The 60948-nt window shown below is 42.4% G+C and overlaps 3 protein-coding genes and 2 pseudogenes across 3 annotated transcripts; 3 read left to right on the top strand and 2 right to left on the bottom strand.

Moving 5' to 3' along the window:
- Positions 1-5406: 5406 nt before the first annotated feature.
- Positions 5407-16698, bottom strand: LOC125893257 (methyltransferase-like protein 27; annotated as a pseudogene).
- Positions 16699-17064: 366 nt separating this feature from the next.
- syt11b (synaptotagmin XIb) lies at positions 17065-38270 on the top strand. Its single transcript, XM_049583821.1, has 4 exons — positions 17065-17368; positions 28202-29127; positions 31401-31521; positions 36511-38270. The coding sequence occupies exons 1-4, from the start codon at positions 17335-17337 to the stop codon at positions 36819-36821; spliced, it is 1392 nt and encodes a 463-aa protein (XP_049439778.1). The 5' UTR covers positions 17065-17334; the 3' UTR covers positions 36822-38270.
- A 5549-nt stretch (positions 38271-43819) lies between these two features.
- LOC125893287 (methyltransferase-like protein 27) lies at positions 43820-46374 on the top strand (annotated as a pseudogene).
- A 2170-nt stretch (positions 46375-48544) lies between these two features.
- LOC125893226 (methyltransferase-like protein 27) lies at positions 48545-53555 on the top strand. Its single transcript, XM_049583787.1, has 6 exons — positions 48545-48560; positions 49788-49925; positions 50309-50437; positions 50697-50832; positions 51570-51662; positions 53033-53555. The coding sequence occupies exons 2-6, from the start codon at positions 49809-49811 to the stop codon at positions 53257-53259; spliced, it is 702 nt and encodes a 233-aa protein (XP_049439744.1). The 5' UTR covers positions 48545-48560; positions 49788-49808; the 3' UTR covers positions 53260-53555.
- Positions 53556-55210: 1655 nt separating this feature from the next.
- Positions 55211-59749, bottom strand: LOC125893440 (trichohyalin-like). The gene is made up of 3 exons (XM_049584115.1): positions 59371-59749; positions 57999-58150; positions 55211-55237 (listed from the first exon to the last, which is right to left on the bottom strand). The coding sequence occupies exons 1-3, from the start codon at positions 59747-59749 to the stop codon at positions 55211-55213; spliced, it is 558 nt and encodes a 185-aa protein (XP_049440072.1).
- Positions 59750-60948: the final 1199 nt, after the last annotated feature.

Raw genomic sequence — 60948 nt, forward strand, 5'->3', positions numbered from 1 at the left:
TGCAGTTGCACGCTTTTAACTGAGAATTGATGCCATGGGCCAAATTCAGAAAGTGATTAAAAGAACTAGAAAAACCATTTCTTGCAAAAAGTGCAGTTATCTAGGGCGTAGGTAGCATAGTGGATAGAGCCAGCGCCCCATGTATAGAGGCAACGCCTTGCTGCAGCGGTCGCAGCTTCGACTCCGGCTTGTAACCCTTTGCTGCATGTCAACCCCCACTCTCTCTCTCTCTCTCTCTCTCTCTCTCTCTCTCTCACCCCATTTCATCCTGTCCTGTTCATTAAAGGCAAAAAGCCCAAAAAATAATCTTAAAAAAAAAAATAAAGGCACTTATCTAGTCAGAGGACAAAGGGCACGTGTCTGAGCACCACCTGGGGTCTGTCTGTGCACGTGGCTGATGTTAGGCTCCTTTTTCAAATGACATACAGTTTGATATTCAGAAGCTGCATCCTGAGACGGATATCATCTTTAAAATAATAATCATCTTGAACGTCAGAGCTGAAACCATCAGCTGCTGAACTGTTTTATCAAAGTACTGAATCAGTTTGAGTTTTAGACTGTTGGCTGAACAAATCGAGGTATTAACCAAAAATATGATGCTGACACATTAAATAATGAAAAGAATGGTTCATTTCCTGACTGTGAAGAAAGCAGAGAGCAGTTCATACTCACCTGTGTGGAGGAGTTCAGGTAGAGAGGTGGGTGTGATGCCATGCCAGGTTTATAAGGCTTGTCTTCTTGGGGCAGGCCTGAGCTGGCACGTCACAAACAGAAACAACCAAATATGGAAAAATAAAGGCTGAAGGTGGAGATGTTGGAAACAGGAGAACTCGTTGACTTCATGTGAGAAAAAAAAAAACGTGAACATGTGGAATATCACACGTATATGAGTCTGTGGATAATAGCTTTGATATTAAGGAAAAATGGGGACTGGAGATGAACGTCATGTCCTGCAGAGACAGACAGGAAGGGACAAATAAACCTATTTGGAAGTAGCTCGAATTGAAAAGGAAGATGAGATTTTAGAATGCCCCTCTGGTGACATGGAGGAGCTGTGGTCAGAGACCACACACACACACACACACACACACTCACACACGCCCTACATGGACGTTTGCTGCCTTAACTTTCATTGTTGTCCCACTGCATTTACCCCTGCCATCGCCGGGCACTGTTGGCATCATCAGCATCAAGCTTGCTGCTTTACGTTGTCAGATTTAAAGCCTATAGAGAACCTGTGTTTGACACTCTTAAGATTTTTTTTGGTGTTTTGCTTAAGTCCCCATGCGACCCGCAGGAAGATGAGTTTCTGTCCACTGACCTGTTCATACAACCTGGACTCATTTAGAAGTCGTCAAACACCGGCACTTGGTCAGTGACGGAAAAAAACATCCTTTCATGTTGATGTGATCAGGGGCAGATCTAGAAAAATATTTATGGGGTGGCAAGAGGGGGGCAGGAATTTTTGAGGGGTGGCAACATATGGCAGACGTATTTATGGTGCGTTCCAGGCAACCCGTAACGCGTGTTTTCACAACTTGTAACCCGTGAAAGTGCACTGGAACGGCAGCCAAACCCGTAACTTCCCACCCGTGAACTCGTACCAAATCGATGTACTCCCAGTTCCGACCTCTGACGTCACATAACCCACAAACAAATGTGGCAGCCCCTGTGGATGCGGTGATGCTGCGTCTGATACACGGGGAGAAATAGACTTTAGGACAATATAAAATAAATTCGCACGTTGCAATCATAATATGTTAACATAATATGTTCAACGTTAAACAGGAAGTAACTGGCAGTTTGCCGTAACTTTCCTGGAACGCTACAAAGTCGTAACTCGTGACTTGAAGTCGTGACTTACGAGTTCAGAAGCCTGCCTGGAACGCACCATTAATCACAGTTATCACAGTTTGATGAGAAATAGTATGTTCACACTACATAAGGGCACGGGCTGCCATTTACAAACTCATACAGACAAACTTAATCTCATGCAATCAATGTCTTGCATTTGAGGTTTCATGTAATACAGTTCATATTAGGAATAAGTGTTGAAGGAGGTTCAACAAACTCTGAGTCTAACCCTGAACTCTGAGTTGATTTACTCTGAGATGGGAAACTCTGAGTTAGCGGTTCCAGAACAGCTGATCTGAGTTAGTTCAGTCAACTCTGAGTATGTTCACTCACAAATAAAAGACAGCGCCTCCATTTTAATCCAGTGGATGTAGAGATATTAATGCATGTGTAGCAGACGGTGCACGTTTATCTTTAAAAGAAGAGCCTGAGTCAGAGCGAGGAAAGTGTCAATAAGTTAACCATAAAGTTAATAAAAAAGTTTATTCATCATTTATCAGACTTACATTTCCTTAATGAAGATAAAGTGGTGGAATCTGACTGTGTATCAGGCTGTAGATACATTACATTATATTAATAATATATCATAATATATTTGTTCAGATTTAATCTGATGGGGAAAAACACAGGAGGCAGAAGATTTCAAACATATAGGCTAGGCTATAGATCAAAGACATAAAGACATGACTGTAAACTCACAGTCTGACCCAGTAATAATATGTTTGGTGATTTGCACCTGAAAAGACGTTGAGGTTAAAATACAGTAGATTTGAAAATGTTGCACATCTATTTGTATCTTGACTCAACAGCATTCAGTGACTTTATTTCAGCTACAAATGTAGTAAATGTAAAGACAGTGAAATGCTGCACCATTGCTCACTCAGAAATATGAACATATAATCCCCAATATTAGGCTATAGGAGTTATGTTCCATCAGTGCGACCAGTGACATCAGTGATAGAGATCATTAGTCACTGATACTACGTGTCTAAAGCTTCATACCCATTTTAACATTTAAATAATTAGACCTACACATTATGTGCAATAAACATGTGGAGCTGCTCTGACAGACTGACAGTCTGATCCTTGTGCACAGTGTTATAAAAATAATAAATATAAAAAGGACAGAGGTTTGATTCTGAGCTGAGGGTGAATTCTCGCTGTGTAATATTTGAATGTAAAGACAAAAGCTGATGTCCAAAGAAATGACTGATGTGCATAAATTCAGTAACTTCAGACAGTCCTGAGTAACAAACTAATATCCAGCAGGATTTAGACTGTGACAGACGGTAAATCTCCGCTAATGAATGCGCTTCGATACAAGCTTTGACACGGACTGAATGAATGAGGAAATGAAACAGCGTGTAAGAGGGAGGAGACAGAGAGAAACTCAGGGTTTATTGAAGAAAACCTGTCAGCGAGCAGGTTATGTTCACAGAGTCTGTTACCATGGTGACTGACTCAGAGTTTCAGTTACCTCTCTGTCTGGAACTGAAGACCCAGAGTTTCCCTCATTTCAGGGTTAACGTACTCAGAGTTTTCACTAAACCCGCTTTCTGGAATAGGCTGCGCCTCTGGCTGCACTCAGTTTTCAAAACAAAGCAGTCTGTTGCCGCTCTGGCGTTATCTCGTGCTGCATTCACTGCAGTCGGACATTGGAGATTCGCGCTCGTAAAAAGGCAAATTGGCCATAACTTTTCTTTGAATTCATTGCTGCCAACTGGGGTGGCAGCAGGGGTGGCATGGCTTTCTTTTAGGGTGGCAGTTGCCACCCTATGCCACCCCGGTAGATCCGCCCATGGATGTGATTTGCACCCAGTCACTGTTATTGTTTAACGGCGCCCAAACGTGGCAGGAGAACAACAAAAGTTAAGGTGGCGAAAGTCCAAGTAGGGTTGGTTGGAGAGGTGGTGGATGGGTCCAACAAACCACCGACTTTCCCGTAAGACTGTAAAGCCAAACCCTGTTCTTTTTCCTAAACCCAATCGTGTGTGTGTTGTTGAAGGAAAAATCATCAATTCACAGTGTTGTACCAACGCAGTGCTTTTATTTTGAAAGAGACTGTATCAAACTGTACATTTCCTGTGAAAACAGAAGTGTATTTTGAAAACAGACAATGCATGTAACAGGCTGAAGTTGACACGGCGTCCCAGAACGTCACCAACCAACACACCCAGGGTACCTTGGACGCCATATGTTAATGACCAAACGTGGACATGTGACGAGGTCACAGTGAGGATGATGATGGTTCGTATGTCTCTGTCCAGCTGTCACAGAACTTCATCCTCAGCTGTGGATCGAAGCCTTTGCAGGACTGAAGTTGTGTCTTCACACGGTCCACAGCTGTGCTGCAGTCTGACATGATGAGGAGATGACTTCAAACCTGCCAGAGAGGAGACGGTTAACATGTTCTTACAGGAACATGACGGATGCTGACGTGTAGAGTCAGCAATGCAGGAATGCACAGACAGAGACGTTTGCCCTGCAGTCCAACATGTTCTCTGAGCTCAGACATGTTCTCTGAGCTCAGACATGTTCTCTGAGCTAATTTTTCTTTACGGTACTTATTTTCCTCTGGTGATAAAAACCAACCGTCATCCTTTAAAGTCATCAAATAGACGTTCCTCCTCTAACGCCATGTGATCAGCTCTGATTGGTTTAAAGTCTCAGTCTGTATATTTTATATTTATTATAATTAGACTCTAACAGTGAATGTGTCTAACAAGTCTTGAGTGTGTATCTACAGCCTGATATATGCTCGTCCTGTGTGCACAGAGACAGATGTGCAGCTGCTGTTTTATTCTGAAGGAACAATAAAGCACTGGCAATTAATTTTAGGTTATAAATGACAACACTTGCCCGATTTATTCTTGTAAGGGGCTCATTGTGTGAATGAAGTATACTCTCAATCAAGAAATATAAAATGCAAGTCTCCTTCAAAGGCACACTGTGGGGTTTGTGCCTTTATTTTACATGGCAGCATAGAATAAAAAGACGAACGCTTTGTGACTCCCAGGTCTTCATCAGGGTCAATGACTCTTCATCAGGGTCCTTGTCTGTAGTAGCTTACACACCTGTGTTGTGTAACACTGATGAGCTGAGTGAGAGGACGACTCTGCTCCAATGGGCAAGCCTATTGGTCAAAAAACAGGAAGTGATGCACCAATAGAAAGGAGGGAGGGAGAAGCAGTGATCATAGAAAGACAGATATAACATGTCTGATCCTTTTCATATGTACATGTGTGATGGTCACAGCCACACATGGTTATGTTTTAAACTCATTAGTCTGTCATCAACACGGGTCACTTTCATTCATGGTCAACTACACCTGAACAATTCACGTCACACAGCTGGTTTGATTTAGAATCAGTTTATTTGCTTTTAACCTTACATTGTTAAAGTGTACACATTCAGGCACTGAAGGGTTACACAGGAAAACAGTTTGATATTAATCATCTGTTTCTTTGTCTCTGAGTTAACGACTCGTTTCACTTACGTATGTGTAGTGAGACGAGGCAACCGAAGTCCATTCATTCCTGTGGGAATCTCCGTGATATCTGATGTGCCTGTGAAACTCCAGGTCCACTCCAACTCCAAGGTTCTCTGTTATTTTCTACTAAATCATGGATTTCTTGTAGAGATAAACCTTCCCACTGATGTATCACTCCTCTGGCTGCAGGTCTTTGAGGCTCTCAGCAGTCAGATGTTGGTCCTCCATGTACTCATCCGTCTTGACTCCTGCTAGACTCCACAGTCCTTTGTCCTCCATCAGCTGCAGCTCTTTCTCCAGTTCCTTCTTGTATCCCTCTGTTCCTCTGGAGTCGCCTCGACATGCAGACAAAACCTCCTGGAGACAAACACACACACAAAAATCACCCCCACTGAGTTACTGTGATTTGATTCAGACTGAGGAAACACCAACACTCACCATCAGTCACTCAGACCGCTGGTTTAACTCACTTAGTCACTCATAAAAAAGGTTAAGGCTAAATAAATGTCTGCTTGACTTGAAGAATCTGAGTGGTCTCTAACTGATGATTTGAATCTTTGACCTTCAGGGTCATCCCTAGAAAAAAAAAAACACCCCTGTCCGATTGGTGGTCTTGGTTTAATATTGGAAAAATCCTCAGAGACCTGATGGAGGACAAAGGTTTGCATTTGCTTTTTGAGCCCTGAGTTCTGTCTGCAGGTCCCAGGCTCCAAACAGCCCCAGCAACCCAAGTGCCCCCCTCATCTCCTGTGGACATCACAGTGTTGGTTATTGATTCAGAGAACTGGAACTAAAATGGTACATCTGCTTATCTGGAGCTGGTTACCTGGTTTGGCGGCGAGGCAGAGCTCCCTGACAACACTAACTGGCACATAACCGGCATCCAGACCACTAACCGTGATCACTACATCAAACGTGTCTAAAACCAGAAGAAGAGGAGGAAGAAGAGCCAGGTTCAGTTTCCAGAACTCATTGTCACATTCAAAGATGAGCAGTGAGTGAATCAGAGTGTGTGAAGAGTGTGTGTGGTGTACCAGTATGTGCAGGCAGTGGTTCTGGTCCCAGTAAGGCCAGTTTGAGGTCCTGATAGAGGCCGGTCTTTGCAGCTCGTTCCAGCATGTTTTTACTGCCGTCCACTCCAACAATGTGCCTGAAGCCCAGTTCAACCATCTTAAAACACAAGAAGAAGAGGACGACCAACATTAACACTTTTTAACCCCTAAATAGACCCTTTAACTGTTAGTACACAGTGTGACGCTTCTTGGTGGGCGGGGCTTAGCTGGAGGCAAAACAATCCTCCACAGACGTTAGCTAGCGCTAGCTAGCAAGTTGTGTTGTCTTGTTTTAGACGATGGAGGAAGATGATGTGAGTGGTGCGTTCAGAAACACTCATTGTGAGTGTGGGAGCGCACTCTGACACAAACTGGAGCGTTGATAAATTGGGAGCGCTGTCTGAATGTAGCGTTGGGTTATCCAGAGCAGCGCACTCTCAGAGTGGCAGAGCGCACTCTGGACACTCTGTCTGTGGAGACGGAGCAGCAGAGCGCCGAGCCCGGCCTCTTGGGTGAAAGTCAGTGGTTGTTTGACCCATCTGCCACCACTCCCACCTCCAGAGGACAGCTTTTTTCATCAGTGTCTGATGCCGGAAGTCACTGACCACTTTCGACGACTTCAGAGTGAGACCAGTTTGAAATCTGATAAAACTGGAAGTGAATCTACGTTAGCAGACTCATATTATCTGTAGCAGATGACGCAGTCTTGTTAATGTGTCCCCTCTTTATTTCAAACTGTATCAACAATCTGCCTTTAACGTTCTTCAGACGTCTCTGAGGAATAAAAATGGTCCTGGTGTGATTTTTTTGTTGTTGTATCACCTGAAACTCAGATTTCCTCTCAACTTGTTGATTATCAATTATCAAACTAAAATGTGACCAAAACCTTCTTCCTCTGTTGACTCTTTTACTTTAAAAGTCTCACCAGTTTAGCGACCCATCCGGTCCCACAGGAGACGCCCAGAACCCGAGCTTCTTCAGGACTCCCAGAGAAGTTCTCAGACAGGAAGTCCACTGCCAGGTGTGGTCCTCTGTAGCTTATCAGGGTCTGATCCTGTTTGTTAAAAGTGAAATTCTCTGTTTGGAAGTGCTTGTTGCTGCACAGGACTTTTACTTGTAACTGAGTATATTTAGTCTCTTTAAGCTCCGTCTTTGGTCTCCAGGAAGTCGACACAAAACCAACTCTCAGATCTAGAGGAGGCTAAAAGGCTCTGTAGAAAAACACTGTTACTGGTTCCTGTTTTCTTAAGTCCCCATCAGACCTGAGCAGAGATCGGCTCCTTTAAACTGACCTGTTCATAGTTTTCTGCCCAGCTGTCGTAGAACTGAGACTGTTCTTCAGGATCAAGACTGAAACAGGATGGAATCGTGACCCTCACATCGACCTCAGCTCTGCAGGAGACGGACATGATGACAAACCTGCCACAGGGAGACAGACCACGGGCATGACATCAGACAGTGAAACTGTGACAGCAGTCAGAGTGACGTCACTTCACAGCAGCTAAAGAAGGTAGCTGAGATAAAACAGTCAGATGATGGTGGTGAACTGCGTCGCAGTGAACTGACCAGGTTATCGATATGCCAAAGTCCCTGAACAAAATAATTATTAATCATTATTATTGCACAAAGTTATTTCAGACCAAAAGCCCTCCATCAATTATTGCTCACATATGTATATACATAAACAAAAGGAGAACATCAGGAGAACATGAGGAGAACATCAGGAGAACAGGTGCACACAGTCTGCTCAGAGAGTGAGAATCATGCAGGAGGCTAAAAACACAACACACAGAAACACACAATACTTTATCACATGCTGTGCATCTGCAGATATCTGTAGAGACTTTTAGCAGCACCACTACATTAGAATTAAAATGTTTTTTATTAAAAACAGTGTAGATGATTATCACAATACTCTCAGTCCAATAACTGACTCATACTTCCAGCTGTACTTGAACATTTTCACATGTTTTGAGTGCAAAAATCTTAATTTGTAAAGTAACTAGTAACTAAAGCTGTCAGATAAATGTAGTGGAGTACAGGTAGACGGTGGAACGAGAAGTACAGACGCAGATTTGTACTCACAGTATCTGAGTAAATGTGTTTAGTTACATTCCACCACTGGGTGCAGCTTATGTGATATGATCTTTATGAGTCTGTGAGGGTGACTTGACTTGTGACTTGCTTGACTTCTTCTGTGTGTGTGTGTGTGTGTGTGTGTGTGTAGTCTCGCCACCAGACAATCAGAGATCTCCGCCTTCTGATAGTCTGGGGACACTCCTTTCTAAAGTGTGTTTAACACACCGGCGAAAACGGCCGGCAACAAAGCAACGCCTCTTGCATTTTTGAAAAGGACACGCCCTCTTGGAAATGTGCGCTCCCCCTTTTCTCGTCCGCAAGGAAACAAACACACAGAGAGCTTGAAAATGGATGCCGAGAGATCTAACTCCGTTTTATCAAACATGTGCTTATCCGTGAAGAAAATATTTTTTTCCAGCGGATGTCTTAGTTACAACATGATTGAGCTAACTGGAGTAGTTTCATGTCGTATCCAACAACGGGAGGCTTTTAACAGATGACGTCCTGATGTTAGCTTTGCTGCTGCTGTTAGCTGTCCCTGTCAGCTGCAGCCACTGATGCTTTCTAGACATCATGATTTCCCAAAACTGAATAAATACCACACATAGCAACACAAAACTGCTTTGCTAGCTCAATCATGTTGTAACTAAGATATCTGCTGGAAAAGATATTTTTTTCACGGACTGTTTAATGAGTTATTACCTATTACAGACACTGCTAACGGCTAACAGGGCTAACAGCTAACGGTTAGCCCAGCTAAACATGCACACAGAAATAGTAATGTTTGTTCAATCATTGTGTTTATAGACTTTACAAACATCGGATTAGTCTAAACGGTGATACAGTGATGTGAAAAATGTGATATATAGGCTATATATATAGCTAAAAGCTCTGCTGGTTTTCTACCCGGAAGTATTTGTAAACAACAAGGCGATTCCCTCTATAGTCCGGCCGGACAGATGAGTCATGGCCTTGTAAAAGATTATGTTTGTTTCTTTTAGTTGGCGAGATTGTGTCGCCGCAAACGCGACAAACATCCACTGAACTTTGACGGTGTTTTCTGCGAGCGCGGCTGAGCCATTTTGTACCGCTACACGTGTTTCTAGTGGGACTATGTTTACAAGCACAAGAGTTCAGCGAGCCACCGAAGGACCGCCCTGCAGATTTACTATTGGTTCTGCAACGTAGGGAGTTTTTTTAAACTCTGAAACTGTATCCACCCATCTAAACACAAAATCAGGGAGAAAGACATCAGTCTTTAGTTAAGCAAAGCTAAAGTTCCCTCTTGGCAAAAGTTGGAAAACTTCCTAAAACTGAGCTTCTATAAGGCAATGAATATTGCGGAGGGCGTGGCTCATCACATAAAGGTGTAGAACATCTCAAGGGTTTCACCCATCACCACGCAACTTTGTAGGCATATGACCACACATAATCTGAGGGGACCCCTCCATTATTGAGCCCATCAAACAAAATGGGGGCGCTAGAGAGCTCATTTCTTATCTAGGCCTAACCGCCATATGGATTTTTACTAAACTTGGTAGATATGTAGAACAGGACGCCTCAAGGTGACTGGAGAAATTTAACTCTAATTGGCAACTGGGTGGCGCTATAACAACAGAAAAATGCTTCAAAATGGCTAAAATGCGACCGATCACTGTGGCTCCCCCTGTGGACCAATGTTGGTGTTGTTTCTAATGTTTGCTATGACTAAGTCATGGTATGGTTTGCTGCTGCAACAAGGGCTAGCCGCACCTTTCCCATGTGAACTACCAGTGCGCCCCACTTTTAAGTCAATACAACATATAAACACTTTAACTATCTGCCTTTCAACGTGCTACCTCAACTACTAATGTACAGTTTTAGCCCACTAACTATCTCACTATTGGCAATGGTACTACTGTACTTTCAATAAAGCAATCGTACTATCAACTTCACAAACACTCTGTCTGAATACATTGCTCTTCTTAATGGGTTCAGCTGACTATTTAATCTGCAATTTCCTATGACCTGTATCCCAAACACACACCATGTGAAACTGTACGTGGGCACCTGTGCACTCAGTGGGTATGAACTAGTTAACAGTAATTGTTAAATTAACTTGACATCATGGTAATTCTGCAGAATAATGAACAATATGTGGCCAACCAAAGCAACAAGGCAAGACAAGGTTGGGATATTGATTGAACCTTTAAAAGGTTTCATATAAAACCATTTATTTTGGCAACAAATAGCTCCAAGTGTTCTTTAAATGAACCCCCTGAAATGTTTCTACACAGAACCTTCAACCTGCCAAATACGCACCAAGCTTTGTCGTTTATCTTTTCTATCATTCTGCGTATCGTTGTGTTTTTTGTACTCTTGTATATTCTGCTGTCAAACATTGGTGTTTGAGGATGTTGTGAATAGTACTCATAGGACAGGTTCTGTGATTTGGTCGTCATGCTTCTGCTCCTCAGAGCTCATCTCACCTGATTAGTGGCACCAGCTGATTGATTTGTCACACCTGGTATGAACCTGTCTGCGTCTGTTCTGTGAAGCACCCGTGTCACTGGCTACGGTTACATGACGACTTTTCATTCAGAATGACAAACGGAATAAACCACCCCCTTTAATCGGATTTAAGTTTCAATCGGAATGACTGTTTACATGATCACTTTTAATCGGAATGGCCTTTCATTCCGATTAAAAGTGGAATTAAACTGTGCATGTAAACGTACTGACTGATGATAAAGTCAAGGTATGAAATGTTTGCTGCTGTTTTTATTCACACTTTAACCTTTTTTTGTCGCCCTTCTCTTTGTGCACGGATGTTTTGAATAAACTGACATCTTTCCTAATTGAGCTCAGCCTGTAGACGTTTGTGTGGTCTTCCAGGTGCATTGGCGTGCCAGTATCTCCTCTGCTGTCCTTTCTTGTTAGTCTGTTGTTGCCCTCAGTAGATGCAGATTCACAGCAGTCACGAGACTTTGCAGCTCTTAACATTACTGCCATTGTTTCAATTTCTTTGCACAACCCTGAGCTGTACAAAGACAATAAATGAGCTTTTAAGTCTTTTTTAAATGGAGGTGATAACCCAGTGTAAAGTTTTGCAGACTGCAGGCTTCAGCCTCAGTGAAAACAAAAAAGCATCAAACCAGCTTCGATGTGAAATTAAAAAATAATGAAACAGGAAGTTAGAGTTCAGACAGACTTCCTGTTTAAATGAAACATTTATGATCGGATGTTTGTTTGATGTATAATTCATGTTAATGTACATATAAGTACAGTTCCTGTTTATTATCTAACACTGTGGTGGTGACGGCGCAAAGGGGGCGGGGCTTCCACTCCCGCGAGGACCACTCCAGTGTGGAGGAGGATGCAGTGATGTCTCACTCTGCTCATATTTCTGGGAACCAAAGAAGCTGCACTGCAGTTCATCAAGAACCTGCAGGAAACACTGCAAGAGTGTCCATGTGGTGGTTGAAATAATGATAATAGTAATGAAACTTCTGCGTTTTGTGGCCTTTTATTTGAGCCCCATTGCTGACTTTCCCAGAGTTTTAACAGGTTATCTGCACAGTTTAAGGGTTTTGTTGTTGTTGTTGTTGTTGTTTTTTAAAAGCGTAACAATCCCTTAACTGAAACTGCACAGATAACTCAGATGGTGGAGAAAGAGTCAACCTGAGGGTTGTGAATTCAGATATTCAACTACTTCTTCTGTCGATCCTCAGAAGACTCAAAGTGTCTCTTATTGCAAAAAGCCTGTCTTGAGTTAACCTCACAAACTGAACCAGGATCAGTCTCCATCATGGCTGATTTAATTCATTTTAATCACAGCAGAGGTTTTAACTCAAAACTTTGAAGGTGGTTTTAATATTCAGTTCGTCTTCATGGATTGCTCCCCCCTTAAAACCCTTAAACCCACAGACATAATATTTTATGTTTGTCATATATGATGTGTCTTAAGCACATTGAGTTTTCACATTGAGTAAGAGACACCTTAATCCAACAGTTCCGACCGAGGGGAAAAGATCACGTCAGTTTTTGGTTATGGTGTTTTAAGTTGCAAAAACCTTTGAAGTCAGCTTTACAAATAACTCTTTGATTTCTTCCCTAAAGAGTGGACATTTTCTCAGATCTGGGTGGGACTTGAGCCATCAACCTTTAAACTGTGAGAGTATTGTGAGAGCAACCCTCTGTCACACCCTGCAGCTCAGGGCCGGCTCTAGCTCATTGGCTGCCCTAGGCGATATTGAGAAAATACTCAGAGTCTACATACATGCATTAGCCATGTGGCTATATTGTGAATGATTAAAAAAAAGAAAGTAAATAAAAATCACAGACTGACTTAAGAAAAACTTGAATGTAGGCATACAGGAGTGCTGTGTGTGCAATAGTGCAAAAACAAATACATTTTAAAGCCACATCCGTTCTGTGCAGCTACTTCAACATACATTATGTATAACAGGCACTAAAATGGTCTCAGAACACTTTGCACTGAAGGTTTTTGGAAACAAACAAAAAAACAAAAATATTTTTGTTAAATCTGTTTCACAAATCTCCCACTCAGAATCTACAGACACGAATTAGCTAAGATGAGATAAATGAAATAAATAAATAAACAATTAAAATAAAATAAATAAGTAAATAAGAATCACAGGGCAACATCAAACTAAGAATTTTCAATCACTTAAATTTACTGACTAAGTCAGTCCTCACCATATCAGACAGGGCTGGCCAGTCAGCAGGATCAGTGGGTGCTCACCTGATGGTCTTGTGGACATCTGAGCTTGTTGAGGCTGATGGGGTGTCTGCAGGCTGTGGTGTAGCAGCAGAGCTGGTTGTGCCTGTTGCTCCTTAAACCGGAGATACGCGATTGATAGCAAAGACAATACACCACCAAATGTCTTATCTGTATCCATGAAATGTGGCAAGATTTCTCACTGATCTTATCAGTGCATTGTTTGTCTTTTTTTTTTGTTTGGAGTGTTAAGTTAAAGCAACTCTTACCTTTCTTACATTTCACACAGCACTTAGAAAAAATCTGAACATCCACAACTCCACCTCCCTCCAAAGGCCTACTCCCCCTTCCTCCATTACGTCCTCATTACGTCTATGACAGAAGCAGGCGTTGGCAAGGCAACCTTAGATACACGGAATAGGAGAGCGAGTGTAACGCTACAACCAAGACAGTCAAACGCAACCCCGGAGTTTTAAAACTCAACTGGAGTCAGTGATGACTGATGAGTTTTAGAATAAGGTTACAGTGCTAACGTTAGATCAGGCATGTCCAAAGTCTGGCCCGCAGACCAATTTTAATCGGCCCTCAGCTTGACTTTCAAAACATATCATATGTGGTCCTTTACACAATAATAGTTAATCGAGCAAGATCACTTGGCATTTTTACGACAGGACCATGGGTGCAGATCTGATGACAAGTTTGGGGGGGGGACACAATCAGTTGTGATTTTTTTTTAATTGCACGCGTGCAAATCATGCCCACAGAGTGCTTGAGATTGCCAGCATATTTCACGATTTCATAGAGGCTCATCACCATCACCAAGTCATTCAAAAAGCAGTACAAAGAGAATCATATGCTTACCTTTACTGTTTATTTCTCTTAAACAGCCAGTAGTACATGGAGCCAGCCATCACCCTCCTTTTCACTGCTTCGCTGTTAGTTAATGCTACTTCTTGTTTCAGGGTCTCAGGCATGTTATGTCCACTCACGTTCTCATCTCTCGCCTCTCACGGAATCCCATTTCTCCTCATCATCTTCCCTTTCTCCCAGTATATAGGACTACTGTATACATTTGTTCAACTTCAGTCATTTAAGCTATTTAGAATTGGGGGGGACAATTTGTGTTTTTCAGAATTTGGGGGGGACATGTCCCCCCCGTCCCCCCAGGATCTGCACCCATGGACAGGACTATCATGCACTACACTGTAGACTTTAAAAGATAAAAATGGTTGCATTTGTCTCACTTTAAAAAAACAAACAAACTTTTGATGCAAGAATCAGCTGGCCCCCAGGTGTTTTCACATTGTTTTATCTGGCCCCCATTCAAAAAAGTTTGCACACCCCTGCGTTAGATAGTAGTGTTAACGTTACTAGTGAATGGAAACGTGCAAGGAAGATAATGTTAATGTTTCAGAGGCTACGCTGCAGTAGGCTAACGTTAGCCATTAGCAACTGGATGCTGTGTTGTCATATATAGTGTTATAGCCCAGGGATTCTTAACCATGGGGCCGCGGCCCACACTTGGAGCGCCATCTAGAAGGCCGTGAAACAAATTCCGTTTTGCACCTGTGGGCCGCGAGGGCTGCATACTGTTATGTTGACACACTCAGTTACAATGAATGAAATAAAAATTTCTAATTTTTCTTATCAGTTTTTTGAGAGGCCATCCTTTTTGCTGTAACTTGAGCCTTTAAAATTGTTGTTAAATATGTTCTTGTAGCACATTTGTCCCATGAATTGTTAGCCTGTTTGGCATCTTGACGGAGGTGTAGATTTATATCCACATGATAAATGAATGTTTCTGTGATGATCACATTGTATCATGTAATTTATTTGATACGTTTTTAGCTTATTAATTGGAAGTGGATTTGATCTAGTTATTGAATACAAATCAAACCAAGAGTCAGATCAATTAAACATGTTAATATTTGAATGGGCCCCGGGCCCCATTGTACAAGAAAAGTTGGGCCCCAAGGTCAAAAAGGTTAAGAACCCCTGTTGTAGCCTATGTTACATTAGAGGCAAACGAAAAATACCTGTCCAGCAGAAACTCTGCGACCATCTCGTCCCTTTTTAGCTGAGGATGAAGCTGCATCAGTCTTCACCATCACTCGAAAGCAGAGCCGATGTTCACCTGAGTTTTGGCTCTTGCAGCATCAATGTTACACAAGTGGTTACGTCAGTCCAGTCCGAGGCCTCCACGTGGGGAAGACATTCGGACCGAATGCAATGATTGGTTGGAGTTTTCTTAGAACCATATGAGAATGCTATAATTATGAGTTTGTATCTCGGGTGGAATTCACATACATTTTAGTGTGCCATCAGCTTATTAATAGCATTTTAACCTAAACAAAGAAAAGCGTAATAGAAAGGTAAGTGTCGCTTTAAGCGATGTAAACCATTGGCCACAAGCAAGAATTCATCTGAAGCATAGTATGTTAAAATTAACGTAGCAGTGTTTTCAAATTGTGCCCACCTGTTCAGCTCCTGAAGGTCAATGTAGCTTATGCTAGATAGCTAGCTATCACTGCAAGCAAACTCCTTCTCCCAAAATATTTGAAACAACCAATGCTCTATTTATAAATTTAGTGGTACTGCTTAGAGAAGTGGCGACACATGATAACATACTTTCCAAATATTCGTCATCTTGTGAATCATATAATTTTTGACCAGGCAAGGTTCTAGCTAGCGCAATTCACCAAGCAGGGTTAGCTTACTAATAATAGAATGCAATAGCTATCTGGTTGGCAAAGCAGTGATAGCTAGCTACCAACAATGAAACCAGTGAATGCATACCTCTATACTTGGCTTTCTTCTCCTCCTCACCTTTCCACCGTTTTCACCCCCGTGCACTTGATGGTTTGGACCTGTTCATGTCTGAATTGACCTGTGCTCGATAGCCGCTTGATCGCAAACAGCCTCCCAAGTTGCAACCTCGCAACGTCAAGATACATTTTCATTTCAGTATTTTATGTCATTTTCAATATTTCAACATTTATTTTCAACAGTGATTCATTTCACGTTGGTAGCGTAGTGGATAGTGCCGGTGCCCCATGTACAGAGGCGATGCCTCGCTGCAGAGGTCGCAGGCTCGACTCCGGCTTGCAACTCTTTGCTGCATGTCAACCCCCACTCTCTCTCTCTCTCTCTCTCACCCCATTTCAATCTGTCCTGTCCATTAAAGGCAAAAAGCCCAAAAAATAATCTTAAAAAAAAAGAAAGAGGTCCTATGTTTAAAGGGCGCCCCCCCCCACCAATTTGTCACCCTATATGACTATATCGCAGATGATATAACTGTCTCTGCTGCAGCTAAACCATGTTTGAGGTGTTACCCCAGCACTTGTCTTCCCTCTTGAGCCAGAAGCTGCTCTTCTCTGCTTCTTCACTTAGATCTTTCAGGTTTTCCACTGGCGTGTTCCTGTTACCCCAGTTTCCTTCAGGATGCAAACAGCTGATGTAACTGCAAAGCTGCAGCAACCAACTTTAAGTGAGCAGATGACGGTTCAAAATACAACCATTTAAATCTGTACGCCCCCCTGAGCCAAAATATAAAACATAGTCCCTCCCCAGTGCTTAAAAAATGATTTAACATGCCTCCCCCTTTTTGCACCACACCCTCCCCCCTTATAAATAATGAACAGTCCCTAATGTGTGAATTTCCCCAGTGTGGGATTAATAAAGTATTTAATATTATTATTACTATCATTATTATTATTTTTATTGCTATTCTTTTTTATTTATTTATTTTTATATACAGACAGGTGACAGTGCAGTACTTGAGTAAACGTACTTGGTAATATTCCACCATCCTTTTTTCCCCCTGCGGAGTGACTCCTCTGTCTCCTACGCCATCTTTGTCCAGTCTCATCGCGAGCTCCTCCGCGCAGCCTCCCTGCATCCTAGCGCGAGCATCACTGCGCACCGAGCCGAGCACCGACAGAGACACCGACGGCTCAGTCAGCGGACATATGAGGTCTTTATTCCCCGGGACCAGCGGCTTGTTTTCGGTGTATTTCTCTCCCCGTCGCCTCTCTATGGATGTGAAGTAAGGGCGGGGCCGGTATTCAGTCGGTGTCCTCTCCATCTCTCTGCTCTTCTTCCCGCTCCGTCAGGACCGTACCCTGCCACAAACCCACAAAATGGCGGACATCATCGAGCTGGGACCCGCCTACGGTGAGAACCAGCCCTTTCTGCTTCTTCTTCTCCCAGCTGCTTAACGTCGAAATAACTGTCTTTAAACACCACGGGTCTTATTTTTATATTGTTTAACCGTCATTACAGAAGGTGTATCAGATTGAAATGTCCTGTGTCATCTCCACTGTGTGTCTGCACCCAGTTAATGAAGCGTTATCAGGCCAACACCCGTTATTTTATTTATTTTATAGCACATAAATGATCATTCTGCTGCTAACTGTTATTCACCGTCGTTACCAGCTCGAATAAACCTGTTTACATGTGATTATTTGACAGCAGACACGTCGGATGAAACAATGAAGCATCCACCGTTTGGTGATTAAAGCTAATCAATAAAAATAGAACACAGCAAGAGAAAATATAAAGTGAACCTTTATTAAAAACTGAGATTCATCCGACAATAAATAAATATAACACCATCCCGACAGACGCGTCAAACTGGGCGTTCTCGCGCTCCGACGCACCGTCTGCCTCTCCCGTGGGGCCTCATCAGCGTGCGTGCGCGTGCCACTCGGGGTGGGTATCTGGGGTGACGTCATGTCTGTACCCAGCGCTGTTGTGTGGGGACACAGAAACCCGACGCACCTGCGCATATTACTGAGTGTAGAGTATTGAAGGAGGGACTGAAGGAAAGTAATGAACACATGAAATAAAGATGCCAGAGTGATTATTGATTTATGTATTTATTTATTTATTGATTATTAATCATTGGCCAGGGTGTTGCACAAGGCCTCCTAAAGTAGCCTTCAACAAAGAAACAGTTGGTAAAAACTTGTAAAACTGTGAACACATCAACAAGAGGAAAAAAACTCAAAATGCATTTTAAAAACAGGAAAAGGACAAATGATTGTTAAACAGCACTGACAGCAGTAGTGACATGTGCACATATAGAGTGACGCTGCAAACATACAGGACATATTAATACCAGCAGGGACGTCACCAGAGGTTTTGGACCCCATGAGAAGACATCACATTCAGCCCCCCCCCACCACAGGCCACGCAAATCCTGTTCAACACTAGGGCTGGGTAATATGACCTCAAATCAATATCACGATTAACTAAACATTTTACCTTGATTACGATAAATGAACGATTATTATGACTTTGTTTTTTGCCCTCACGGTTCACTGACAATATTTGTACTGTAAATACAGTATTTATTTAGTGTGCTGCAAAACAGCTGTAGCTCCATTGTTAGTTGGTAAAATTTAATTTAATGTATTTATTTAACAGGTACAGTGCTCAGCTACTTAGCTGCACCAGAGTTAGCTATAAGCTCATTTTCATCTTTAGTCCCTGGGCAGGAAACACAGAATAATTTCTCTGCTGAAAGACACTGTTATAAAAACCAAAAACACAAATAAAAAATAGAACATAATCATGACACAACGGCTTCAGCAATAACAATTGCTGTTATTGCAACAATAACAACAGCAACCACAGTAAGATATAACAAGCTTTCATAATGTTAGATCATGTGTTTGAGTTCATGTGTGATGGTACATGATGGGGTTGATTTTATTTATATAGCAAGTTTTTAACACACTCAAAGTGCTTAACAACATCAGCCCAGAAAAGAAGAGGAGAAATTAAAAAGAAAAACACAAGGCATATACAACAACGTATTAAAACATGCAGACATTATCATGTATGACACACAGACACAGAAAGAATACAGCAGCCAGTCACCACCCAGTTATCCCCATTTAGATTCATGAATATTGTATCAGTGTGTCTGTGAAGCTGATGTGCACGTACTGATGGCCAGGTGCAGCCTGTGTCCAAAACATTGCTGCTGTGTCCGTCTCATTGAGCTCTGCAGCTTTGATGACATCAGAGCTGTTTTCTGTCGTAATGGCCACGAGGTTCTCTTCCATGAGGTCCCACACAGGAAGCATATTTCTCAGGCCCGGTGCAGTCGTCTATGATCAACTGGAAAATATGTCGTCTGAGTGCATCTGTTACGCAGCTCCCGTTCATCGTCACTGTAGTGCAGACTGAGGCTGGAGTGGGTTCATCAAGTGCTGAACAGATCTCAGTTCAGCAGGTACCTTTTTACGACATGAGTTGTACATGTTTGGCACTGCAGTTTGACGATGGCACAGAGTGTCTTCTGTGGAGGGCTTTAACGAGGTGTTAAAACCCACCGTGCTCCACTGTTGCTATGGGAGATGTAACCTACCCATCTTCTTATTATCACACACCTCATCAACCAGCACCGCACCACTGTCCAGAGCCTTTGCAGTAGTGCATTTTTTACTCCATTACATTTGTCACTTAATACTCACTTGTGATTTTTAAATTAAAACATATTTATGTTTTGCTTATGTGATATGATGCAGTGTACACTAAACTATCCATTAGTATACATGCAAACAGAATCATAATATTTTATCATAACCTAAGAAGCTCATGTTTTGATCATAGAAATAATATGTCTATGGTTGTGATACTTTGAAAGACGTCATTCTGCCTAATGAGTGCTTTTTACTTTTGATACTTTCAGTACATTGTGCTGATAATACCTCTGGACTTTTACTTCAGTAACATTTTGAATCCAGGACTTTTACTCATAATGGAGTATTTTCAAGATGTAGTACTTTTACTCCTAGTTAAGTAAAAAAAAATCTTCTTTCACAGCTGGTTGTGACATCATAACCCAGATTTGACAGAGTGCTGCTGACCTCCTTCAGCTGGGAGCAGGACTGGTTCACAGATAGTGGGAGCTATGGGGGAGGCAGGGTGCTGAGGGCACCACACAGGGACAGGGATGACTGATTTAGTGTGAATAGTTTTCTAAAAGTTTGCCTGTAATGATTAAACGGCAGCTTAGCGATGAGCAGAGTGTAAATACACAGAATTACCTGTGGCAGTATTAACCGTGAGGGGAGCAAACACAGTCTGTTTCACTGTGAACTGAACGGGTTAACTTCTGCAGTGACCCAAAGTTCTTTGTGAAGAATCAGGTGACACATTGTCGCTCTGTCTTTTCTCTCTGCTGTGTTTCTTATTGTTTTGATACACATTCCATCGACATGATGCTCAGCTCCACCGACACGCTTCACTCCACTCTGCCAGAGATTACCATCTGCGCCAGGTTTGAGGGCAGGACCAAACCATTTCATTAAAATAGAGGGAGGAGGAGGCAGTGCAGAGGCTCTCTGGGTGTTTAGCTCTTTTTTTTTAACCAACAATAAGAAAAGATAAAGAAACTATTAGTATTAGCTGCATATTCTGAATAAAATCTTCTGTTAATGACAAGAGGTTAATAATTCTAAGTTCTAGTATTTTTTAAGGGCCCTTGTCAGTCATGGGCCCTTAGATTCGTCCTAACGTTTCTCCCCCATACCCTGTCAGTGAATAGCAGCAGCAAGAAAATGCTGACATGTGTTTGTATTAATCATCCATTCTACTAAAGATCTGTATGGCTGCACCAACAAGAATTAATATAATCTAAGATTAGCTCTAAGTAGAGTTTAGTAAAACTCGGCTTAAAATGAGTAAATCCAGCTTTAAAATGAAGCAGTGCTCTGTTGCACCATTAAAATGAATCTCAGTTTAGTAAAGCCACATTTATTTATTTAAACTGAGTTGAATTAATATGGACAAGAATTAATTGCTGGTTAGTGTGGGTGAGAATCGCCAGAGGACCCACGATACGATATTATTGCAACACTTAGGTCGTGATACGATATTTACTATATGCTGCGTATTGTGATAAAATATGTTGCGATTTATGACCTTTTTTTCCAACTGCAAATTATTTCCTCAAAGGAAAACTTTGTCAATATCAGTATGACCTCTTGAGGTAAAGTTTTCAGTCTGTTCATCGACTTTAATCATTTTTATTGCAGCAGAATGTGACACAGAGCAGACAGACTGACCAACACTGTCATAACACCGGTCTGAGATGCTGCATACACCTGATAGACTGAACTGTGGGCAAATTTAACACCCTCTGAGAGGACAGATTAAGACCTGAGACAAACACTTCACATGCAGGTGTCCTGCTGACTGAGGGACAACACACATGTTAGAAGTGTCGTCTGTTACAGGAGGTCTGCAGTGTTTGCTCCACTGTGACTTTGGTGTCCTGAGACAGTGTCTCCTGTCCTCTGTCAGATAATGTCCCGCTCTAGTTTGGAGAACGTAAGACAGTGTCTCCTGTCCTCTGTCAGATAATGTCCCGCTCTAGTTTGGAGGACGTGAGACAGCAGTCTCCTGTCCTCTGTCAGATAATGTCCCGCTCTAGTTTGGAGAACGTAAGACAGTGTCTCCTGTCCTCTGTCAGATAATGTCCTGCTCTAGTTTGGAGAACATGAGACAGTGTCTCCTGTCCTCTGTCAGATAATGTCCTGCTCTAGTTTGGAGAACGTGAGACAGCGTCTCCTGTCCTCTGTCAGATAATGTCCTGCTCTAGTTTGGAGAACGTGAGACGGCGTCTCCTGTCCTCTGTCAGATAATGTCCTGCTCTAGTTTGGAGAACGTGAGACGGCGTCTCCTGTCCTCTGTCAGATAATGTCCCGCTCTAGTTTGGAGAATGTGAGACAGTGTCTCCTGTCCTCTGTCAGATAATGTCCTGCTCTAGTTTGGAGAACGTGAGACGGCGTCTCCTGTCCTCTGTCAGATAATGTCCCGCTCTAGTTTGGAGAATGTGAGACAGTGTCTCCTGTCCTCTGTCAGATAATGTCCTGCTCTAGTTTGGAGGACGTGGGACAGTGTCTCCTGTCCTCTGTCAGATAATGTCCCGCTCTAGTTTGGAGAATGTGAGACGGCGTCTCCTGTCCTCTGTCAGATAATGTCCTGCTCTAGTTTGGAGAATGTGAGACAGTGTCTCCTGTCCTCTGTCAGATAATGTCCTGCTCTAGTTTGGAGGACGTGGGACAGTGTCTCCTGTCCTCTGTCAGATAATGTCTCGCTCTAGTTTGGAGAATGTGACAGCAGTCATACCTGGGTTCACATGTTTTTAGCATGTAACAAAAGCCTTGGTTTTTAGCAGCGCTGTATGGACGCAGATCTTTCACAGGCAGTAGGTGATGGACTGTTATCTTCTTGGCTGTCTCACAGTTGGATGGTAGTTGTGTCGAGCTCAGTCTATCCTCATATTTTTCCGTCAAAAAATTTTGGCCAACCCTGGAGAGCCACATCTCTACTTGTCCTTGTTGTTATGAGACATTTTTAATGAGACGGTGACCAACAAAGATCCTCAGATACATTGAACATGACTCATTCATACATTCATACATTGAACGTGTGAAGGATTTCAGACATTCATCTGATGTAACTTTACTGACGTCACTCAGGCCTCAACTGAAATGAGCTGCCAATTTAATTTGATTGCAGATCGAAAAATGTGAAGTCTATAAGCCAGTAACCATTTTTGTCATTGTCAGTTAATATGCTGATTATTTATTTGATGATCTGATTAATCGTGGGCCTATACAGTGTCAGACATTATGTCATCAGAGATTTAATTTGCTGAGGAAAAAGACAGAGAAACACAGACCGTATTCACTTCTTGTTGTTGTGGTGGTGTTGTAGTTGAATGGTTGTTGCTGTTGTTATTTCTAAAGCTGTTGTGACATGAATATGTTATATTTTAGCAGAGAAATTATTCTCTGTTTCCTGCCCAGGGACTACAGATGAAAATGAGCTTATAGCTGACTCTGATGGAGCTAGTATCTGTGCACTGTCCCTGTTTAATAAAATTAATAAATAAACAAACAAACCAAGGAACTAATGTTTTGTTTTTTTCAGTGCAGGATTCAGTAAAATAACATGTTTTAATGCAGTGCTGGCCTCGTATTGGCTCCCAGCCAGCCAATGAAGAGCGAGTACTCTGTGTGATGAATTAAAGTTGCTGCTGCAGATCAGAAACTCTTCCTGTGACTGAGAGTCCTGTTAGTTTATCCTCAGTGTTACTCAGTGGACTGTTAAAGCCTCACAGCCCAGTGTGTGTGTGTGTGTGTGTGTGCGCGCGCGCGTGTGTTGCTAGGCAGCAAGCTCAGCTGCTTTCAGCTCTTTCCAAAACATGACATCATCTGATGGGGTCTGAATGAACGCTGACAACAACAGGAAGGAGGATTTTTAGGAGTTTGGGTTGTGATTAATGGAGCTAAAAGTCAGTTTAATCAGTGATGTGTTAATGTCGTAGAATTAAGTGTGGTGATGATGTCATCATGTTTCATACATGTGATTAATGTGGAGCATCGTCACAGCACTGTACAGTTACAGGTGATTGGTGATTTGTTCTGGACGTTTTGTTCAGTCTTTTATTTCAAAAATTGTTTGATGGTTTTGGTTGTAGGACGGGCTCAGAATCACCTTAATTATAAGATTTCTCTCAGGAAGTGATGTGACGGTGTAAATGAGGCCTTAGAGTTAATGTTAAAGTTTGAAACAGTTTTAATAAAGTAGTGAATTTAGAAATACGTGAGTTCTGTTTTTTGATTTCTGTCATGATATCGAGAATCGTGGAAATTCACTGGTATTGGTATCGACTACTAATTCTGGTATCGTGACAGGCCTGCTCATGACATTAGATATTCTGTTTAATGGAGAGTAGGGGTGGGCGATATGGCACTAAAATAATATAATATTTCAGGATATTTTTGTGATATTCTTGATGATATAACAAGTTATTATTAATCAGTCATTTTAAAATATTAAAGTACATTAATTGATAGTAGTAATGGTCGTTTGCAGCGCTACACAGCTGATTTATTTTAACCAGACAGTTTATAGTGGATGAAGTTAATAATATTTATCTTTGTGTGCAGATTTTTAATATCAGCAGAATATTAATCAGTGATTCACCTGCTGCAGAAACAACCACACATTCCCTGTGAGGCTGATCTGAGGTCACAGGTCAGTCAGAAATCAGAACACAATCTGTTGAAGCTGTGAGGTGTTTTTGGATGTTGGTTACAGTAAAAGTCAGAATCAGTATGTTTGTTGACAACAGTGACAATGATAGTGATAATGATATTCTTGACAAGATGACAAATTAGTAAAAAATATATATTTTTAATTTAAGAAGGTAGAATTACAACAAAATAAGTGATGTAGTTTTACAGTTTACCTTCAAATATTCAGTAAAAACTAAACAAAAATTATCTCTCATTTCTTTAGTTTGTGAACAGCAACAGTAACTCAGAGTCAGATTCAGATTCTGTTACAATATTAATAGTTTAACTAAATAAAATCTATCCCTGGGATCTATATATATAAATCAACAGCTGATTTCCTTCTCTCTTTTTTTATGCTCTTCCATTTCTCCTCTAATCATCAGGCTGTAACCTGTGACAGGCTGTTATGAGACCAGAGCGGCACGCATCACATCACGTTTTTCATCCCTACAACAGGAAATTACAGTGGCGGCTGGTTTTGAGCCATGACTCCTTCTATTCTGGCTCCCAATAACACAACAAGACAAACACATTTTAACACTCCTATGGAGCCTACAGCCCTGTGGGGGAGAGGCAGCTGCACCTCCAGCTGATATCATGATGTCACTGTGACGTCGCTCTAAAAGGGTCTCTTTGAACACTAAATGTCGCTACTTCATATTAACTTTGAATTTTTGATTTAACAGGCTAATTGAACTGGTTGTTTGATAAATACATTTCAGATTTCATCAGTTCGTAGTTTCGTTAGCCAATTCACATCCCTTTTCTTACATTAGGTGTTTATTGGAAGTGCTAGAGTACTCTACTAAGTTAGTGCCAGTACTTGAATATAGAAGTTGCTTGAAATGCCCCTCCCTAACACGGCCTTCATAAAGGACACCAACACATCTGAGCAAACAGGTTCACCTGCAGGCTGCAGAGGGAAGAGTCCAGGTTCAGACACACATTAAAATAAAGCAACCTGTAGGAGTTTCCAACATTTTAGCTGCTGCAGAGGAAACAAGTTCAGGAAGTGTCTCCTGGGGTCTCTACTGTGGAGACATACAGACCATAATTACAGCTGCCAGAGAAAATCATCAGGAGACAGGACAGAGACAGAGGGAGAGGGACTGATCACAAACGTTCTGCTTTAATGTGATTATTTCATGTTTCAAAGATGTCCTGGACGAAGAGCGCTCTTCTTCTTCACATGATATCATTAATATCTCAGAGACACTTTACCTGCAGGACGAGAAAGAAAACAGCTGATTATCAGGGTGCTCTTATACTCAGGCCAGTACGGTAATCTGTGTGTGTGTGTGTGTGTGTGTGTGTGTGTGTCCTCGTGGGACAGATCAGTATAACAATACTCCTCTGTACGCAGCTAACAAAGACCTCCACAGACTCCTCCTCCTGCTCCTCTTCTTTTTCTGTTTTCCTCCTACATGAGCCCCTCTCCCACTCTCTCCCATCTCCCATCTCCCCCCTCCTCCTCCTCCTCCTCCTCCTCCCTGCCGCAGGGATCTCTTCAGTCCTCTGATGTTCCTAATGAGACCTCAGGAGGATCGAAGTGATGACATCACTGCCTGTAAATGATGTTACTGTTTTTAACAGTGATGTCATCCTGGGTGGTGTGGTGGTAAAAACGATTTCATCATCACTGACTCAGCAAGGGGCCAGTGGCTGTAGTTGAACAGTCAAATGAAACACTTACTAAACACTTTCCCCTGACCTTGATGGAAAACAGGAGGTGATGGAAAGATGTGACGGAGGATTTGTAAAGACTTCAGAGAGGACAAGCAGGATATTAAGACAGTCAGACTGCACTCAATCTAAACTCTGTCATTATAAGACAGCAAATGTAATTGTCCTGGGTCTGCCATGGTGAAACTGTGATGTACTAAAAGCTCATCCTAGATACTGCACCCTGTGCTCTCTCATCATGCTGTTTGGTGCAGGCTGTATAAACCTAATTACCAGTGTTGGAGTGAAATAAAAAAGGAAAACAGGCAGCCGGTCACAAAGGTGAAACAAAATGGTCGCTCACACTTGCCCTCCTGTCTGCTCATATTTATTCACATAAATCCTAATTAGCATGATTGTGTGGAAATAATGTGATGTTAAATTTATGCAAGATAGCATATTGTTTGTTTCTATGAACAGCTGAATGGTGCGTCGCTTTCAAGGAATTGTGGGACGACATTATCTCCTTTGTGTTGGTAAAGGATGGCCAAGAGTATCCTTTGCTAAAGGAGATAAGAAAGGAAGCATTGAAGCACCTTTGATTCTCATTTAGAGAATTCAAACAGCTCTTGTCATGGCCGCCACTTAGATACCTCCATTTTACTCAGGTAGGAACTTAACTAAAAGAAAAAACACTATTCCACTGCAGCCCAGGACCTTTCTCTTCAACAGTCCACCAACCATAGGGTTGTGGTGGCTGCTATCTAGTTGCATTATGGGAAATGTAGTCAGGAGATCTCCCTCTGCTGCTGGGAGAGACTACAGCCCTGTTTCCACCAAACCCTTTCAGTCCAGTCCCTTTGGAACCAGCAGTAAGCCTTCAGACATGGCACCTAGACCCTCGGTCTGTTCAGACAGTCCTCTTAAATGTGGGCGGGGTTGTTGTCACTCACTGCTCCGTCCAGCACTCACTGTATTTCCTCATCAGCGGTGACACAGATGGAAGTCTGCACCTGGTTTATCGTCCACAGAACGAGGCTGCACGCCCACATTTTCACAACAAAATAGAACAGGCTGCAGTGAGAGTCTCTCTCCATGGGATATTTCAAAATAGCAGCTTTGTGCATTTAGTCCTTCTCAGGCAAGCTCAGGGGTTTAGTGTTGCTGTAGCCCACAGGAAGTGAGGATTAGAATATATGACCTTCACATAATCCGCTCCAAATGAATCTATATTTTTAAAGTCATTACTAAAAGTGTGTGTCATATAAAAACTAAAGTGATGGTCAAAGTTGTCACAGTGAAATTTAAGGTGTGCTGATGGATTCACGTCATCAACTCATGCATTGAGTAACATTACAAGTTAACGTTCCACCTTAAAAGTTGCCGGCAGTCGGCCCAGTGAATGAAGTTATTTTTTTCTCTTTCATTTTATAGTTGTAGTTTACTGATGTATGAACAGAGGTTACATAAAACCAGAGTGAGCGTCCTCTACTGACCAATCAGACTGCAGGGTTTCTAGCTCCACCTTTTAGTACCAGATCTGTGTGCTAGGTACCCCAACAGAGGGGGGACCAAACATGGGGACGCTAAGGAACGCTGCTGTTGGTACCATCCACAACTTTCACTGTGGAGACAGAAACAATGAACAGAACTGAATCATTAAACGATGTTGTTAAAGTGAGAGCCATCAGCAGGGTTGGAAATGAACCTTTTTTGTCAACCTGCCACAGTGACTGTTGGATTCCAAAATCTAGCTGCTCAGTAGATTACTGTTGTGTTTTTGGCTGGTGACTGAAACAAATCTAGAAGTCAACTGCTGGTGCTAATTTCACACCCTGGCTATCGTCCATGACATCAGCAGCAGTAAAGGCGCATATCAAAAACCTACTGCAACATTATATTAACAACTACTGTTCATAACTCAGTATGTGATAATTATCTAATGGTGGTGAATATTACAGAGTTATCTTAAATCACAACACATCAATCTGCTCCTTTAATTATGGCTGTGACAGTTTGGTCCATAACATGTGAGACATTAAAGTATCTGAATTATTATTATGACATAATTTCTTAATATTTTCATCATTAAAAAAAAAATTCAGTTCATTTTTAACATTTTTGCCTAAAAAAAACATTTCAAAAGATCAGCTGATCTGAACTGTTTAATTATTAATCAATGAACTGAGCAGTGGTTTGGTGTCTAACATGTCCCCTCTGTGTCTCTGTGTGTCTGTCTCAGCCATGTCTCCGGTCCTGGCGGGCTTCCTGGGAGCTGGTGTTCTGGTTTTGGTCGTGGTTGTTCTGGTTCTGCTCTGGTCTTTCTGTCAGCGCCGTTACCTGCGCGTCTCTGGACGCTACAAACTGCATGGCGACCGTTACTGCGATGCCGAAGACCCCCCCTACAAGTTCATCCACATGTTGAAGGGCATCAGCATTTACCCAGAATCCCTCAGCAGCAGCAAGAGGATTGTACGAGGCATCCGGCGCGCGGACCGCTCTGACCGTGACGGAGAGCGAAGCTGTCCCACCAGTGCCGGCACTGGGAGGGGCATGGTGCTGGTGGATGCAGAGAACAACATCCTTGACGTCCCAGGGCAGCTGCAGATGAGTCACCTAGTGCCGCCCGCCCACGGCCAGGCCCGAGTGGAGCGGGCGCTGCCGGTCCGTGCCGACTACTGCTGCCTGGACAGCAGCTCGGCCAGCAGCAGCCAGACCAGCAGCAAGACAGCCTCCCCCTTCACCCCCGCCTCCTCGGATCCTGAGCCCGAGCCCAGCCTGGGCACAATCAGCCTCACCGTCGACTACAACTTCCCCAAGAAGGCCCTCGTGGTGACCATCGTCGGGGCCCGGGGCCTCCCCGCCATGGATGAGCAGGCGGGCAGCTCAGACCCCTACGTGAAGATGACCATCCTGCCAGAGAAGAAGCACCGCGTCAAGACCCGCGTGCTGAGGAAGACCCTGGACCCGCTGTTCGACGAGACCTTCACGTTCTATGGCGTGGCCTACAGCTCACTGCCTGAGCTCACGCTGCACTTCCTGGTCCTCAGCTTCGACCGCTTTGCCCGTGATGATGTCATCGGGGAGGCCGTGGTGCCGCTGAAGGGCGTGGACCCGAGCACGGGCCGAGTCCACCTGAGCCAGCAGATCACCAAGAGGAACATGCAGGTGAGTGACGGCGGTCAGCACGTGGAGAAGGTTAGCTACATCTTTAAAGGGACAGTTCACCTTTAAATCATAAATACATATTTTCCTCTCACCTGTAGAGTTTAATGTTTATCAGTCCAGAGTGTTCTGGTGTGAGCTGCTGAGTGTTGGAGAATTCAGCCATAGAGATGTCCTCATTTGGCTCCAGTATAACAGAACTAGATGACACTGGATCAGACTCGGCTTGTGGTGCTCACCCTGTCAGGGATGGGGATCGTTAAGATTTCAATGATACAACTACTCTTACCGACACTGCTCATCAGTCCGGTACTTTAATGGTAATGCTAATCGTTTCTTGAGGGTTTTTTTAAGAGAGAACACTGAAACAAAAAAAAGAACAGAATTAACACTGCTTTACTTTCTATGTATGTAAGTACAGTATATAAATTAACATTCTGCTACAGCATTGTTTTGAATTCAATTTCAATTTTCAATGTTCTTTATAAAGCCCAACATCACAAATCACAGTTTGCCTCAGAGGCTTTACAGCAGACAGCCCTCTGTCCGCTGACCCTCACAGTGGATCAGGAATAAACTCCCTAAAACCCCTAACAGGTAAAGAATGGTAGACACCCCAGGATCCTGAATGAAGTACTGTCATGGACTCTAACATACCTGAGGTTGGTGAGGTAACAGGAGATGAACTACAAACTAGGTGGTTGAACACGGTGTATTACTCCGCCTGTATGTGATGAACTTTGAATAGATGTTACCAAAGATTGCTCGTGTCTCTGCCCTCACATGCACAGGTGTTGCTGAAGCAGTGTCAGCATCAACTCTTGTAAAGTATAACCATACTTCAAAGCACTTTGCTCTCGCCGCCATCGTCACTGAGAGCAGGACCACTGTGTGTGTGTGTGTGTGTGTGTGTGTGTGTGTGTGTGTGTGTGTGTGTGTCAGAGCTGGCCCTCACACATGCAGCAGACTGCGACACAGGCAGCTCTCCTCTGGGTTGAATAGTAAAAATGCATCAGTGGCAAATATCTTAATCTTATCAAATTACAGATGGACTTGGTGAGATAAAAACTGTACAAGATCACGTTTATGTAACCTAAATAGACAAGAAAAATATCCTCTGAATTTCTCCAATACTGACAGCAGAACTTTAACGTCGGAGCTTATCAGTACTACAGTCTTTAATAATGTGGGGTTTCGGTACCCATCCCTAGTCTCGTTCCAGAAATCATGACCCGGTTGCTCAAGATAATCCACAGACCAAAACAGTCAAACATGTATATTGATTAGTGGGTGAACTGTCCCTTTAAAGTATTATTCTGGAGTTATATTTTGTAGTTCTGTGTTTAATTTCTATCAGATGGAGTTACACTTTGTCCAGTTTCAGTAATGATCCAGAAGTGTTGTTGTCCAGCTGGAGACATGTTAATCAGTTAATCAATAATTTGTTTATGTGAATGTTGCTTTGGACAGAAGCATCTGACTAATGAATAAAGTCAATATCTAATGGAGAAAACAGTTTTACAGATTATTTCTGAGGTTCAATATGAACCTGCAGCCAACAGTTATCATTATTATTATTATTATTATTATTATTATTATTGATGATTATCTAACAAAATGTATTGATTCTTTTCAGTGGATCTGTTGTTTAATGTTCAAACTAAAGCTAAAGAAGTCCGTCTTTATTTCTCAGAGATGTTTTTCAGTCTCACCAATGTCTCAAAATTCTGTAAAGACGTTAAAGTGGTAAATTCCCAGAGGAAGCTCAAACTGGTGATCGTGTTCAACCTGAGAAAAAAACAAAAATGTGATTCATTCCACTGTGATTTCACTTAATGTGAAAACACTCCTCTGTGTGTCTGTGTGTTGTTGTTATTGTTGTCCCGACTCTGACTAAGTGATGGTGCCGTCAGCAGCTGTGTGTCACCATGGCAACAGGCTGGTCTGACCTCAGAGCGGTGGCTATAATCCGCTGACAGTCTGTCTCAGTGACAGTCCCGCTGCTGTTCTGTGTTTATCAGGTTAAAGTCATGAACATACCGATGAATAAAACAAGCTGCAGTCTCACTCTGAAATGTGCTGATCAGCTGTTGTTGTGCTGGCGTCGTCTGTGAGGGTTTAAAATGTAAAATAAAAACCACAGAAACAAACTCAGACTCAGAAGTAAGGTTTTAAAATGCAGGACTTTAATTTGTATTTTCACAGTGTAGAATTACTGCAGTAAAGTGTCTGAAAGTCGCTCTGCAGAGACAGACTGAATGTGATTGTGTTTTCAGTGTGAGAGTCGTGGAGAGCTGCTGGCGTCTCTGTCCTACCAGCCGGTGTCTCATCGTCTCAGCGTGGTCGTCCTGAAGGCTCGACACCTCCCCAAGATGGACATCACCGGCCTGTCAGCAAGTGAGTCGCCCTCTACTGGGTTTATCTAGTTTAAATTTCACAGCGTTTCTTCCTCCTTTTTCTTTGGTTGACACTTTTCCTGTCTTCAAATTTAACTTTATTGTTAAATAAACACAGACTGCAAACATAAAACAAATGATAAAATATGTTTCTGTCAGTCAGAAGAACAGAGACTGATGTTCATATTTTGAAGGAATTTAAATGATAGTTAAACAAAATGTGTTTAAATGAAACACTGCATTATGAATATCATGAATATACTTCCACTGATTATTTAGTGGACAGTTGTGATGATTTGTGGTCTAAAATCCAATCCAAAAAGTAAAAATGCCAAAATAAAATGTCCACAAAGTGAGCAGTTCAGCTCACCTGGGCTGACATGGACTCACCTGTTCTCTGTTCCTTCCCCATTGGTCTACGGTCGACCCTACCTGAGTGACGTACCTCAGGCCATACTGTAAAACTACAACTTTATTTTCTGTAATGCCATACGTTTTTCTTCTTAAAGTACTTTAATTTCATTCCAAAAGTCTCAGAATATTTTAAGAGTTTAACTGACATTCAAAAATGATGGTGTTGAGCTAGCTAGCTTGCTAAGCAAGCTAGCTAGCTCAACCCACATGGACTCACTTGTTCTTTGTCCCCTCCTTGTTGGCTGATGGTGGAAATTCGGAAATGCGCAATTTGAAATTCGCAAGTTGAAATCGCAGCGACGAACGCAACGCAGAGGAATGAACCCACACACACACACACTCATCACACACACCTGAGTGACATACCTCAGGCAGGACTTGAACTCCAGTTTCCAGGTTGCCAGTCCAGATCCTTCCCACTGGACCAGGTGAACACCAAGGACCAGAGAGCTGAAGAAGAAACTTCACCTTCATCAACGTGAATTAAATCAGATATAAGACGACATGATGCGGTCTCCTTCAGCTGAACGACATGTTCACTTGGAAACTTTCCACACTTGTTTTTTGGACCAAAAAAAATTTCTGGATTGTAGTTTAAGCCATTTCCATCTCTCCTGTTGAGTGTTTTAATGGATTATATGTGAGGTTTAATGGAGACAAACAGTCTCTTAGATGGACCTTAATTGTTCAGTGACATTAAAGGCTTCACCCCAAAGTTGTCTTCATGGATAAAAGTCTAATTCTTCTCTGTGAGACTCCGATCATTCTTACCCCCCTGGACAGCTCAGCTGGTAGAGAAATAATCTTACAGTGTGAAGGTTGTGGGTTCAAATCCCCCCCTGAACTTTTTTTTTTTTTTTTTTTTTTTTGTTCCTTCTGTGGACCCTCAGACTGTTCCTGGTTCAGTTTGTCAGGTTCATTCATAACAGGCTTTTTACAATAAGTAACACCTTAGTGAAACAGTCCAGGGCCAACTGATGATGATGATGATGACAGCAGTGCGTATGGTAGATGGGCTGGCTCGAAAACACCCACATGTTATGGATTCACAATGTGTAGAAAATTAAGATTTATAATCCAGGTATTGGACTTATATGCTAACTTATTAACTGTTTGGCACTGAGGTAGTGTGATGAAGATCATTTTATCAGGGAATAACTGGTAGATGATTTGCTCTCATCTATAATATTATGTAACTTCATTTCTTTCTACTTGTAGGGCCAGTTTAACATTTAACTCAATAAATTTCAGCACCTCGTTATCAGCCCCAGTTTTATCTTCACACAGCTCAGGTGCAAAAACACTGAGGAGATGAACCGAAGCTGTAAAAAAATTTATCAGACCGCTATATTCGTCTGATTCAAAGAGAACTACAACTAATTAGTCTAATTGGACGATTCACTACTCTGTTGAAGGTTAGGACCTCCACACAGTGTTTGCATCAGTCCCATGATTGAACCACTAGATGGAGACATACACCATGTGTTCACACTGAGGGCTGAGCGGAAGACGTGCTGCAGTTCGTCCTCCATGTTATGCTAATGAATAAAGATGGCTGGAATCAGGCCTGGGCACTGTGACAAGATTATTGTTAAAACCATATTGGTAAGCTGCAATAATGGTTGTCACGGCAACAGTTTTTAATTAAAACCATCGAATAGGAAAAACAGGATCAGCTCACATAAATGAATAAATGTTTTTGAGGGTTTAAAAAAAACTTAGCTAGAGGGAAGAACCAAGTGTAGAAAGTTTTCTAACATGTAGTTCATCTGAGAGGAGATGACATCATATTTTGACACAAGTACAACAAGAGATAACATCAAAATTCAGGGCTTCAGTTTTCAGTTGTGTTCATGACTAAAAAGTCTTCTGTATGACACTGAGTTTGTTTCTCAGCCTCCAGACAGCTCGGTTTATAAAGACTGAGTGTCTTCGTCTGATGGTTGTGGGTTCAAATCCCATCTGGTCTGTTTTGGTTCAGTTTGTCAGGCTCATTCCCAACGGCTTTTCACAATAAGAGACACCTTCATGAAACAGTCCTGACAGACAGAAAACAGCACCTTAATCCATTTACAGTTAACATGTTAAGGTGCAGAAAATTGAAATCAACATTACAGGTAACAACACCTTAATTTGTACGTCAAAGGGCAAAACTTAAAATTGTGCTCAGCAGGATTTGAATCCACAACCTTCAACCTATAAAGCTCTTTCTCTACCAGCTGAGCTGTCTGGACTTTGAGAGAGGTTGAGATTAATTGAATATCCCGAAATAATAGCTTTTGTATCCTTCAACACACCTTTGGGGTGAAGCCCTGAATTTGATTTAAAAATTCCGTTCCTATGAAGGATTGTTGTCCCTTAAAAAAATCCTTAAACCATGCAAATAATCCAATAAAACCTTCGGCAGGAAAGACAGGATTAACTCTAATGAAGGACAGAAACCAGAAACTTTTTGAAGGTTAAAACATCCAACTCGAGAAGATAATCAAGTTCAGCTGAAGGAGACCGCATCATGTCATCGTTCATCTGACGTAATTCATGCTGATGAAGGTGAAGTTTGTTCTTCATCTCTCTGGTCCTTTGTGTTCACCTGCCTGGAGGATGGTCCAGTGGGAAGGATCTGGATTGGCAACCTGGAAACTGGAGTTCAAGTCCTGCCTGAGGTGTGTCACTCAGGTGTGTGTGATGAGTGTGTGGGTTCATTTCTCTGCGTTGCGTTTGTCGATGCGATTTCAACTTGCGCATTTCCGAATTTCCGCCAACAAGGAGGGAAAAAGGAACAGGTGAGTTGAACCACCTGTTCAACAGACCTTTTTGGATGTCAGTTAAACTCTTAAAATATTCTGAGATGTCTGTGAAGTTTAGATATTGTAGTTTTTGAAGATTTCATAAAACCTTTCCTGCAGGAGATAACCAAGTGCAGAAGGTTTCTGACATGTTATTCAGCCCAGAGGAGACTGCTTCATATTTTCATGGAGTTAAATCTGATTTAAAACACGACAGAGTGACACATGAGATCATTTTATCTGAGACTTTGTTCAAGTTCATTGTCTTCATTGTGCTCAGTGACACTCTGACAACAACAAAAAGAGACATTAGCCACGACAAACAATAAACAAGCAACAATGTGCAGTTTATATTGATGCATCAACTGTTGAGCAACTTCACTGCCTGAGCAAAGAGGTCTGTCACTGATTTTATACTGCCGTAATGTTTTTTTTTTTGAGGGAAGGAGTGAGAACAGAGTGTAAGAAGGATAGTTGGTGTCCAACTGTTGTTTGGGCTTTTTTTGCAGCGTGTGGTGTCAGTGTCATGAAGTTGTAGTTCTGTGCCAATAATAGATCTGCTTTTGTTGCCAAACCACACAATCACACAGCCCGTCAGAGCAATATCAGTGATGCAGTCACCAGAGTTCACTGGAGTTTTGGTGCTCATACATTTTAAAATGCCTCAAAGTGCAGTGTTCACCTCCTTGTAACTGCCTGTTCAAAGCAAAATGCAGCACTGTTATTCTGCCTCACCATTATGTATGAAAGGTACAGTTGCTAAATGTGGCCACAGAGTTGTTTCGCCTTTAAGCCGACAGCGAATGTACAAATAGCACTGAATCAACATCTGTGTAAAAGGGACAGCTGGCAGGACGGGACAGTGTGACGTTTTGACAGCTTATGTCAAAAAGCACTGCAGACATGTATGTTATATGTCACGCTAGAGGCCGATGCTGTTGTGTTACATGTCGTGCCTGTCACACCTTTCTTGTTTTCTGTGATGTCATCATGCTGTTAAAATCACACAGGAGCGACATGATGCCACCGATATTTGGTTCTGTGTAAAACTGTAAAGGCAGCACAACAACAGGACTCTGTAGCAGCTCAATAGCGCCATCTGTGAGATACAAAAAAACTTCCTGTTGGGCTTTGTGGAGGACGCATATTGTGATATATATTTATGTTAAAAAAAAACAAAAAAAACTTTTTATTTATTTTTTATTTTGACACAAGACTTTCAGCCTTAAAACTTGATTGGTTTACCAACTGTTTTTTTTTGTTTTTTTTCAATAAATGGTTCATTAATTGATCAACAGAAAAATAATCACAAATTATTTTGATAATCAAATAGTGATTTTAATCATATTTTAAGCGTCTGCCTCTGAAACTGGAAGAGATAATTCTTTTCATACATGAAAGTTTACTGAAGATCTTGTTGGTTGGATTAAACATATTTATTTATTTATTTATTTTGCACACACGTAAAACTGCATAAAATTATACAGAAAAATACAACAAAAGATAAATGACAACAGGAAGTACACTGAGCTGTCAGTGAAAAATCATCCAATAAAAACCAAGAAATACACAGAACACGGTGCAGAGGAAAAAAAGGGGAAAAATATATTTACATTCATGCTTTGGGACATTTTATGGCAAAACAATGAATGGATTTGATTAAAACAATAATCAGATCAGCGTCGTCATGGTTTGTTGATTTTTGCAGTTTTATTGAAGTGAAGTTTGTAAAGTTGGTTTTGAGAAGTTCCTCATGAATCAGTGTTGTTGTTTTGTTGTTTCCTCCTCAGATCCGTACGTGAAGGTGAACATCTTCTACGGACGTAAGCGCATCGCCAAGAAGAAGACCCACGTGAAGAAGTGCACCCTGAACCCGGTCTTCAACGAGTCCTTCATCTACGACATCCCACCCGAGCTCCTGCCCGAGATCTCCGTGGAGTTCCTGGTGGTCGACTTCGACCGGACCACCAAGAACGAGGTGCTGGGCCGCCTGCTGCTCGGCCTCCACAGCCCCGCCCCCTCCGGAGCCTCCCACTGGAGGGAGGTCTGCGAAAACCCCCGCCGGCAGATCTCCAAATGGCACAACCTGAGCGAGTACTGAGGGAGGACCGCCAGAAACCAGCTGACTCCACCCATCGGCTGGGACTCCACCAGTGGACCCCACTGGGAAATAAAAACTCAGTGTACAGCACATACACGCACACACACACACACACACACACACACACACACACATATATATACAACAAATACAACACATACAACAAACACACACACACACGCACAACACACACACACTGTTGTGATCATAGTTAAACACTCTCTCTGTCTCTACTCTTTCTCTTTCTTCCACCACGACATTCGCAGTCTGATAAAAATCCCGCAGTTCTTTAAAGAAAAGAAGACGAGCTGTTTTTAAAAGAGAAACCATGAGTCCATTTCTCAGACTGTCCTCATGTCTCCTGGCTGTCCATGTGTGTAGACGGGGGGAAGGAATGCTCACATATCATTTAAAAAATAAGAAAAAAAGATTCCCCTCTTGCTGTTGTTGTCATGCAGTTCATTGCATGTCTGTCCCAAGAAAAAAAAAACAAAGCAAATGAAGAGCTGCTGACTGATCGACAGGAAGACGGTTTAAATATTCACTAACACTGCATTTAACTAATATATCCAATATAAATACTCCTCATTAGGACCAAATAAGAAACTGCTACAAAGCTCCCACGTCTCGCTCCTGATACTCGACCACATGATCCAATATTTGACATGTTTCTGGGGGTTAACGGAGGTTTTAGTCGGCAGCATGCTCCCTGCCTCTCAACGATCATCTTCACTCATCGGTCCCGCAGACTGAACCCCGATCCTGGAGGAGGCGGAGTCTCCGTCATCGCCCTCATCTTAATGTGGATTTACAAATATCAGACACTGATGAATCAAGCAGACTGAGAGACGATGTAAAATACGTGTTTGTAACATGAATGATATTTAATTTACAAAATCCTTGAGATGCTCTGATGGAAGCAGGAAGCAGCTGTGGCGGCTGATTGAAACCTGTCGTCATGACTTCATTATGTCGTCGTTATCTGGACTGCGTCACAGAAATCACTGAGTTTGTTATCTGGAGATAATAAGACAGAAACATTTTGATATTTGAGTCAATACTTTCTCATCACAATTAAGTATATAGACGATGTTGTAATCAAACCAAACACAGACACTTTGTGTTTTATCTCAACATGATGAAGTCTTGATCAGGGGCGCAAAGTTCTGGCAATATTCAAGGTGGAAACTTTCCATGGGAATTAATGAAGTGTAAATACTTATATAATATTTCCTCAGGCTGTTTTCACCACGTGTCATGTAGATAGAAACAAACCTTTGGCCGTCACAAGCAGACATGACTGTTTAAAACAGGAATGAAAAAATCAGCTTTATACCTTCTTTGCAGATGACATCACACATTAGTGTCCAGGCAAAGACTGAACCTGCATTAATGCCTTTGATTTTTTATTTTATTTTTATTTTTTTATTTATTTATTTTTTTTTTTTACAGCTGTTTCATTTTGTCAAATTAGGGAAAAACAACCTGATTTTTAGTCTTGAAAAAAGTCAGCAGATGTGGATCAAAAACCTTCATCTTCAGTCCAGAGGAGCAGAGTCAACTAATGTCAAACATCGAATACGTCTCGCATTGGACGCAATCACAATGTGCTGTGACGGCTTGTTTTTAGACACAACTTAGATTTAACAGCGTTTCACCAAACTTCTGTAAACGATTGATCCAGTAGGTAGAAAATAGTAGCTAAAGTAAGCTAATGTTGGCTAGTAACGTTAGCCTGACAGCAGTGAATCCATTTACAGATTTGAAAAAACTGTGAAGCAAAACATAGAAGCTCACGCTGACATATTAATACAGTTATTATTATCATTAGTAAAATGTTCGAAAAATGTTAATGAAATGTCCAGAAAATATTATTAAATTTTCAGAAAAAAATGTATGTGTTTTTACCCCCAAATAAATTCACTATTAAAAGGTCTGATTTTTATATTTAAATTGTGCAGAATTCCCAGAGTTTTACTTCCTGTGGAAATGCTCCAGACACGCAGCGACCCTCTGCAGCCGTAGAGTCGATGTTTACGGGTGTGAAACGCCGTCAGCAGCCACAGCTCCTCTTCGCTTCCGTTCTGTCTCATTTTGTGTATTTTCTTTGTCGTCTGTCTAACTCGGTTTGTGAAGGATTTCTCCCCGTGAACATTTCCCTGCAGAGATGATTTCATCAGCCTGCTGGTGGCGCTGTTGCAACTGTTTTCAGTTCATCTGAGTGTGTTTTCTAAAGCCCAGTGGATCTGTGTCAAAGTGAGGTTGAACTTGGTTTGTATACTTGTCCTCCACAGTTCTCTCCAGACGCACACGTTTAAGTTAGTCCACCTTAAATCTGCTCATCAGGCCGACAGCTCTCTGAATACCTGGTGTAAAACCTGGAGGTGTAACGCCGCCGCAGACAGCTCATAGAAACAGCTTTATTATCAACACATGAAGAAGAAGAAGAAGAAGTTGTCATCCTTCACGCTGCTGCAGGCTGACGCACTGACTGACTGTAGATTTGTACAGATATGAAGATGTTTGCTGGTTTCCTTCCTGTCTGATGTCCTCGGAGCTTTAGTGTGTTTGAGCGCCCCCTGCTGTAGACCCGGATGCTAACCTCTGTGTTAGGTTTGTTAACACTAATTGGACGTGCAAATAAAAAGAACAAGTTAGCCCTGAACGCCTCGTCTGACGCCTCCTTTGTTTAACATGTTATTATTAATGTGATGTTCTTCTTCTGTCTTTGTCTCCTCCGTCTGTCGGGACAATGAAAAATATTGTTAATTCACTACACACATTTATATTAACTAATTAAATTACATTGAAATGAGTCTTGGTGCCTGCATAAATGTGTCATTCTTCAGCCATCCGGATTTGAAAAATAAGACAAACACATCAAAGGAACATACAAAATAAATGAAAGATCAGTCATTAATTTTATTATATTAAAATGGCCTTTTATTTGTGGCTTTTGCTTCATTTCCTTCGTACCTGACTCAGAGTTTAAACATTCAGCACTGATTATTATAAATGTCACTGTGACGTCATAATAGCTTCAAATACAAATGACACTAAATCCCATTTTAATGAAATGTGTCATGTATCGTGAGATAAATTTGTATTTTATGTCTTTTGTTTTCATAAAATAACCGCTGTCCCCTGGGCTCACGTCCACCACACTGTAATTCAGGGAGTTTATCATTTCTTGTGCACCAGCGACAGCCGTGGCTCGAGGCCTGATGTGTTCCAGCTGTCTGTCATTTTTGTGAATGTGATCAAAAGAAAAAGAAAAATATTTGTAGTTTCAGTGGGAAAAAAAACGAAGCCACCCTCCTCTGATGAGTAGAGAACAGTCCCTAACTCAGATTATAATCTAATGTTGATTCTCCTGCTGAAATTTTAATAATAATCTTATGTAGCTGTAGCGATTTTAGCCCCGCCCCCGAAAACATTTTTCCCGCCTCCGAAAGCACTAAACTTTAGTTCACCTGGAGTGACGTCAGAGCCACGCGCACCTGTCCAACTCACCATGTGACTGAGTGGATTGTTGGTTCTAATGAAGAAAATAAGACGTAAAATGAATAACGGAGAGTTTCCTGTTCTCTGTGGATTTAACCTGAGTGTGATGAAGATGGAGGAAGACTGTGGAGCTGAGTTTATTCTTCAAACATGGAGGCCGACAGGTGAGTCTCAGGTGAACATGATTAACCCGGTGTTTGATCGGTTGGCAGGTGTTTCAGGTGAGTTTAATCAGTCAGGAGATTAAGAACTTGTACTTAAGTGTTTCCATTACTTCACACTCACCAGCCACTTTATTAGGTACACCTGTTCAACTGCTCATTAACACAAATATCTAATCAGCCAATCAGGTGTCAGCAGCTCATTAACATTTAGTCATGTAGACATGGTGAAGACGAGCTGCTGAAGTTCAAACGGAGCATCAGAATGATGAAGAAAGGTGATTGAAGTGACTTTGAACGTGGCATGGTTGTTGGTGCCAGACGGGCTGGTCTGAGTATTTACTGGGATGTTCAGCACAACCATCTCTAGGGTTTACAGAGGATGGTCCCAAAAAGAGCAAATATCCAGTGAGCCAAAATGCCTTGTTGATGCCAGAGGTCAGAGAAGAATGGCCAGACTGGTTCAAGATGATAGAAAGGCAACAGGAAGTCAAATAAGCACTGGTTCCAACCAAGGTGTGCAGAAGAGCATCTCTGAAGCAACAACACCTTGTCCAACCTTGAAGCAGATGGGCTACAGCAGCAGAAGACCACACCAGGTGCCACTCCTGTCAGCTAACAACAGGAAACTGAGGCTACAATTCACACGGGTTTTCTCACCAAAACTGGACAATCCACCTTATTTTCAAACACAGAAGTAAATAGTGATCAACTTCCGTTTTTTTGTGCGTGACTTCCGGTCAGCCGCTTTCCCTCATGCTTTCCCTTACCGGAGCTAACGGTGCAAGCTAATTTTTTTCAATCTTCAGTTGTTTATGTTAGTAAATCAGTTAGTTAGTTAGTCTGTGTATTTTGTATAGATAACTGTGCCCACGTTTCCGTTATAAATGAAATTTATTCCCTCTAAATGCGAATAAATCGCACGTCAATCAAAAACTATGATCCAAAAAAGCACAGTCTATCCGGAGTGAGACAAACTGCTTGATCCCCGTCTCCAGTGTACCAGCAGAGAACCTGCAGAACCGAATCAGTGAAAAAACACACCGGGCTACACAGCCTCTCTACCTGAGCAGCTGAAGCTGAGGCTCACACCCTCGACACACAGATGGTGCTTCTGCATGCCAGCCACACGTGTGCTCAACTGTGAGACATAAATATGTGAGGTGTACGCTGCTTTTCTATCTTTCTTTCCTTTTCTTTCTTTCTTTCTGTCAGCGACATACACTCCTAACACAGGACGGGTTGTTTTTATTGACCGAGTTGATCATTAAGCCACAGTGATGCGCGGATCGGCTCTGATAGCACCTGAATCAGCATGTACGCATCAACCATCCAGCCGTTACAACATGATTGAGCTAGCAAAGCAGTTTTGTGTTGCTATGTGTGGTATTTATTCAGTTTTGGGAAATCACGATGTCTAGAAAGCATCAGTGGCTGCAGCTGACAGGGACAGCTAACGTTAACACTAGCAGCAAAGCTAACATCAGGACGTCATCTGTTAAAAGCCTCCCGTTGTCGGATACGACATGAAACTACTCCAGTTAGCTCAATCGTGTTGTAACTAAGACATCCGCTGGAAAAAAAAAAAATTCACGGACCGTTTATTTGTTCAATCATTGTGTTTAGACTTTACAAACATCAGATTAGTCTAAACTGTGATATAGTGGCGTGAAAAATGTGATTGATATATATATATACATCTATATCTATCTATATATATATATACATATATATATATATATCCTTTGTGTTTCAAAAATGAAAAATGAGGTGAATAGAAGCTCAGTTTTAGTAAGTTTTCCAACTTTTGCCAAGAGGGAACTTTAGATATTGCTCCCTAGATTATGTTCACCCAGTTTCATGCAGATCGCTCAAACTTCCTAGGAAGAGATCCATTTGAAGTGTTTTTCAAAAAATTCAAAATGGTGGAAAATCTATATAAGCGGAAGTTATGGGTTCTTGAGGCAAATGTGTTCCTCATGAGGAGAGGCATCTCTGTGCAAAGTTTCATGTCTCTACCACATACGGGGCATGAGATATGCCCATTCAAAGTTTGACATTTCAATGGGTTGCTATAGCGCCCCCCTTTGGCCAATTGATGTAATATTGCTTCATTGGCATCCTCCCATGACCCTCTACCACTGTGCCAAATTTCACATGGATTGACCAAGTCAGTGAGGAGAAAAACCTGGAACACACACACACACACACAGTTTTCCTCATTATATAGTAAGATTGTAAGATTGAAATAAAATAACGTATAATATTTAAAACGTCAATAACATGCAGCCCTTTGCCACAACAGACCTGTTGTAGACTGAAGAAAAACAAAAGCAGGTGGTTTTAAATGAACTGAACTCGTCATCATTAAGCAGTTGCACCATATTAAAACATCAGTATACACAATATCACATTACACAATAGAAAATGGTTATTTGGCCGAGGATATACAACCCTGGGCTGCAGAGGTGGGAGGGAGTCACACGTGCAAGTCACTACCTTCAAGTCTCAAGCAAGTCCCAAGTTACTGTGGTGAAAATCAAGCAAGTCAAGTGGAGTCCTTGCTAGAAGTCAAGCAAGTCACAAGTCAAGTCACCCTCACAGACTCATAAAGATCATATCACATAAGCTGCACCCAGTGGTGGAATGTAACTAAACACATTTACTCAGATACTGTGAGTACAAATCTGCGTCTGTACTTCTCGTTCCCCCGTCTACCTGTACTCCACTACATTTATCTGACAGCTTTAGTTACTAGTTACTTTACAAATTAAGATTTTTGCACTCAAAACATGTGAAAATGTTCAAGTACAGCTGGAAGTATGAGTCAGTTATTGGACTGAGAGTATTGTGATAATCATCTACGCTGTTTTTAATAAAAAACATTTTAATTCTAATGTAGTGGTGCTGCTAAAAGTCTCTACAGATATCTGCAGATGCACAGCATGTGATAAAGTATTGTGTGTTTCTGTGTGTTGTGTTTTTAGCCTCCTGCATGATTCTCACTCTCTGAGCAGACTGTGTGCACCTGTTCTCCTGATGTTCTCCTGATGTTCTCCTTTTGTTTATGTATATACATATGTGAGCAATAATTGATGGAGGGCTTTTGGTCTGAAATAACTTTGTGCAATAATAATGATTAATAATTATTTTGTTCAGGGACTTTGGCATATCGATAACCTGGTCAGTTCACTGCGACGCAGTTCACCACCATCATCTGACTGTTTTATCTCAGCTACCTTCTTTAGCTGCTGTGAAGTGACGTCCACTCTGACTGCTGTCACAGTTTCACTGTCTGATGTCATGCCCGTGGTCTGTCTCCTGTGGCAGGTTTGTCATCATGTCCGTCTCCTGCAGAGCTGAGGTCGATGTGAGGGTCACGATTCCATCCTGTTTCAGTCTTGATCCTGAAGAACAGTCTCAGTTCTACGACAGCTGGGCAGAAAACTATGAACAGGTCAGTTTAAAGGAGCCGATCTCTGCTCAGGTCTGATGGGGACTTAAGAAAACAGGAACCAGTAAGAGTGTTTTTCTACAGAGCCTTTTAGCCTCCTCTAGATCTGAGAGTTGGTTTTGTGTCGACTTCCTGGAGACCAAAGACGGAGCTTAAAGAGACTAAATATACTCAGTTACAAGTAAAAGTCCTGTGCAGCAACAAGCACTTCCAAACAGAGAATTTCACTTTTAACAAACAGGATCAGACCCTGATAAGCTACAGAGGACCACACCTGGCAGTGGACTTCCTGTCTGAGAACTTCTCTGGGAGTCCTGAAGAAGCTCGGGTTCTGGACGTCTCCTGTGGGACCGGATGGGTCGCTAAACTGGTGAGACTTTTAAAGTAAAAGAGTCAACAGAGGAAGAAGGTTTTGGTCACATTTTAGTTTGATAATTGATAATCAACAAGTTGAGAGGAAATCTGAGTTTCAGGTGATACAACAACAAAAAAATCACACCAGGACCATTTTTATTCCTCAGAGACGTCTGAAGAACGTTAAAGGCAGATTGTTGATACAGTTTGAAATAAAGAGGGGACACATTAACAAGACGGCGTCATCTGCTACAGATAATATGAGTCTGCTAACGTAGATTCACTTCCAGTTTTATCAGATTTCAAACTGGTCTCACTCTGAAGTCGTCGAAAGTGGTCAGTGACTTCCGGCATCAGACACTGATGAAAAAAGCTGTCCTCTGGAGGCGGGAGTGGTGGCAGATGGGTCAAACAACCACCGACTTTCACCCAAGAGGCCGGGCTCGGCGCTCTGCTGCTCCGTCTCCACAGACAGAGTGTCCAGAGTGCGCTCTGCCACTCTGAGAGTGCGCTGCTCTGGATAACCCAACGCTACATTCAGACAGCGCTCCCAATTTATCAACGCTCCAGTTTGTGTCAGAGTGCGCTCCCACACTCACAATGAGTGTTTCTGAACGCACCACTCACATCATCTTCCTCCATCGTCTAAAACAAGACAACACAACTTGTTAGCTAGCACTAGCTAACGTCTGTGGAGGATTGTTTTGCCTCCAGCTAAGCCCCGCCCACCAAGAAGCGTCACACTGTGTACTAACAGTTAAAGGGTCTATTTAGGGGTTAAAAAGTGTTAATGTTGGTCGTCCTCTTCTTCTTGTGTTTTAAGATGGTTGAACTGGGCTTCAGGCACATTGTTGGAGTGGACGGCAGTAAAACATGCTGGAACGAGCTGCAAAGACCGGCCTCTATCAGGACCTCAAACTGGCCTTACTGGGACCAGAACCACTGCCTGCACATACTGGTACACCACACACACTCTTCACACACTCTGATTCACTCACTGCTCATCTTTGAATGTGACAATGAGTTCTGGAAACTGAACCTGGCTCTTCTTCCTCCTCTTCTTCTGGTTTTAGACACGTTTGATGTAGTGATCACGGTTAGTGGTCTGGATGCCGGTTATGTGCCAGTTAGTGTTGTCAGGGAGCTCTGCCTCGCCGCCAAACCAGGTAACCAGCTCCAGATAAGCAGATGTACCATTTTAGTTCCAGTTCTCTGAATCAATAACCAAGACTGTGATGTCCACAGGAGATGAGGGGGGCACTTGGGTTGTTGGGGCTGTTTGGAGCCTGGGACCTGCAGACAGAACTCAGGGCTCAAAAAGCAAATGCAAACCTTTGTCCTCCATCAGGTCTCTGAGGATTTTTCCAATATTAAACCAAGACCACCAATCGGACAGGGGTGTTTTTTTTTTCTAGGGATGACCCTGAAGGTCAAAGATTCAAATCATCAGTTAGAGACCACTCGGATTCTTCAAGTCAAGCAGACATTTATTTAGCCTTAACCTTTTTTATGAGTGACTAAGTGAGTTAAACCAGCGGTCTGAGTGACTGATGGTGAGTGTTGGTGTTTCCTCAGTCTGAATCAAATCACAGTAACTCAGTGGGCGGTGATTTTTGTGTGTGTGTGTTTGTCTCCAGGAGGTTTTGTCTGCATGTCGAGAGGCGACTCCAGAGGAACAGAGGGATACAAGAAGGAACTGGAGAAAGAGCTGCAGCTGATGGAGGACAAAGGACTGTGGAGTCTAGCAGGAGTCAAAGAGACGGATGAGTACATGGAGGACCAACATCTGACTGCTGAGAGCCTCAAAGACCTGCAGCCAGAGGAGCGATACATCAGTGGGAAGGTTTATCTCTACAAGAAATCCATGATTTAGTAGAAAATAACAGAGAACCTTGGAGTTGGAGTGGACCTGGAGTTTCACAGGCACATCAGATATCACGGAGATTCCCACAGGAATGAATGGACTTCCGGTTGCCTCGTCTCACTACACATACGTAAGTGAAACGAGTCGTTAACTCAGAGACAAAGAAACAGATGATTAATATCAAACTGTTTTCCTGTGTAACCCTTCAGTGCCTGAATGTGTACACTTTAACAATGTAAGGTTAAAAGCAAATAAACTGATTCTAAATCAAACCAGCTGTGTGACGTGAATTGTTCAGGTGTAGTTGACCATGAATGAAAGTGACCCGTGTTGATGACAGACTAATGAGTTTAAAACATAACCATGTGTGGCTGTGACCATCACACATGTACATATGAAAAGGATCAGACATGTTATATCTGTCTTTCTATGATCACTGCTTCTCCCTCCCTCCTTTCTATTGGTGCATCACTTCCTGTTTTTTGACCAATAGGCTTGCCCATTGGAGCAGAGTCGTCCTCTCACTCAGCTCATCAGTGTTACACAACACAGGTGTGTAAGCTACTACAGACAAGGACCCTGATGAAGAGTCATTGACCCTGATGAAGACCTGGGAGTCACAAAGCGCCTTTTTATTCTGTGCTGCCATGTAAAATAAAGGCACAAACCCCACAGTGTGCCTTTGAAGGAGACTTGCATTTTATATTTCTTGATTGAGAGTATACTTCATTCACACAATGAGCCCCTCACAAGAATAAATCGGGCAAGTGTTGTCATTTATAACCTAAAATTAATTGCCAGTGCTTTATTGTTCCTTCAGAATAAAACAGCAGCTGCACATCTGTCTCTGTGCACACAGGACGAGCATATATCAGGCTGTAGATACACACTCAAGACTTGTTAGACACATTCACTGTTAGAGTCTAATTATAATAAATATAAAATATACAGACTGAGACTTTAAACCAATCAGAGCTGATCACATGGCGTTAGAGGAGGAACGTCTATTTGATGACTTTAAAGGATGACGGTTGGTTTTTATCACCAGAGGAACATCAGAGAACATGTCTGAGCTCAGAGAACATGTTGGACTGCAGGGCAAATGTCTCTGTCTGTGCATTCCTGCGTTGCTGATTCTACATGTCAGCATCCGTCATGTTAAGAACATGTTAACCGTCTCCTCTCCGGCAGGTTTGAAGTCGTCTCCTCATCATGTCAGGCTGCTGCACAGCTGTGGACCGTGTGAAGACACAACTTCAGTCCTGCAAAGGCTTCGATCCACAGCTGAGGATGAAGTTCTGTGACAGCTGGACAGAGACATACGAACCATCATCATCCTCACTGTGACCTCGTCACATGTCCACGTTTGGTCATCCACATATGACGTCCAAGGTACCCTGGGTGTGTTGGTTGTTGACGTTCTGGGACGCCGTGTCAACTTCAGCCTGTTACATGCATTGTCTGTTTTCAGTCTTACGGAAAGTGAACACCAACCTCTCAGGTGAAAGTTGGTGGTTGTTGGACCCATCTGCACCACCTCCCACGCAATCTACTCGAACTTCTGCTGCCTCATCTTTTGTTGTTGTCCCCCCACGTTTCCCCCAACGCTGTCGAGCGCTGTGAAACAGTAACAGCAACCGGCCACGCATCATGCTGACGTAAAAGAGTGTACTGTAAATTAATATCAATGGTATCTGAATGAGATGAGCAGGAGTCTTCTTCTTTGTTGGTGTTTTACAGCACTTGGCGTCCTTCAATTGACATTACTTCCTCCTTCTGGTTTTACCCGATACTGTTATCCTGATCTCCTCCAGTCCTCTGAGTCCTGTCATTTTCAAAAACTTAAATATCTCCGATCCATCGTGTCGCCACTCTCAAGCACTCCCTTCATCCTCCCGTCTGTAATCCTGTCATCATCACTCTTCTTTCCTCCTCATATTTCCTGCACAAATACGAGCATTGATCACCGACTCTTTTCTACAGTGACCAGTTGGATTTTTTCCTGATACAAAAACTGTGCTTTTCAAGCTGTTGTGACCTGTCCCAAAATATGTGTGTATGGTCTCTGAGCAGACCACAGCTCCTCCAAGTCACCTGAGGGGTATTAAAAAATCTCATCTTGATTTTCAATTCGAACTCCTTTCAAACAGGCTGTTTCTCACTTCCTGTCTCTCTCTGCAGGACATGATGTTCATCTCCAGTCCCCATTTCTCACATGAAGTCAACGAGTTCTCCTGTTTCCAACATCTCCACCTTCAGCCTTTATTTTTCCATATTTGGTTGTTTCTGTTTGTGACGTGCCAGCTCAGGCCTGCCCCAAGAAGACAAGCCTTATAAACCTGCCTCCATGATCACTGCTGTCTCACTCACACCCACCTCTCTACCTGAACTCCTCCACACAGGTGAGTATGAACTGCTCTCTGCTTTCTTCACAGTCAGGAAATGAACCATTCTTTTCATTATTTAATGTGTCAGCATCATATTTTTGGTTAATACCTCGATTTGTTCAGCCAACAGTCTAAAACTCAAACTGATTCAGTACTTTGATAAAACAGTTCAGCAGCTGATGGTTTCAGCTCTGACGTTCAAGATGATTATTATTTTAAAGATGATATCCGTCTCAGGATGCAGCTTCTGAATATCAAACTGTATGTCATTTGAAAAAGGAGCCTAACATCAGCCACGTGCACAGACAGACCCCAGGTGGTGCTCAGACACGTGCCCTTTGTCCTCTGACTAGATAAGTGCCTTTATTTTTTTTTTAAGATTATTTTTTGGGCTTTTTGCCTTTAATGAACAGGACAGGGTGAAATGGGGTGAGAGAGAGAGAGAGAGAGAGAGAGAGAGAGAGAGAGAGAGAGAGAGAGAGAGAGAGAGAGAGAGAGAGAGAGTGGGGGTTGACATGCAGCAAAGGGTTACAAGCCGGAGTCGAAGCTGCGACCGCTGCAGCAAGGCGTTGCCTCTATACATGGGGCGCTGGCACTATCCACTATGCTACCTACGCCCTAGATAACTGCACTTTTTGCAAGAAATGGTTTTTCTAGTTCTTTTAATCACTTTCTGAATTTGGCCCATGGCATCAATTCTCAGTTAAAAGCGTGCAACTGCATCTGAGTCGAGCCCCTGCCTCTTTAACTTCCTCGGTCAGAGCCAGCACAGTTACACAAACACAAATGGAGCAGCCTGCAGAGCAACTTCACGTCTCCCTGACCTGCCTTCATTGTCAGAAAGGTAACAACAGTTTTTGCTTTGAGCTGCAGCATTGTTTGTCACTGCAAGTCAAATCAGGTGACTCGAGTCCTCCACCTCTGGGCTGTACATCCTAGTCCAAACAGTCCTGTACACAGGAAGCTGTCAGCATCATACAGGAGTTTATTAGTCCAACATTTAGTTTTTCTTTCCTGCTCATTTTCATAAAAATGATCTCCATCAAGAAAATCACAAAGCTGTTTCTGTGCTCACTTTGAATTCGACTGGATCTCACATCATAAACTGTCACACATCTCAAAATGTTAACGAGCAGCTTTGTGATGATGCGTCTCAACATTAGTGTATGAAGAGACAGTAATAAAGGAGGCTACATAAACAACAGGACAGGACCTCTGACAGATGAGTCTCCTCTCCGGCAGGTTTGAAGTCGTCTCCTCATCATGTCTGGCAGCAGCAGAACTCTGGATGATCTGAGGAACCTCTATCAGACCAGGAAAGGTTTCGATTCACAGCAGACGACCAAGTTCTTTGACAGCTGGGCGGCGACATATGATGAGGTCAGAAACTCATTCTCCGTCAGGTCTGATGGAGACTTCAGCAAAACAGCAAAAAAGTCCTCTAAGTCTCAAACACATGTTCTCTGTAGCCTTTAAAAGGTGACGACAGATCTGACAGCTTAAAACAGCAGGAACCTCATCTTATCTTACCTGATCTGATCTCACCTGTCTTACCCTGTTGAGCATTTAATTCATCGTAGCATTAGCTCATGTCAAGCTCAGCTCAGAGAAAGGCTGTAAATCCTCACATGGTAGAAGCTGTTCAAAAATGACAAGAACAATTAAACGATTATCAGATCTGTTTCAGTTGATCGACTAATTACTAATTTTATTTTTTTTTCACATTGACAAACACGCTGACCTTTAACATGTTACATCAACAGGATATGGAGACACTCAAATACAGAGAGCCACAAGTGTTGGTAGATTTCCTAAATGCCAACTTCTCTGGGAGTCGTGAGGAGGTGCAGGTTCTGGACGTCGCCTGTGGGTCTGGACTGGTCGCTAAAATGGTGAGCAAAACACGTTTCACTTTAAAGGAGAGTCTCAGTGTTCCTGGATAATTAAACCGAACTGTAGAGGTGTATCACATTAGTGTTTGGATGGTGGGGATGGGTCTGAGCTGTGCCTTCATAAACTGTCCCATGTTAGGCGTCTTTTCTGGTGTGAAAGTCAAATAAGTGTCACAATGTAGGAAAGTCTCCACCTCACACACAGCAGAGCATCATAAAACTGACCGTCATCATCTTCTTCTTCTTCTTGTGTTCATAGATGGCTGAACTGGGCTTCAGGCACTTTGTTGGAGTGGACGGCAGTAAAAACATGCTGGACCAAGCTGCAAAGAGCGGCCTCTATCAAGACCTCAAACTGGCCTTACTGGGAACAGAACCACTGCCTGCACAGACTGGTACACCACACACACTCCTCATACACTCTTCACTCAATCAGCTGATTAGAGTTAGACAGGACGAGGCTCACAGGAGGAGGTGGGGAATGAAGCTTCACTGAGCTCCTCTTTAAGTGATCTCATTATTGAGGACATTGTAACCATGGTGACGTGGACTTTAGCAGGACAAAGACAAAAGAGACGGGACAAAGCCTCTACAGGGAGTCGGAGAGTGCAGGAGGTGAATTAGAGTCAAAGCTCTTCCTCCTGACACACATATTGATTCATTCACTGTGACTTCCAGGATATCATTATCTCTGAGGTCCGTCCACAATGTACGTCTCTAAATCTACTAAAATAACATATAAAAAAGATGCTGCCTGAGAATCACCGTATCAAAAAGATAATCCACAATGAGCTTTGCACAGTTATTGTCTTTTACTGCAGCAGAGCCCAGACGCCCTGGTCTACTGTCCCATCCATGACAAAATGAAACCTTTGCCCTTTGTTTCATTATCACATTTTCCCACCACTGCAACGCTGCTGTGAGATGGCAGCTGAATCAGGCTGCTTAGACCGAACAGACGAATATTCAGACTCACCCTTAATCAAATCAAAAACAGATAATCATGTGACTAACTGACAGACAGCATGGAGTGGTGAGTGGTCTGTTTACTGCAGCAGAGCCCAGGCGCCATGTTCACCTGCAGCAGCTCAGATCTATCAAAGAAGCTAACTCCTCCTCTCTTTGGTTTCAGGTGCGTTTGATGTTGTCATCATCGTTGGTGCTTTACGTGAATGTTCTGTGCCGGTCAGCGTTGTCAGGGAGCTCTACCAGGCCACCAAACCAGGTAACCACCCAAAATACTTTGTTTTCTGAGTAAATGCGCTGGTGTATGGAACTTGTTATTAAACTGCCCCATCTGCTGAGGCTACTTTTCCAAATAACACATGACATCAGTATGTCTCTGTCTCCTCTCCTCCATCTTCATACTGTCTCTCAGCTCTTTCCTCGGCCCTTGTTGTGTCTGTTTCTCTGGTGTCCACTGTAAATCCACTAAACATTTACAGTCTATGAGTGAGGCATGTGAGAGATGCGTCAAGTAGTGCAGTGTAGCCAATCAGAGGCAGAGACGGGAGGGTCTTACCAAGAAAAGCCAATAGCAAAGCAGCCAGCAGAATAAACTGAAGGATTTGTATGTGATGTCATACAGGAAGTGCTTCCCTTGTCTACATGCCTCGGTGTGGCGCTGGCGTCAGTCACATGACTTATTCTCAGTTTTATTATCCTGACTTTTATCCAGACCTTCACAGAAAAACAGTCGCTGCACTTCAGAGCTTTTCCTCGAAAAACAGCTTCTAACTTTTGTGGACGCAATTCATCATCTTCACTACTGAAAAGATATTTGACTCAGAAAGTAGTGACGTCACCACCACGCTACTGAGAAATAGAGTTAAGTTAGTGACACTGAAGCTACTTGAAGTGAAGCTACTGCCCAACACTGTTGTTGACACAGTGCTGCTGTTGTGTTTCTATCTGTGCGCTGTCAGTGTCCTCTTTTAGCTCAGCGACGTGATCTGATTAATGTGTTTTTCAGTGTCTGAGACAATGGGCAGTCATGGTGTGCATGACTGTGGCGTGTATAGCGTGTGTTAACTGCACGAGTTCTACGGTCAATGCGCAAGTTAGCAGTTGTGTGAAGTTGCTGAGAATTACATGTACAGCTCAAATTTTACATGAACTACTGAGCACATGGCATTTTGGGGCCTGCCAACTCTGGTGATGTGTTCTCAAGGAGGTATGAACTGAAGTACACACTGATGGTTGTAGTTTGTGGTATAAAAGTGTCTGTTTGGGGAAAAGAAACTACAAAGTGTCATTTTATGCAGATGATTACGTGTTATATGTCGGTAACCCTCCAGATTTAGTCTCGAATGTCGTGTCTGTTCAGACTTGTCGGTGACAAATGACAATAACGACAGCTACATCGGCATTAACCTGAGTCTGATTGTTGTTTTTCTTTACTGCTGTTTTTCTGTTTATTATTGATGTTTGTCTGTAAACCAAATGCCCCCCCAAGACATTAAAGCTTTACTACTCTGCTGTATTCTACTCCACTCTAACCCCTGAGTCTTACAGGAGGAGACGCTATGAGAGGGTGAACCTTATTCTTCTCCTTTTCTGTCCTAAAAATTAATCCAATAATTAATTTTTCTGCAGGAGGTTATGTTTGCATGACGAGAGTGGACACAAAGACGGAGTCTGGAAAAGAATACAAGGTGTCTTTGGAGAAAGAGCTGCAGCTGATGGAGGAGGAGGCACTGTGGGTCAAAGTGGACACCAAGCAGGAGAACAATTACCTATTAGACCCTTTTAATCGCCATGAAAAAGAGCAGAAGGAGCAATACATCGGTGGGTCCATATACATGTACAAGTCACTCAAGTAGTCACTGTACATCTGTAGACATTCCTTCACTGTCTGATCTGTACATTCAACACAATGTCACTAAACACACCAAAGTTTATGTGGACATTTTGATCCTTCAGTACAATCAAGCCCCGAGCTATGATCGGACAGTTGATTGTTTTTCAGTGATACGTGACTTTGCTGTGTCCAGACCTGGAGGGTTCAGTCACAATGATAAACATTCATTTATTAAAAACAAAAGGAATAATAATTGTCATTAAATGTATGTTTTTCATGCAATCATGACAATAAATATAAACATTACAAGAGAAACAATGTGTTTTGTTTTTCACTTTATTTCTGTGTTTAACTTGTTTTCATTTTACCCTCCTGTTTTATGTTTTATTTGGGCGTGTGATACAACGTTTGTACACCTGGTGTTCGTGGTCAGAAATAACTGTAAATGAATGGCTGAGACTACGATTGGCATTTAAAACTGAATTTAGGCACATGCCCATTCAACAGATGGACACACCTCCTCTCCCAGACCCCCACATGCATCATTAAAATATTGTCAGACTCATATATCAGTTTGTTCTCAGTCTGCAGCTGTTTTAATTATGATAGATTATTTTATTAAAATGCTTTACAGGAGATCTGTAATTCATGTTCATGGTTCAGCCTCCATTTGACATGAACTCTCATGTAAATCAGCATCAGATCAGTTTGCTGCTGCAGAGCAGACCTGTTGCCTCAACTTCTTCTTCTTCTCCTCCTTTGGCTGTTCCCTTTTGGGGTCGCCACAGCGAATCATCTGCCTCCATCTAACCCCATACTCTGCATCCTCTTCTCTCACACCAACTGACAACTGTCCTCTTTCACTACATCCATAAATCTCCTCTTTGTTGCCTCAACTACACAGGCTGAATAACTTGTGTCTGGTGACTCTCCAGGTGAGCAGGATACAGCCTGATGGCTCCTCTGGCAACGATCGACGCGCTCAGCGAACCAGAAAGCCCTACTGGTATCCTGTACGGGACCGTCCCGTAATGAAATCTCTTACTGAATCAATACGGGACGCAGTTTGTCCTGTTTTTCTGCTCACCCTCCTCTACCTCATAAACTGTGTTTTCACATGACATGAGAAATAGTAACCAAGACTTTCACGAGACAAAGCGGAGAAATATTAAATCAGAATTTGCGGTGGAGAATATGACAGGTGTGCTACTCAGAGTCACCGTCGCCATGGTTACAGAAACTCTGACGGTCATGACCACTGATAGCACGCTCACTGACGCACTGACTTGACTGCTGCTTGATAAAGTTATGATAAGGTCTCTTATGGCCCGGGTGTTAAACTACAGAGCGCATGGATTCAGAGCGCCTCATGTGCACTTGATCCTGTTCTACATGTCTCAGTCATTGTGGAGCTCGTGAGACAAAGTGATGCAGACACACCCTTTAATTTTTAATACTTTTATCAATTATTATGTTTTATTGACTTACACAGCCTTCTGGCTCAGGTTGTACAGATTTTAGGGACATGAAGTGTTCAAAGGTACTCCAGGAAATGACATCACAATAAGCAACAATACCAAAGTTGGCCCTGGAGGACCATTTCCACTGAAGAGTTCAAGGTGTTCACATCACCATAAGGATAATCACAGAATAAAAGATTTAAATGTTTTTAACATAATAAAAAGCACACAGTGATCATGACATTATGTTCAGATGAGGAGCATTAAAATGAATAAAAGGTGTCTGTGTGAGTTATAGAGACACAGAGACAGAGACACAGAGACAGAGACACAGAGACAGAGACAGAGACAGATGGGTTTGTTGTGCGAGTCTTATTCAGGCCAGCAGCTCAGGTGTGCAGCTTCTTCTCACACACCCAGTAGTGCTGTTCTTCACATATCCCCAGGGACCAGGTCCTAAAGCGCCGCGAGCCTCGGTCAACATATGCACAAGCCCGAGCCTGACACCTCCAATTAATGTTGTTCTGATAATTCCAGTTTCTACAAAACAAACAGAGTTTTGGTGATTTGGTGAGGGTGGACCGGTGCAGGACAGCTGAGGGCGGACTGTGTTAGCTCTGTGATGAACTGGTGACCTGTCCAGGGTGTATCCTGCTTTCGCTCCCTGCAATCATTCACACCCCAACGGGTTCTGTTCTGCTTACCACACATCATTTTGAACCATTCACAGCACTTTGACCAGAAATGTGACGACATCAGTAGGTGTGTCATATTGTACAGAGAGGATGGAGAAGGCAAGAAAAAAATTAAAGCGCGTGCAGCGGCCTCATTAAAGAGTTTTTTCTGAAGCCAGTGTATTTTTTTAAAATGTATTTTTAATTTCCTAAAATGCTTTTTGATGCTTTGCAAATGGAGCGCCACATCTTTATGCTGTGCTAAAAGTGCCCGCAGCATCACCAGCTGGGTGTTATAGTCACTAAATAACCACTACCTCCTGCACTGATGATGCAGTCCTTATCAGGGCTGAATCAGGACACATTAACGTGCACACTACGAAAGATTTGTGGTCAAATGTGTCCGTGACCATCTTCACAGAATACAAACAATTTCAGGTAAGAAAATATTGATGAATCCCAGATTTCTACGAAAATGTTTGTACACATGTTTTAAGCACAGATTTATGCGGACGCACTGTTTGTGGATGAGGCCCAGTGTGTCTTGGTGGTCGTTTTACATCACCCAAAACCCATGTTAAAAGGGAAATTTTGGCAGAACCAGACAGTAGCCTGAAAAGTTCATTCATTTATTTTATGAAAGATTTATAGAATAATGGCTGACTTTTTGCCAGACTTCGACTTTGTGGAAGAGGAATTTGATTTTGCAGAGTTTGATGGCCGCCCTTATTTATTTGAGCCAGAATACACTGACGAAGAGCTTTGTGAAATTGAAGAACGGAGGAGGAGAGAGAGAGAGGCGCAACAGGTAGAGGACGAGAGAGGAGGAATGGCTGCTGCAAGGCTGCGTAGCTCTGGAGATTGGTGGTGTACCTGTGAATGCTGTGCCCCAGTGCCCACAGAAGAGGAATGCCTCTGTTGCAAGGAATGGGACCGGTTGCAGCCTTATTTTCAAGGTCTGGATGTGACCGAGGACGAGACACCTCCACCTGGAGTAGTATCCAGCTGGGCTTTATCTAGAGCTCGCCAGATATATTTCGGCCGCGCTTTGGAAAGCAGAGCTAGATGGTAAACAAACATGGCAGCACACCGGTAAGGTGAGACAACACGTTTACATGTGGTTTTCTATATGTTCTCTGACATTTATCCTAACGATATGAGGCGGTCTTTGTGGAAAAAAAGCTTGTTTAGTGGACTAACTTTGCACTTGAAGGTTGCCCGTTCACTTACGTTTTAACAGGTCTGACGCTACTATGCGCCCCGGCTGTATCTAGGCTAACGGCTAACATGCTAACTGTTATTTTTATGTCACTAGTCACTTGAAACAAATTTAGGACGATAGGAGACAGGTTGAAATAAACCGAAATTTCCCTTTAACACCAGGTATAAACAGGCTCATATTTACGTAACATCTGTGGGTGTGTGACAGACAAATTCACTGTATGTAGTTTACATATTTTGTCATTATATCAATTTTATGTATGGAATTGTTCCCTTTGGAGAAAAGTGCTCTAAAGTTATGAATGGTCCAGAGTGCACTCTGGCACTCAGAGTGTGTATTCACAAACACACCTGACTGTAGAACAATAAAGTTCATGTAACATTGTGTTACTTTCACTTGACAGGAGAAGACAGAGACGCAGGGGGCGGGGCACCAAGGCTACGGGGGCGATGGGCAATGTGTGTAACTGCTGTTTTAATGTAAGTTAAGTTGCAAAATTTCACTGTGTAATTTGGACACACTTGACAATATAATATGATAACATCAGTGTGATGAAACTTCACACAGCTGTTAATCAGGATCATCATTATGTTCATAAACATTCAAAAGCCTTACACAAAAGACAGTGCGCTCCATCCACCCATGTCCACGCCCCATGAGTTGGTGCATGGATTTTTGTAACCACTCATACCCATCCACACTTTGGCAGCTGGTCCAAAACTACGACAGTTCCTCTGTTGAGAAGGAAGTTAAGTTAAAACACTTAATTCATTATGCTTACTCAGGTCAACCCAACACGGACTCATGCTTAAGTCATCAAAATCCGGCGCTTGGTCAATGACTTCCAGCCAGACGAGAAAAAAGCTGCCCTTTCACGCCGTTTGTTTATTGTTTAATGGCACCTGGCAATGTCAGGAAACACAGCAGGACAACAATGAAAGTTAAGGTGGCAGAAGTCGGGTAGGGCCGGTGGGAGGGGTGATGGATGGGTCCAACAACCACTGACTTTCATCCGGGAGGTCAGTGTTAGCTTAATGTAACATTGTAAAGCCAAACCCTGTTCTTTCTTCCTAAATGTAACCACGTTCGTTGTTTAAGGAAAGAAAATGTCAATTGGCGATGTTGTACCAACGTAGTGCTTTTATTCTGAAAGAGACTGTATGCAAACTGTACATTTCCTGTGAAAACAGAAGTGTATTTTGAAAACAGACAATGCATGTAACAGGCTGAAGTTGACACGGCGTCCCAGAACGTCAACAACTAATGCTCAAAGGGATGTAATTTGTCAACATGGAAAGTCCATGACTAAACGTGGACATGTGACGAGGTCGCAGTGAGAACGTGTTGGTCAACCATGAGCCAACTGGTTGCAGAGTAATACACCATATCAGGTTTAGACAAATACCTCCTCTGCTTCATCATTGAAGATCACCAGATGAGATCCTTGGCTTGCACAGTTTTGATTGGCGTACTCCCAGGTGTTTCTCACAGAGGAATGCTGATAACATGTGGACATGTATGTTTTCCATCCCTGGGGACATCTTGGGGTATTTCGCTCTGCTCAGGGACAAGCACAGGACACTTTATTTACTGTTTATAGAAATAATCTGGGTCAGATGCTGGTTTTCATTTTTATGCCGATGACACTGTTACATACTTATGCACTTTAACTCTTGTGCAGGCCACTGAACACTTGAAAAAATGCTTTTAATGTTGTAAAGAAAAATCCCTACTCTGATTGAAAGTCCTTCTTAATGCAGATAAACCAAACTTATGTTGTTTTCCAACACACGGAACAGACCTGCCTCGGTCCACAGCTTTGAATCCACCCACTCCACTGAGTCCGAGCTGACTGATCCGTCTGCATCGTGACATTAAACACTGGTTTTTCAATTAAAATAAAAAGCAACCAATGAGCATCGTGGTGGGAATCAATTAGCCAATCAGTGCCACAGGCAGGATTAACACCATTGTCGAGTATTGTCAAGTGGTGCACCGGAACCAAGGGGGAGTAATAACAACAACGGCGAGCACAAGACAGTCGCTGCTATCGAGGCCGTTCTAAATTGAAATGTCTTCAGAAAAGGTGCATTGACCAGTTCTAATAGTTCATTTTAAAGCCGACACTGTCTGATACCAATGACGTACCGATATAGTCATGCATTCCTACTCACTTCCCATAACAACCACCACCACACTGCGTCACATATTCATGTAACGTATAAAAGCAGAAGGATTGGCCAGTACAGGTCATGGAAAATGAGAACTGTGCAAGTTTTCCATTTGTGGAGTTCATTTGCCTTACTTGACATCACACATCATTTGATGCGACTGTTCCGCGAGCACTCGTCTGGTATTTATTCTCCGAACTGCTTGAAGCAGCTGATGAAGATTATTGACCTTCAAACAGATTATGTATTCTCTATGTATCTTTCACCCAGGTATGTGTGGGTAATGTATGCTATAATGAATCTGTTTAAGTTTTGTTTTACTAAAATTAGCGCGCTCTCCTGGTATCGTATCAGTGCAAAAACACAAATGTAACTCATACTATTCAGTCAAAGTTTTAAAAGGTTATTTGATTTATAATTCAGTTGAGTTCTGGTAGATTGACTTGCTGGTGGCGCTACAGGAAAGTCAGGGGACCATTAAAGTCAGAAGCATTCAACTCCTGTGGACCATGAATGTCTGACAAAATGTCTCATATTAAGATACTTCAGTCTGAACTGACTGATCGACATCCTTTAAAATATTGGAATTAATTAAAGTCAACTCACCCCACACAAGATCCTCTATCTTCTTTTGTAGTTCAGTGACCTTCTCATTTAACACCCTTTGTTCTACAGTCAGGCGGCTATTATCGGCCTGTAGCTCTTCATTCTCCTTTGTCAGCTGGTCTTTAACCTGACGCAGTTGGTCTCTCTCTTCAACCAGTTGGTCTTTCTCTTCAACCAGCTGTTTTTTCTCTCGAACCAGTTGGTCTCTCTCTTCAACCAGTTGGTCTTTCTCTCGAACCAGTTGGTCTCTCTCTTCAACCAGTTGGTCTCTCTCTCGGGCCAGTTGGTCTCTCTCTTCAACCAGTTGGTCTCTCTCTCGGGCCAGTTGGTCTCTCTCTCGGGCCAGTTGGTCTTGGACGTCGCTGTCACCGGCTGACATTATGAAGATGTTGCCAGTTGAGATGTTGTCGGACTTTTCAGAACAGCCACCTAGAAAGGCAAACACACGTGAAGTTTATAAATAAATAAATAAATAAATAATCTGTCAGGAGCTGCAAAACATATTTGAGCCTTATATTTTTTGTAACATAGCCTAATAAGTTTAATTCAGCCTATCAACATTACAAATAGAACTAAATGAGCATTTACTGATGTTTTACCACAAGGTGGCGACTCTGCAGGACGCTGCTCATGACTATTTGGTTTTTTAAAGGTCCAGGTAGGATTTACAGGAACATATTGACATATATACAATAATATAACGAGTTTTCTTTTGTGTACAATCACCTGACAATAGCAGTCGTGTTTTTATACCTTAGATGAGCTGTTTATATCTGCATGTTTCTACAGTAGCCCACAATGGACAAACTAAACACCAGCTCTATATAGGAACATTCACATTTTTGCATCAGCCACCGTAGTTAGCAGCCCCTGCCCAACAAGAGCGTCGGAGAAACATTGATTTGTATCGTGGAACTGCATCATTCAGTGTTATTATGACACAGTCTGTTTGTTTCTGAGAGCACTGAGAAGTTTTAGCTGGTTGCAGTCTGCAATCGTCACCACTAGACGCCACTAAACTCCTGTGATTACTCACACTGGACCTTTAAATTAACAGTGTTGGAGGTGAAAGCAAACACATCTGTCCACACATTATTGAATTTTCTGTTTTCCTCCGACACATCCTTTTTTGGATGTTGAATACACAGTTAGCGTTGCTAGCGACTCAAGACTGACCACTGCTACTGACACATGACACACATTTTAGTTGACAAACTGTTGAATACATATAAATAAATAAATAAATAATATTTGGAGCAGGTTGCACCAGCTGGTCTTTACTAAGCCTGGTCTTTACTGCTAAGTCAGTCTTTGCTAACACAAGTCCTCAGAATGGGCTTTAGGCAGTTGCACCAACCAAACTTAGGCCTAGTCTTCTTAACTACATCCAGTCTTAGTGATGCACGTTCATGTTAACGTCCAGCGACTCGGGCTGTTGCCTAGCAGCGCATGTGTCACTAGGATACATACATTCTCATTTATCATTTGCAGCAAAGTCGTGATGGAGGATCAAAGAAAAAAGGAAATCTCCCAGACATCAGATATGAAGATTAACGCGGCTGTACAGGAGAGGTGTGT

The sequence above is a fragment of the Epinephelus fuscoguttatus genome, linkage group LG8 (genome assembly GCF_011397635.1).
Source record: "Epinephelus fuscoguttatus linkage group LG8, E.fuscoguttatus.final_Chr_v1".
NCBI classification, from domain to species: domain Eukaryota; kingdom Metazoa; phylum Chordata; class Actinopteri; order Perciformes; family Serranidae; genus Epinephelus; species Epinephelus fuscoguttatus.

Bases quoted from the DNA above. Each gene is read 5' to 3' on its own strand.
- syt11b (XM_049583821.1), top strand. From the start codon at position 17,335: ATGGCGGACATCATCGAGCTGGGACCCGCCTACG. The intron at 17,369-28,201 runs GTGAGAACCAGC...TGTCTGTCTCAG, and splicing joins CGAGCTGGGACCCGCCTACG to CCATGTCTCCGGTCCTGGCG. The intron at 31,522-36,510 runs GTGAGTCGCCCT...TTTCCTCCTCAG, and splicing joins CATCACCGGCCTGTCAGCAA to ATCCGTACGTGAAGGTGAAC.
- LOC125893226 (XM_049583787.1), top strand. From the start codon at position 49,809: ATGTCTGGCAGCAGCAGAACTCTGGATGATCTGAGGAACCTCTATCAG. The intron at 49,926-50,308 runs GTCAGAAACTCA...TTACATCAACAG, and splicing joins GGGCGGCGACATATGATGAG to GATATGGAGACACTCAAATA. The intron at 50,833-51,569 runs GTACACCACACA...CTTTGGTTTCAG, and splicing joins ACCACTGCCTGCACAGACTG to GTGCGTTTGATGTTGTCATC.
- LOC125893440 (XM_049584115.1), bottom strand. From the start codon at position 59,749: ATGTCAGCCGGTGACAGCGACGTCCAAGACCAACTGGCCCGAGAGAGA. The intron at 58,151-59,370 runs GTGAGTTGACTT...GTCCCTGAGCAG, and splicing joins GATAGAGGATCTTGTGTGGG to AGCGAAATACCCCAAGATGT. The intron at 55,238-57,998 runs GTATTTGTCTAA...TTTGTTTTGTAG, and splicing joins TCAATGATGAAGCAGAGGAG to AAACTGGAATTATCAGAACA.